The sequence below is a fragment of the Acipenser ruthenus genome, chromosome 12, assembly GCF_902713425.1.
Source record: "Acipenser ruthenus chromosome 12, fAciRut3.2 maternal haplotype, whole genome shotgun sequence".
Classification (NCBI taxonomy): Eukaryota; Metazoa; Chordata; class Actinopteri; order Acipenseriformes; family Acipenseridae; genus Acipenser; species Acipenser ruthenus.
The window spans coordinates 37,160,047-37,219,741 of record NC_081200.1 but is presented as its reverse complement, the minus strand read 5'-3'; the positions used below and the strand labels follow the sequence as shown (position 1 = coordinate 37,219,741).

General features: G+C 38.6%; 4 protein-coding genes and 1 pseudogene across 7 annotated transcripts; all 5 read left to right on the top strand.

Annotated features, from left to right (window-relative positions):
• Window positions 1-762: 762 nt before the first annotated feature.
• LOC117417426 (gelsolin-like) lies at window positions 763-13,711 on the top strand. Its single transcript, XM_034029572.3, has 17 exons — window positions 763-920; window positions 5,014-5,197; window positions 5,818-5,972; window positions 6,735-6,896; window positions 7,084-7,233; window positions 8,290-8,379; window positions 8,707-8,839; window positions 9,341-9,429; window positions 9,610-9,825; window positions 10,155-10,288; window positions 10,471-10,561; window positions 10,916-11,086; window positions 11,531-11,705; window positions 12,313-12,425; window positions 12,533-12,610; window positions 12,701-12,761; window positions 13,020-13,711. The coding sequence occupies exons 2-17, from the start codon at window positions 5,017-5,019 to the stop codon at window positions 13,178-13,180; spliced, it is 2,160 nt and encodes a 719-aa protein (XP_033885463.3). The 5' UTR covers window positions 763-920; window positions 5,014-5,016; the 3' UTR covers window positions 13,181-13,711.
• A 1,514-nt stretch (window positions 13,712-15,225) lies between these two features.
• LOC117417201 (retinol dehydrogenase 8-like) lies at window positions 15,226-18,909 on the top strand (annotated as a pseudogene).
• Window positions 18,910-19,959: 1,050 nt separating this feature from the next.
• LOC117416925 (protein Dr1) lies at window positions 19,960-24,078 on the top strand. Its single transcript, XM_034028415.3, has 3 exons — window positions 19,960-20,758; window positions 21,609-21,772; window positions 22,282-24,078. Exons 1-3 carry the CDS (start codon window positions 20,539-20,541, stop codon window positions 22,426-22,428), a joined length of 531 nt encoding a protein of 176 aa, XP_033884306.1. The 5' UTR covers window positions 19,960-20,538; the 3' UTR covers window positions 22,429-24,078.
• Window positions 24,079-30,358: 6,280 nt separating this feature from the next.
• Window positions 30,359-46,899, top strand: LOC117416650 (protein wntless homolog). 4 transcript variants are annotated; one of them, XM_034027950.3, is made up of 12 exons: window positions 30,359-30,623; window positions 35,090-35,362; window positions 39,326-39,450; window positions 39,777-39,938; window positions 40,469-40,605; window positions 40,756-40,924; window positions 41,215-41,312; window positions 41,601-41,664; window positions 42,655-42,798; window positions 42,976-43,059; window positions 43,570-43,723; window positions 45,944-46,899. In XM_034027950.3, the coding sequence occupies exons 1-12, from the start codon at window positions 30,518-30,520 to the stop codon at window positions 46,051-46,053; spliced, it is 1,626 nt and encodes a 541-aa protein (XP_033883841.2). In that variant the 5' UTR covers window positions 30,359-30,517; the 3' UTR covers window positions 46,054-46,899. The 4 variants fall into 4 exon arrangements, with proteins under 4 accessions (XP_033883841.2, XP_033883839.2, XP_033883838.2 ...); XM_034027948.3 differs by having other exon boundaries at window positions 42,655-42,861; XM_034027947.3 differs by having other exon boundaries at window positions 42,655-42,861; window positions 45,941-46,899.
• Window positions 46,900-51,142: 4,243 nt separating this feature from the next.
• LOC117417458 (GTP-binding protein Di-Ras2-like) lies at window positions 51,143-53,704 on the top strand. Its single transcript, XM_034029619.2, has 2 exons — window positions 51,143-51,273; window positions 52,543-53,704. Exon 2 carries the CDS (start codon window positions 52,637-52,639, stop codon window positions 53,231-53,233), a length of 597 nt encoding a protein of 198 aa, XP_033885510.1. The 5' UTR covers window positions 51,143-51,273; window positions 52,543-52,636; the 3' UTR covers window positions 53,234-53,704.
• The last annotated feature ends 5,991 nt before the right edge of the window (window positions 53,705-59,695 follow it).

The following is a 59,695-nucleotide window of genomic DNA, read 5'->3' as shown; positions in this document are numbered from 1 at the left end:
GCATTCAATTGTGTTTTTAACAAAATCCAACATACATTATGTTTATAAGTTGTATATACAATTTAATTGAACCAACTGAAAATAGTTTGGTCAGTTGGCTTTCAAACACTGTGTTTTTTTTTAAAGTTTAGTTTAGCTTAATAGGCCTATATGTATTATAAAATATGTTATAAACGAAAATAATGATGTAAATAATAACATGTTATTACATTTGCAAAAATATAATTGTATATAGTAATTATTTTAAAGGAAAAAACTGAGTGTGTATTAAAGTATATTGGATCAACTGTTCTTATTCAAATCCTCAATTGCAGGTTGTTATGGGTCCTAAGGGTGTGGCTGTGTGTTGTAAGCAGTATGTTGGCCTTTGCAATGTGAAAATAAAACAGTGGAGAATCCACAATTATAAATGAACTGTAATAAAAAGTGGTCTAGCACCTCTAAATGCATCCTGTGAAATATCATGCGTTGGGTTGGCAAACAGATGCTATGAGACGCACCCCCCTGTATATTAATGGTTATTATGCTTGTAGCCGGTAGATGGTCAAATCCAAATTATGTAGTTCAAACGTTGATTCATTTAGACTTTTTGTAAGATTCTGGGGGTAGGCATTTTTGTAAAACTCCAAGTATTTAATGATTTGCAAAAATTCAAAGTGGCACACTGATGGTTTCTGTGCAGTAACAATTGCTAATACAATTATTATTATAAACGTTGCTGCTTAAAAAAAAAACAAGAAACAAGAAACACCTTCATTTCCTGGTTTGCAGTCCAATCAAAGTCTCGTGAACACGCCTGCTGGTCTCGTAGTGTGGGGTGTGCACTTTCATTGCAGAACCTGAATTAACGCGCAGCGTCCATATCTGCCTTCTTCACTGAACATCTTTCCAGCGCTCATCCAAAACCAACTAACATACTAGTAAGTACAGTTACTCAGCCAAGGTAGATGCACAATGGTGCATTTTGTTGCAAAGCTTTATTTTATTACTGTATTTGCTAAAAACTTTGTATTTGTTCATTTTAAAATGACATTTGACATCTTCCAACATTTAAACAAGTCATGTATATATATATATGTGTGTTTGTGTGTGTGTTTGTGTGTGTGTGTGTGTGTGTGTGTGTGTGTGTGTGTGTGTGTTGCAGCAGCTTCACGTATATGTAACATACAAATTGTTTTCTTTTTCTTTCAAAAAGTTTCCAATTACTTTTTTTTTTTTACATGAATCCAGCTGTGGGAGCGATTCTCTTTCTCCACAGCAGAAAAAACTTCCAGGCAGAAACGCAGCAGTCTGTGGTTGCAGACAGTGTTTAAACTTCTCATATTTCTGCTGTTTTTGTGTTGCAGTTAAATGGACTGTGTTTCCATTCATGTTAACAAAGCTCTCCCTTGAGAGCACACTTTATGCAGGAAACAGACTGTTGCGCAGTACGATTTGCACCCTTTTATTTATTTATTTTACCAACGCAGCTCAACAAGTAACTTTCATCTGAATTAGGATGCAAATGCATTTTTGTCGCGCACACAACGGTGTGAGACTCAAATGGCATGACATTTGTTGGCTGTTTTTCTTTTTTTTCTTTTGTATGGTTGAAGGCATGCACACAATGTACAAAGTGTAATAATAGTCAAATAAAAGACTAATTAAAACATATTGAACGTCAGGTTTTGGAGGTGCCTACTCCTTTATAAATAATCTTGAAAAATAGAATACTGAGTCACAGGGTAATTAGTTATTAAAGTTCTTTAGTTGGTCTGTATTGCTTTGCTTATTACTAATCATTGTCTGCTGCCATTATTGCACTTAGAAAACCAATGGAGCGCAGCCTGTAGGTATCGTCACCTTTTATGAGCTGTTTTTATTTTCTTTATTAACAAAGGTATGTTTAAATAAGAATCTAGTGTTATGAATTACTATGTACTTTTGCCACTGCATGTAGAAGTGACTTTTGCATTTTGATTTATTGAACTCATTCTATTAATTTTGCGTGGGTGGTGGGGTTTGAAGCATTAGTTAGTGTAAATATGTTTAAATTCAGTTAAACAGAAGCCCCGCCCTGGGATTCATTTCTGGTAGGTATTATGCTGCTTCTGTTTTTCATGCTTCCTCTTTGTTTCCTAGGATTACAGTGTGATGAGATTAGGAGATCGGGAAGCCGGCCTTTGGTCTTCAAATAATGATATACAAACAAACATTTATGTAGGAGTAGAGGAAAGAGGTTTCTCAATCATAGTTCGTAGCTTACATCCTCACCACATCTGTTAATGCAGAACCAGATCACGTGATCCACATCAGGACCTTTCACGATTACAACATGTACACATAAAAAAATGTCAACTTCAATAATGGAAAAAAAAAAATCATCTTACTGAACATCATACAGCACATCATAGTACCACATTAGGACAATAACATCTGTAACATGTAGTTATAAGTGCAGTGTGTTGTTCCAGTCCATCTGTTAATAACAGTGAAGTCCACCTCTCCAGTCTCTTTCCTTTGCAATGTTGCAGTACAATGTGGGGCAATGGCTGCTGACTTTTTAGGACAGACTCAATTTACCTGCCACCACAGGTGTTTTTCACACATCCGGAGCAGAGTGAGGCTGTCCAAAAGAAAGTCATACTTTTGTGTGCTTGCCTTTATTTTAGAAACAACTATGGAGTCATAGTAGAGTGCAAACACAGAGTGCAAACACTATTGTATGCACATTGTATGCACAGTAAAGCACACATAAGTAATGGAAGGCATGAAAGTGCTGGTATTGCTGTCTTTTTTTAAGTTGTTTCTAGGCTTATAGCTGAAATGCCCTGTTCATTTACAAAAAAACAATAATTACAGTATTCAGTGTATGCAAGATGAACTTGTAAATAACCACAATCTGAAATGATAATAAGAAACTATAAAGTAGCTTCTGCAGCTAGCTTAATGACAGTGCTGCAATATTTGGTGATTAAAAATACTGTAACCAAAGTATGTCTCTGAAGAGATGTTTCTCCTCTGCAAACAGATGAAAGATACACTCAGAAGCCTAGACTTCATTAGATCTATTTTATGCTCCTGGCCTCTTTGTTCTTTGCTCTTACCACGTACCTGTGGTTTATCATTTGAGAAGCAGACTTTAGGCCACTTGTATTTATCGGAGCGCTTTCAGGAAGCTGCAATACCTCAGACTCCATGACAACTGCCATGACATTTTCTTTTATTATAGTGTTGTGTTATTGTTAAACAATTGGTTGACTTATTTTATTGTTAAAGAACTACCCCTTTTTGTTTGTTGCAAGAGTAATGCACTGTGCTTTCAACCTTTGCTCCAGTAAATTTCCTATATGCGTTTTATGGTTCCATTAATTAGTTGTTACCTATTAACCAGGAACAAGGATCTGTGCTTTGTGTTTTAAAGTCAAACTTTGCTTAGTAAAATAAATGTGTTTGATTGAAACTCCATATTGCTCAATACAAAAATTATATATATATATATATATATATATATATATATATATATATATATATATATATATATATATATATATATAATGTTTGACTTTAGACCTATTACCAGGTATATGGTAAATATAGTATTAAAATGCATCTTTATGACTGTAAGCAATGTTCCAACAAAACAAACAGCATTTGTGAAGCAAAAGTTTTGCCAAGATGTTTCTGTTGATATGCTCTAAATAATAAATAACACTCCCACGGTTCCTTTAATGCCTTTGGCATGGGTGGCAGGGGTGTGTCTAGTAAAGTAAATTCAATTTAAAGCTTATATATTATCTTAAAAATACTGGTTTCCATGAATAATAACTGGGCTTTAACATATAGTGATAAAGACATCTAAAGAAATCTGTTCCATGGACTAGCTTGTCAATTTCTTTTCTGGTTTGGGTTTCTTTGTGTGTCATGAATTAATCTGCTTCCTTGCCAGTGTAATCCGTATACTTCTTGGCTGTTTTACCCCTTATAAAAGTTTTTCGTAGTAAAAGCATAGCAAAGTATAGTAAAGCGCAGTTAATACATAGTAAAGCATAGACAAGCATTGAAAATCCCAGAGTGGTATGATAAAGCATAGTAAAAAGAAACATGATAAAAAAACATGATAAACTATGGTAAATGCACAGTATAGCCAGGGAAAACTGCAACATTACCGTGCAAATCTAACATAGGAAACTTTTAAGGACAGCCTACAATGTGAATCATTGGATGGAGAAACACCAAACATGATATTGAAAAAGGCAATTGTAAACAAGGAAAAAGGATTTAACACTTCAACAGTACCTCCCTTATTGTACAGCCACACCTAAAACATTCAACGTGTTTTATATTTCATTGTTGCAACTCATGTGATAGTGAATGAGTCACGAGAATAACATTTAAACAATAACAATGCCATATACACATATGTTTAAATGACCCTTTCTGTTAAACCATTCCTAAGCTCTAAAATAAAAGCAACCAGCCTTTCAAAAGATTAAAAGACAACACTTCACAAACAGATCCTTAGTGTGGGCTGAAATTGTGGTTACGTTTCGACAGTACATTTTTCAAGAGCCTAGGGGCATTATATAAATATTCCCTGTGGTCTGAAACCACCAGCCAGCTTGCATGCGATGGAAAATGCCAGATGGCTAACTCGAAAAGATACCTAAGGGCAGGTCACATGATCCAACCACAGACCAGCAGTAAACATTTAACTTTGCATAGCTGGCAAATCAAAAATAAGAAATTATGCATGAAAGAAAAGCCTGGCAGTGAGCAATCAGGCTGCAGTACTGAGCTAGGCCTCCGGAAGCCCTTGAGTTTAATTATAGGCAAGTCAAATGTCTTTAGTGACCTGATGTGTCTGAGCCAAAATAAAAACATGACGTGATTTGTATACATAGCTTGTTTTACTTTTTGCTAACAGAAACAAAACTGTAGTTTGCCAGCATGCAATGCTTGTGGAAAAAGTGAGGCCCTACATATTGTAACAAGCACAACACCTCAATAAATACGTTCTGTCTTCTTTCACAGACAATGGTGGCCCACAAAGAATTCCAAAATGCCGGGAAGCAACCTGGACTGCAGATCTGGAGAATCGAGAACATGGACTTGAAGCCTGTTCCCAAGAATCTCTATGGAAACTTCTTTACCGGAGATGCTTATATATTGCTGCATACTACCCAAGCTCCTTCTTATAAACTCCACATGTGGCTTGGTAAGCAAGGCATTCGTATTTAAACTAAACTGAAATGTGTGGGTTAGTGCACAGCTTTTTGTTTTCTGTAAAGATGGAGCCAGTCTTGGAAGTCACCATTTTAGAAACACAGTTTTGGGAGTCAAATAAAGAACAAATGTCTCCCCGCCCCAGTTAATCTGAATTGAGAGTAAATGTATAGGAGGCTTGTGGGAAAGCTGTTCTTTTAAAAAGATAATTGGGACTTTTCTTCTAAGAATAAATGAGAGCTTGAAAAACAACCACAAAACCCCTAGATTTCTGGGCCAGATGTTTGGAAGGAACACTTGCCTAAAAAGGTTGATGAGCTGCCCATTTCTGCTATGGTATATCGATAAAGACAACCAAAAGGAAAAGGTATATTATTTAATTTGGCAACCAGGAAAAATAACTTAGCTTTACGTATGCATGGTGGGGCCGAGCATATACTGTATTATGAGTTGTATTCCCTTTTAGCCTATCAAGGGAAACCTGGGTAAAACAACAGAGAAAACAGAGCACACCAGCCCTCTAATTCCCAAATCTGTATCTTTGTACTGTATTGTTCTGAGTATTGTATATAGATGTAAGGCTGCTTGACCACACGAAACACCTATTTGCAGGAGAGGAATGCTCTCAGGATGAAAGTGGTGCTGCTGCCATTTTCGCTACTCAGCTGGATGATTACCTGGGAGGGAAGCCAGTGCAGTGTCGTGAGGTTCAGAACTATGAATCTCTCAGCTTTGTTGGTTATTTCAGATCTGGCATCAAGTATCAGGTAATTCAGAACAGGCAATAGCATTAGATGGATTTGGTCAGTGCCATTAATCATTTGGATGCTCAAGAACTATATGGATCAAACTTTATTCTTCACCTATAAGCCTAGAAACAACTTAAAAAATACCCATTAGTGTTATTACTCTAAAATTTGAATTCTAACAAAGGAGTTCAGTGACAGCAGAATGTAGAATTCTGAATAGTGAAGCTGTGTTTAGAAAAACTATGCAGATTTCAGAACAAAATGACATGCTAGCAGGCCACTGCTGAAGTACAGGCTGTTCCAGCTACCCATCTGTGTTGCATTAAAATGGCAAGAATTGAGTTTCACTAAGCTGCTTCAGAAAAGAGAAAGCATTGGAATTCTTTAAAGTAACTCAGACTGGAACTGGGGGCAGCCCCAAGTGTCTGGAGTTAAACCAGGACAGTTTAACCAAGATCTGATTTTTGCCAATTTCATTTTCAGAATTCTGCTTTCCCTTTTACAAAAATAAACTGATCATATTAAATCTAAATCAATGTTCCATAATGCTGAACTTCATTTCTCAAAATCTTTTTTTTTTGTGTGACTTTGTCACGTGAATCATCTGAACTGTTTACACAGAGACTCGACTGGGGTTTCAGTTTTAGTTAGAATTATTTTCGATGACAAATAATTTGTCAGTACCAAGTAGTTTTATAATGTCCAAACCCCATTGTTCTCCATCTTTTTCCATCTGCTACTCTTTGAATGTGTGTTGATCCTCTTATTGTCCTATTGCAGAAAGGTGGAGTTGCCTCAGGATTCCAGCATGTTGTCACCAATGAGATGAATGCGAAGCGTCTGCTGCATGTTAAAGGGAGAATAACCATCAGAGCCACTGAGGTTGAGATGAGCTGGAAGAGCTTCAACAAAGGAGACTGCTTCATTATTGATCTTGGGAAAGTAAGCCCAGTATTTCAAACATGTGAATAAATTAACAAAGATATGAGATGCTCTCAGCAGGAGAAGTGTGCGATCAATGTATTTAGATTGTGTATAAAATCATACTGTTGATGGGATAGTCGAACGTAGGTGCCCTCAATTTCTATGGATGCCATTAGCACTGATGTACTTGCATCTTCTTTCTCAGAACATCTACCAGTGGTGTGGAAGTGAGTGCAACAGGTATGAACGTCTGAAGGCTTCTGAAGTTGCCATAGGTATCCGTGACAACGAACGGAATGGGCGTGGCAAGATTTCAATGTTGGAGGAAGGTGATGAACCAGAAGAAGTCATTAGTGTAAGTGTAAAGCTGGTGGCACTTTGTGATGGTGTTTATTTGTGATATAAGTGCTTGTTCAATGAGATCACTAGAGATTAATTCTTTTTTTTTTGTGTAACTTTGTCATGTGAATCATCTGAACTGTTTACACAAAGACTTCAATCTGTTAACCTTTTAGGATGGAGCTGTTAGGCTTTCTATGCAAAATGTTGAAGTAGAAATGAAACAATGATATTATAGGTTTTATGATCTTTTGCATTTCTCATAAGATAAATTGTTCAGCTGTTACCACCGTGTGGAAGGGTGGTGGGTAATTCACTGACACAGGACACAGAGAAATGAGTCTGAAAACACTGCACAGGTGCCCAGTTTTATTAGTAACTGATTTTGGTTCTGCTGTTGTCTGTGGCCTGCCGTACCAGCTGTGGTAGCGACAGAGCCACAACTATACCAGAGCGGTACAGGGTACAGAGGTTTAAACAAAAACACTAATCAAAAGGCGAAATCAACAGGGAAAACAAAACACAGTAAACAAAACTACAAAATAGAAAGTGCTGCGCTCGGCAGCTTCACCCCAACCGTCGCTACCCGCACGGCCCGGGTCTCCGTCCTACCCTAGCGGCTCCCTCAGCCTGCTATACACTTTATCGGGGCTGCCCAAGAGTTTTCCCCGCTACCGCTAGTTCTTTTGTTTCTTTCTTTTATTATTTATTTGTCTTGCTGGGATTTTCGTCCCGGCTGATTTTCCTCCAGCGCTTCCGCACGCCGTTTACGTCTCCGTGGGGAGACCTGAGGGAACAGCAGAATTAAACTTATAGGGTCAGCAATTCCCCCAAGACCCGCCTCCCAGCCACTCAGAGAGAAGGAAAGTCCGCACACCCACTCTCCCCCCTCTCCGTGTCACTGCCATGACTGACAGGCGGATATTGACGAGCTGCTGCCCTCTCCCTGCAGCACTATGAACACATCAGAAGAGTCAGCACAGGTCTCCCCCTGTTACACACCGATACTGTAATTGTTGCTGTTCACTAAAGGAGAAAGGCTTGTTTTAAATATCTTCTTTTTGTTTTTTAGGTGCTGGGTCCAAAACCTGCAATTGCACCAGCAACCCCCGATTCTGAAGTGGTTGAGACTGTCAACAGAAAAAAAGCCAGCCTTTGGATGGTAATTAAATCTCTTGATTGTTTTCATGTCATCAGTTAAGTTTACTCTAACAATAATAATACAAACTTCACAAGAGCTTTGCTGTAGTGAATTGTGTTTGCAAGCTGCCTCAAAAGCCAATGTCTCCATACTGTACATGTTGGCATGTGCAGCCGATTGAATCTGGCATCCTATTGTTTGTTTTTTAGTAACATGAATAAATATTATCCAAGTTATTTTTATCCAAGGAAATGTAAACCGAGGCAGTGGTGGATATGATTTGGCTTGGAAGTTGAGTGTTTGGGTGCATTACAGGCAGACTCAGTTCTACTTGGCTTCCTGCTCTAGATCTCTGATGCTACCGGATCCATGAAGACATCTCAGGTAGCAGCTTCAAGCCCCTTCAAACAGGAAATGCTCTCGACCAGCGAGTGCTACATTCTGGACAACGGCGTAGACGGCAAGATATTTCTGTGGAAAGGTGGGGCTCTTTTTGTTTGATCATTATCCAAGTCCTTCTTTATTTAATGGTTTTGGGTAGTTGCAGATGGCAGCTTTGAAGTAAAAGTGTTATATCTTACACTAATAGTGTATTTAAAAACTCCCTGCCCAAAACATGCCTATACCCAGTGCCGTGCAAACCCAGATTGAATGCACTGTTACTTACAAGTAGCTTCCAAATAGGACCATCAAAACAAAGTGCATAACCACACATATAGTGACAGTGACTTCCTGTGGGAGGTTCTGTTTCTTACAAAAAGAAAATGGGTTGCCGGCAAACAGTTTCTGAACAAATACTAAAACATTAGGGGCAAATTACTGCAATAAACAAGACATATTGTAATATATGTATACAAATGATATGATAGCTTTTATAATGGGGGGGAGGTGGCAGATTTCTACTTAGTTGTAAATATATCGTCAAACATTAAAGAACAATTTGGTTTGAGCATATTGGGACATTTTACCTGCTTTTCTTCAGGAAAAGGCGCAAACCCTGAAGAACGCAAGTCGGCTATGAAGACTGCTGAAGCATTCATAAAAGAAAAGAATTACCCAAAGACAACTCAGGTACCATCTCATACAGCCATTCCTCACACATTGCTGATGCAAACAGCAATACTGACTTCAGTTATTATTTATTATTTGTTTATTTAGCAGACGCCTTTATCCAAGGCGACTTACAGAGACTTCAATGCATGCTCCAGCATTACAATACAGTAACACTCCTTGCCCATGTGTTCTATTCAGATCCAGATCTTCCCGCAAGGTGGGGAGACTACACTGTTCAAACAGTTCTTTTCAAACTGGAAGGACAAGGACCAGACCGAAGGCCCCAGCGAGGCCTATGTTGTCGGCAAGATTGCCAAAATTAAACAAATCCCATTCGACGCCTCAACTCTGCACTCTAACAAAGCAATGGCAGCCCAGCATGGCATGGTAGATGATGGTGCTGGGAAGGTGGAGGTAAGACAACAAGCAATTTCACAGTCTAAGACACAACTGGATTCCTTTTGTATCCTTAACAGTTATGTACGTATTTTCAGAACCACTCATCCAAGAGGGTAGTTGAATCTAGGTTATGATCAGTCTTACTTCTGCTTGAGTTCTGATTAGTTGGCCTAAAGAAGGCTCTGTCTTGAACGTGCTGTGGGTTTGTTTCTATGCCTTTTACTGCTGACACCTGTGGTATGTTTTCTAAATCCTCATTTTAAATGCACAGGCTGTTTAGTGACTGCTGACGGAGGCTTTTGCACTGTTAATGAGGTTAATGAAGGTAAAACGTCTGTTTTCAGATATGGCGTGTAGAAGGAGGTGACATGGTTCATGTTGAGCCTTCAACATATGGCCAGTTCTTTGGCGGAGACTGTTACCTCATCCTGTACAGCTACAAGACTGGAGGAAGGGAACAGCACCTAATTTACACCTGGTGAGTTTCTCTTCTTCATGTACAGCAAGTCCTAATTAGTTATAAGCATACAGGAGTAAGACTTGGAATTTTATACAGTACAGAGTCAAAGTTTACTGTAACTGACTTTGAGAAACATACAGAACACACAGTACTGCCATTTCCTCTTGGTAATCCCACTTTATGGATCTTTCTTTTTTCAGGCAGGGGTTGAAGTGCACCAAAGATGAGCTGACAGCGTCTGCCTTCCTCACAGTTAAACTGGATGATTCCATGGGAGGTTCTCCAGTTCAGGTGAGCAGCTTTTGTTTTGTTATATTTTTAATTTAAAAACCTGTTCACCCGTTAAACTTACTACAAATAAATAAAGAAAGAAATGTACTAATATTGTTTATGATGCACCCAAACTTTTCACAAACGTTTAAAGATATTTGTACAGAATATACGCTGTGGGGATTGATGATTTAAAAGACAGCATCTCTCTCATTAAAAACACTGATTAAAATAAGCTACCTGAATAGACTACCAAATAAATGTTCAGTAGACTGCATGACCAGATGCTCGATCCCTTATTTCTTCCTTCCAGTCTGGCCTCCTGCTTGCCTGCCTGTCTCACCAGTATAAATCCCACTCTCCTTTGCCCTACAGGTGCGCGTGACTCAGGGTCAGGAACCCCCTCACCTCATGAGTCTGTTCAAGGGGAAGCCGATGGTTATTCACAGTGGGGGGACCTCCAGGAAAGGGGGACAGTCCTCCACCGCGCCCGTCCGCCTCTTCCATGTCAGACAGAGCTCAACCAAGGCAACCAGAGCCGTGGAAGTAAGTCAATAAGAAACATTTCTACTGCACTTCCAACGACTATCTTTGGGAAATGAAGTATAATAAATATTTCCTGAACGCATCTTAGCTGTGCAGACTGGGCTCTTGGGAAGGATTCATCTTTTGTGAAACAAAAGCTTCTAAGACTAATAGTTTAATGAACATTGCAATCTTTAAAAAAAAAAAAAAACAGTTCAATATATACATACTTGTTATTGCACAGCAATTATTTGTCCTAAATAATAACGGAAAATCCGTGTCAATTCATGTAGTATTCAGCCACCAGTAGCAGTAAATAGAAATCCAATTCGAATGAAAGGTGAATGGATATGATCTACAGTATGGATTTTCTTGCACATACCTAGTAATGTGAAATCTGGCTACCCGTAATCTGGCTATACTGAATGCCTTGTATTCTAAGCAAGCTGTCTGTTTGTTTTGTAGGTGGCTGCTTGTGCATCCTCTCTGAACACCAATGATGTGTTTGTGCTGAAAGCTCCAGATGCTGTGTATGTATGGAAGGGAGTTGGAGCCACGGATGAAGAAATGGTGGCAGCCAAACATGTGCTCAGCTTATTGGGAGGAAAATCTGTAGAAATTGCAGAAGGAAAAGAACCCGGTAGGTTAAAGACTCCAATGAAGATGTATGTCACTAAATATTTAAATAAATCCTCCTGGCCAATCAAGATGTGCTCACAAAATCTTTTGTCTGTATGTCTTATGAGCCTATTATAAAGCAAGGAAAAAAACAGGGTTTACAGGTTTACAATACTGTATATGACAGGGGGATGATTATATTATAACGTATGCAAAATTTCAAAAATGAGCGTTATTGTAGCAAGCTCTCTGTATAACAATAGCAGCCTCTGCAGCTCCTAAAAGTATTTTTTAGCATACCATTGAAACCCAAATGACCCAGATGGCTACTTGAAATAGGTTTATTTAGTTCTCACAATTCAAAACCCAAATCAGCTCCTGATAAGTGATGTTAAATTCCTGTGTTAACCTAACAAAGTCACTGCAATGCCTATAGACATCATTTCTGTTTTTGTCATAACTACTGTATGACAACCTTTTGAAAATGCTAGAATAAATGTCAAAATACATGTGCTGAATTTTATTAACACTGTTTATAACCTTCCCATTATGACCCTTTGACAGCCCCCCTGCGGTCTCTGTATAAAAGTGTTTTTGATAAGTTATATTTTTGTTGGTTATCCACACAGCTGCATTCTGGACTGCTCTTGGTGGCAAAAAAGAATACCAGACCTCCAAGAGTCTCCAGAAAAGTGTCAAGCCCCGTCTTTTCGGCTGCTCAAACAAAACTGGACGCCTGGTTGTAAGTTAAATCAGTACAATATTGCAGGGATTGCTTTTGAATCATCTGATGCCGTGTTTCTCGCTGTTGTCAGTGTTTTGGGGTTGAACATTGCACTTTATTTCCAGGCTGAAGAGGTTCCTGGTGATTTCACCCAGTCTGATCTGGCCACTGATGATGTAATGCTGCTTGATGCCTGGGACCAGGTGAGTGACCACCTCCTGGTAACACCCAGCTTCTATTATGAGGCTGTTTAACATCATATAACCTTACTGTGTGTGTTTTATTTTATTTAGATCTTCTTGTGGATCGGCAATGATGCTAACGACACCGAAAAGCAGGGAGCTCCTAAAATAGGTGAATGATACGTAACTTTGGTCTTATGCCTGAAGTGGAAATATGAAGTTTGCATTAGAGCAAGGAGATGCTCCTGTATTATCAAACTTGGTCACCAAACAATTGCTTATAGATGGTATTTCACATTCACATTTTAATAAATAGTAAATGTCATTTACACATATATATAATTATGATGAAACTTTTTAAAAGACACCTATAAACTTCCTCTAAGATTTGAAAGTGTTTTAAAATGTATTTTTTTGATACCCTCTATAGCTAAAGAATACGTGGATTCTGACCCCTCTGGACGAAAAGGAATTTCTATTGCAACCATCAAGCAGGGGAATGAACCCCCCACCTTCACAGGCTGGTTCATGGCATGGGACCCCAACATGTGGAGCGTCGACCAGCTGCAGAAAATGAAGGCTGGCTTTTAGACTTCCCCTGTTTCTACAGTGCAGCCAGTGTAATGTGAGGCAGCCTACAGCTTCAGAGCAGGCGTCTTGCAGCCTATAACCAGCACTAAAGTAAAGTTTAAATAAGTGGTGAAATTAATATGAATGCTACTGTCTAAATATAATAATAGCCTTTTTCCTTTTTTTACGGGGATTGCAAGAGTAAGTGCAGCTGTTGCTTAACCAGTATTTTAGTCATTTTTTGTCAGTACTTTTAAACAGGAAACCTGGATCTAAAGGTCAGAGTTATTGTGTGTTTGTAGGATCAGGAAACATATGCCAAATTTTGGAATTAATGTATTCCAGCCAAAGAATATTGCCAAATGATGTGTTACAACTTAAAAAATGTGCCTACTTGCCTTAATTATTCCAGTGATATCAGCTATCATAAGAATGCTACAACTTTTTTAGCTATGCTTTAAAAAAGCTACCTTTATATTTCTAACCTGGGGAGTTTTGATAAATGTAAAGGTTGTAGCTGGTTTTAATAAAGACGCAAAGAGTCTTTTTCCACTGGTTTCTTGTCTGTTCATTTCATGCAGTCAGTTGCACACTGAATAATATTTAATGTCACATTAATTTTACTTTATTAATTATTTGGCTTTCCATTTGAAAGCAGGAATGTAGGACAAAGCAGAGCAGAGATAGGGAAGAACATGCAAAAGAGAATAGCATTTTACTGTAGCTTAAAGTGCCTTCCTAGACAATCAATGCCATTTTCAAATGGCAGCTGTCTCTATTTTAACCTTCATACAGTGCATACATACATACAGTATATTATTTTGAAGCATATACACACATAAAATAAAACACAGTTGGGCTATACCTCTAATACAAAAGGTATTTTGAAAGATGACGATGTTAATGTTTTCACAATTTGGTTTCATGAAGATGTTGTGACCCATCAGTAACTGCTTGTAAACGGTGGTATCACGTTTGTTTCTGTGCTACTGCAAGTTGATATTTAAAGAGATTGTTATCTGCCAGTACTACCTCAACTCATCCAACAGCACCATGGAAAAAGCAGCTTGGCTGTTTGACATCTGTTGCTGTTTTCTGAAGTGGCGTATCTAAATCATGGTAATAGAAAAAGATTCTGGCAGATCTACACTGACCTCTTGTGGAAACTCACAGTTACTCCAGGGAGGATTTTCCAACCTCTGGAAAAAAGTATTTCTGGAGGTTCAGTTTCAAAAAATATTCTAAATACAGTAACATGGCATACACATTTATTTTTTTGTTTTCTTTCACATCATTTAAAAGTGGTTCAGCCCTGGTGTAGTTTAGAGCAGGTTTTCCCAATCCTAGTCCTAGGGGACCCCTGTGTCTGCTGGTTTTCATTCTATCTTGGTTCTCATTTACTTAATTGAACCCTTAATTGAACTATTCATTAGCTTTAGACATTTTCAGCTTTTAAACAGTTGGAGATTTCAAGTTAACTATACAATTTTATAAGTAACTTGAAATTGGCAACCTTTTAGGAGCTGACAACAATTAAAAAGGTCTAATTAAGCACATTATTAATTCAATTAAGGGTTTGATTAAGTAATTGAGAGCTCAGTTGGAATGAAAACCAGAAGACACCGGGGGTCCCCCAGGACCAGGCTTGGAAACCCCTGGTTTAGACAGTAGAGTGAAGGTTACCTCTTCCTAAATTATTGGGAGCTGTTACATCCAGACTGACCATTCACCTTTTGCCTGTCTTTGTTGCTACCTCCATCATCCCCTCCACCACATCTGCTAGTGCCCTCCTCCAGCCTCTGCTCCAGTCTAGTAAACAGAACTGAACAGAAACCTGGTCATACATGCTTTTTAGAACCTCTGCAAATTCTTACACAGTAAACATTTTGCATAATGAAAACAGTCACTCTACACTGTCACTTGTTATACAGCACCTCTGCTAACTATCCTGCTTATAGATTAGCTTAAACCCAATGTATACTAATCCACAGAGGGTCCAGGTGTGCACTTTCTTAAGCACCTGATTCAGCAGCTCTGCAGATAAATGGTGGCAGAGTGGAGGGGAGCCACTTTGCAGTTTCATGTCGAGCTGCTTCCACTCAGGAACCATGGACCAGAAAACAGTGCTCATCACAGGCTGCTCCTCGGGGATAGGCTTTGCACTGGCACTCAGGATCGCCAAGGATGAGAAAAAGAGGTTTAAAGGTGGGTGCATCTCCTGGGAGAGGGGGGACGGTCGGTATATACTGTAGAAAACAAGTGTGAAAAAAGAAAATTCTCCTCCATACAGTATACTGTGCAATACAAAAAGTATTGCAGGCACCCTCTGCTACAAAAGGCTATGCAAGCTAATATGGCGTGAAACAGTTACCTAAAGTTATCTTTGCAACCAGGGATTTGTAAAAATGTGCCATTATTAGCATTTTTTTTATTGGATTTCAATGACTAGTAGCTAAATGGTGCATGTGGGTTATTGTTTCTTTTAAAGGGAAAAACAAATCTCTTAAAAGGAAAGCACACCCCTATGCTGTAGGTGTTTAATCATATTGCAAGTGACATAGTAAGTAAACGGAATAAACGTCTTAATGTGATTTTTTTCATCTACTTTTATAAAGCTATCCGATTTTCTTTCTTTCAGTTTACGCCACCATGAGAAACCCAAGTAAAAGCGAAAAGCTGGCAGAAGCAGCCAGAAGAACCCTGGGCAGAACGCTCGAGATAAAGCAGCTGGATGCGTGTGATGAGAAGTCCATCACAGCGTGCGTGGACAGCATTCCTAACAGGAGGATCGACGTTCTGAGTATGCTTCTAGGGGCATGTAGGGGATTTGGAGGCATTGGAAATTCTGATTACCCTTTTAAAAATGTCTTATTGAATAAAATAGATAAGCAACTGTTCCGACTTTATACAAGTCTAGAAATGTTATTTAATCCATCAAAACAGAAAAAAAGACTTGTGAATATGTCACTTTAATGAAAACATAGCTAGCCAACTTTTTATATATCTACCGAAGTGAATTTTTTCCATGTTACATGGGCACACTTCAGCGTGCATAACTTCCAATGATGTGGCACATCTTCCAGGAGTGGTGATGAAGAGAATGTTATTTCTTGTGTTTGTTTTACCCCAGTCAGCAATGCAGGAATAGGGCTCATCGGACCGATTGAGTGTCAGTCCCTGGAGGAGATGAAGGCAGTGATGGACACAAACTTCTTCGGACTGACTTATTTTGGATGAAAGATTTTAAACAATGTTCATTGAAACTTACCAGCATTAATGAGCACAGCACATTCGGACAGCTAAAATATTTATTGAGTAGCAGTGTTCAAAACCACAAAGTGTCTTATGGGCACCACAAGCTTTTTTAGAACAAACGGAAAACACACAGGATATCCTTTTGTTTTTTACAAGTTGATCTTAACATATACAAACCACCTCTGAATGTTTAGATAAAGGTTTTACTCTGTGCCTCTATTGTATTTTAAATGATATGCAAGTACAGTAAAAGGAGGCACAACGCTGGCTTACCTAATACAACCTAATACTGGAGGGATCTAGTACACTATAATGTATACATTACCTTTGCAAAGTTGCCTTTTTTATGTATCAAGACAGTTAGATGTAACCTGGTAGCACTCGATATAAAAGACAAAACACTGGAGGTTTTTTTTTTTTTTTAAATCTTGCACTATTTTTCTGAATATAGGCGTTTGTGTAATTAGTTCACTACTTACATATGAAAAGATCCAAAACTCGGCTACACGTAGTTTATGGCCCTTAGGAACCTGCCAGAAACAATGCATTATGTTTTTATGCATTGAATAGATTTCATCTGAGCTTTCACATTTGACTGCCTGCATGCATGCAAAGATTAAGAATCCTGTTTGAAAGAAACAAAGTCATGTTATTTTACCCCCCACCCAGCCTGACCCTGATCGAGCCTGGCCCTGTGATCACTGAATTCGAACGGAAGGTTTATAAAGAAGGCCTCAAGACGGACCTTTCTGCAGCAGATAAAGAGACTGCCAACATGTTCACCAACGTTTACCTGAAAAATTACAACCAGATCTTCCAGAGCCTTGGACAAACCCCAGAGGACATAGCAGAGGTACATCTACACTGTAGCAATAACCACAACACAACTGGACATAAGAACATAAGAAAGGTTACAAACGTGAGGAGGCCATTCGGCCCATCTTGCTCATTTGGTTGTTGGTAGCTTATTGATCCCAAAATCTCATCAAGCAGCTTCTTGAAGGATCCCAGGATGTCAGCTTCAACAACATTACTGGGGAGTTGGTTCCAGACTCCCACAATTCTCTGTGTAAAAAGGTGCTTCCTATTTTCTGTTCTGAATGCCCCTTTATCTAATCTCCATTTGTGACCCCTGGTCCTTGTTTCTTTTTTCAGGTCGAAAAAGTCCCCTGGGTCAACATTGTCAATACCTTTTAGTATTTGTCTTATTCCTTTCACAAAACGTTGTCAATGTATGTGCTGAAGGATAGTAATTATAAAAGCTTCACTATGTTTGTTTTTTTTTATTAGGCAAGTAAGAGCCTCCTCTGATATGTGAAATCATGCATTAATTTGTCCACAAAAGAAGTTGAGAAGTGGTCTACGGTAAAGCATACAAATGGTGATTGAGTTATTAAAATAAGATTTTTGTTTCATCGTGGCTTTCCATTTCCTTAACACATGGATAGCAACAGTATTTATTATTTCATTGACATTATTGGCTTTAATGCCACTTTAATTATAATTAAGGTGCCACAGTATGTACATACAACATTATGAAATTGCATACACAAGATACTGGATACTAGGAACACCACCAATTGAAATGACTACTTACGAGAGTAAAAGTAGTTTTTGTACCTCTGACAGTATACGAATGCAGTTTCTAGGCATATGCAATTAAAGTGTAATTAATGTCACTACGTATCTTGTAAGGAAGTGGTAGGTAGTTTTCAGTACTGTACTTGCACCAATACCTTTATTAATGAATGAATGAATGCATTTTTCACAGCACACGCACAAGATAATCACCACAGACAACCCGTCACCAGACGAACAAGATGTACACCCCCATGACCACCCTCAAGTACGCAGATCCCAACGGAGACCTGCCCATCGACACCTTCTACAAAATGATGTTCGAGCACGACAAAATCTTCAACGCCAGCCTCAACTTCATCAAAATGCTGCGCTGGGGGAGCCGCAAGAGCTTCAACCTGGGGAAGCCTCAGGCGTGAAAACACGCGGACTGCACCAAAGAACACCAGGCCCTCCCCTCCAACGGCTCCTGACGTTGTTGCCTTGTGTCCGCCCTGTACACCCCTCTACTCTGTATTAACGTTGTTCAAAAGAAGACTTCCTGTAAAAACAATATAGATCATTGATGACAAGGCCAGAGATATGTGTAACAAAAACATTAAAATAATTGTTTCATACAATAGTTAGATACCGCTATTATAATCTCAGGTAAAAAAATATATAAGAACCTTCTTGTTCTTCAAACTGCCCGAAACATCAGTTGACAATATTTTCTTCGAGTTTTACATTAACGATTGAGTGTGTTGATGTTACGGATGTCCATTATAATCTCAGCAATCTATTGTGGTGATTATCTTGTGTGTGTGCTGAGAATAATAAATAAATAAATAAATGCATTGCTTAAATGACCAAGGTAATTTATTTTTGTATTCTTCGCTTATTGCAATGGCTCACCGCGAAAGTTGTTTTATGAAGGATTCTTGTTGCTTTTTTTTTTTTTTTTTTTTTTTTTTTTTTTTTTTAAAGAACCACAAATGTGAACATTATTTTCTGGTATATTTTTTGCAAATATGGGCAGTGTCAATGAGACTGATTATAACACTTGTCTTTCTGGCATTTACAAACATGTATTTTGTTACTAAAATAACAAATGCACGTTATTTTTATAAAAGGACACAATGTATTGTTTGTATGTTATTCTTTAAAAATGTTTTATCTTTATCTGGAAGATAATGATTCTGACCCATTATTTAATACCTTTATAACAAATCCTTTCAAAATTGATATTTTATTAGAAAGCTATACTGTGTGGTGTTTTGAGAACCTAAAAGCAAATTCTCATTTTATCAAATTAAATCAAAATGTTAATGTGCTCATTAATTTAGGCTGGTTCCAGATAGTCATTCATATTAACTGAACAACTGCTAGTTCTGTTACCAAGACAAGACATTTGAAACCTACCTTAATATATTTAGTTCAACGCAATCTGTTTCACCCACCCTTTGGTGATTAGTATAATCCACAGACCAGACAATTATCAAACAAGGGTAATCTATACAGAGAAAGGGCTATGTAAATTTACAACGAGGTGGCAATCTGGCTAATCACAGACACATACAGCACAGCAGCAATAATTCTGTTATGTAACCAGATTCCATTTTGCTAATTCAGCAGACCATCTCCCCTCTGCTCCTAATTTATCCTGTTCTTGAGGGATTTCAATAATCTTTAAATAGTAGCAAATGCAAATCTGGGAGCTTTTTTTTTAACTTCTGCAGCTGCAATATTCTGTTAATTACACACGACCCCTTCATTTAAATTAAACATCCGAGTTTATAAGACGTGATGTGAAAATAAATGCAATTTTACATGAATATATGCATCTTTGTATCCCTTACTAATTACACAAGACATGCCAGTTACATTACAGCGCAGTGAAAAGGGACCAATGTTGTATGGCTTGGTTTACACTGTATGCCACATTATTAAAAACAGCACATTTGACTTCTCTTGCCTCGCGTATTTATTGTTTCTCAGTGTGGCGCTGTGTGGCAGCACTGTTCTGTCGGAAACGGAATTAATACCGAGCATTGCAGTGTGGGATAGTTTCCGGAGAAGACGAGAGAGCTCTCGTATAGCGTCGACTGTGTGGATCAAAAACTGAAATGAATTAAAAATTAAATTTCCTCTGAATTAATGGTCTAATTTAAAAGTGATAGGTCATTGAACAGGATACACCTTGTTATCGGTTCAGGGGAAGGAAAATGTTGTGAAAGGGTCTCTAATGAGGATAGATGTAAGAGGTGACTGAACAAGTAACCAGCTGGAAAACTGATCAGCTAGCTATATTATTGCTATTGGGTTCACACACCCCTAATCTTATTTCGCTGTTACATCTTTTTGGCGACCAGCAATTTGGTTTGGAATACAGTTTTATGTAATTGAATCATTGCAGCCGTTCTGGTGATTTACTGTTTCATTACAAAAAACAAAACACAAAGTAAATAAAGAGCAGGGTGAGGAGAGTTAAGCTATTGCCCGTTTTAGGCCGCGCTGATATACTGTTGCAGTGAATTAAGTAGTATTATAAAACCCCTTACTAAGCAATGGCTTCTTCGTCTGGGACCGATGATGACCTTACCATACCTAGGGCAGCTATCAATAAAATGATTAAGGAAACCCTGCCCAATGTCCGAGTGGCAAACGATGCCAGAGAACTAGTGGTGAACTGCTGCACTGAATTCATTCACCTCATCTCATCAGAAGCAAATGAAATCTGTAACAAGTCAGAAAAGAAAACCATTTCTCCAGAGCACGTCATCCACGGTAAGACATTTTTTTGGTTGTGCTAATTTTGTTCTGTATTTCTGGGATGTGTGTGTTGTGTGGTTCAGGCATTTACAACCCAGCCAGGGAAAAGAAGATGCGGTCTTATTGCGTGTGTGGTCACTTTGTGCTTGACCCGGCATTTGTCCGAGCTGCAGAGTTTACTCACACGGATTTGTTTTTACTCATGGATCTGATCTGGTTAGCAAACACCTTCACAATGTCTTGTGTTTCCTAGTACTTGATATGTTTAACTAGCCAAAGAGTGTGAAATTATATTTAGTCAAAGTTTTTTTTTAATGGAACCTCAAGTTAATGCATTGTCTCACATTAGACTAGCTCATTTGTGTATGCTTACTGTATCCTTTCAAAGTTTAGCTTTCTGTACACTCTACTTTTATCAATGATGTTATTCACTTACCACGTTGTACATTTCTCGACTACACAATCTTCCTCCACCTCTGAACCTGTGTGTCATTCTGAGGACAAAAAATACATGCTTCAGCACTAGGGATTTATGAATCTACTCTAGGATCAAATTTGAATTATGGGCGCCACTAACCTTAAAGCACCATATAAAAACTATGCAAACTGTGCTGTTATTTAATGCCAAAATGCTTAGCAAAATAGCCAAAACTATGTGTTACCCTTATCATAGCTGTTTGTATTGTTACTGTTTAAAAGCCACTATAATTATGCAGTGCCATAATTCAAATGTACAGTTCAAGTAGAGGTTGGCAGGAAATACCATGTAACCCAGATTGTATTCCTGTCCAATATCTATTTAAAGCCTGTATCAAAATCCCTTTCTGCAGTAACTCTTATATAGTCTTGATCTTTTTTTTTCCAGCACTTGAGAGCCTGGGGTTTGCATCTTACATTACGGAAGTAAAAGACGTTTTGCAAGAGTGTAAAACAGTAGCACTTAAAAGAAGAAAAGCAAGTTCCCGACTGGAAAACCTTGGCATTCCTGAAGAAGAGCTACTCAGACAGCAACAGGAGCTGTTTGCAAAAGTAAGTCATGCACATTCATTTAAGTGTCAACATGACATCTGCTCAAAATCTTGTAGTTGAAGTACAAACTGTTAGGAACCAACTCACACTTGTTAACTACTATACCATTCCTTGGGAAGTAAGGTGATAACCATACCATCCTCCTCCATATGTTGCATGGCAAGTTCCATACACCCCCTCCCCTTTCAACTGATTTTTAGTAGTTTGTGTAACATACATTTACAGTGTGCTTTTAAAATCGTCAATATGCTTTTCCCTCATATGAAATTAATTAATTGATTTTAACTAAGTCAAATCCCTAATGAGATCTGTAACAGATAAAAGGGTAGGCAACTTTGACTTTACCAGTCCATGTCCTTTATTAAACTCATCTCCTGTCCTAAAGTACACAATAATTCAATACACCAAATAAACCTGAATGCTAATGCCGTATGTAAAACAGTGTGGAACCGTTGTCATATTACCCTTTTTCATACTCCTCAGTTAAGATCCATGTCTCGTCCTCACAGGCGCGGCAGCAGCAGGCAGAGCTGGCACAGCAGGAATGGTTACAGATGCAGCAGGCAGCCCAGCAGGCACAGCTGGCAGCGGCCTCTGCCAGTGCAGCACACCAGGCGGGTTCCTCTCAGGATGAAGATGAGGAGGATGACATGTGAACCTCACCCGGCCACCAGCATTGCCAGCCTCTACAGCAGCTTCTCTCTGCACACAATCAGAAAAACACGTAGTCAGACGAATGCTTACTTTCATTTCGTATGCATCTTGGTGCACTGGGGCGTTAACAATGCAGGGACGCCTTTGCCTGTCAGTGAAGACCAAACCGTTGTTGCTTTTTCCAGCTGCACCATTCAACTTAGGTTTTTTTTTTTCGGGGGGGGGGGGATTTAACATAGGTAAAACCCCGGTGAAGGTGTCTGTGTCATAGATGAAAGATAAGGAAGTCCCCTGCAGCATTTTATTTAAAATAACCAAATCCTAGCTCAGACTGTTCTTTTCTGACCACTATGGTGATGTGCATTCACATATTTCTCACATTAAGTGCCCAGGTATGAATACAGTATTGTCCCCATTTTACATGTGGTTGCGGTACAACCACATAGTGTACAGTTAAAGTTGCAAATGTCCAGGGCTGGGTTAGAAGCCTGACAATTTCACAGGGGGTTTTCTCCCCCCCCGCCCCTCCCTCTTTCTCCTTTTTAATTTGTATTTTATTTGCTAGGAAAGTGCAAACACTCCTAGGAGGGATGGATGCTAAGAAAAAGTTCCTTATTTTCAATGTCTTCTTCATGAGGACCAATCCCTTTTTTAACCCCTAATAAGAACAGACTGCCCATTGAATCGGCTGTCTCCAGTAGCATTACAGCATTGACCTGTCAAAAGCTGCATTTGCAGGTCGTTGGAAGTCATAATATTAAGACTGATTTGTAGTTTGTCTTTAGACTAACCAGAATGTGAATATTCTTTAAGGAATGAACAAGGGATAGGGTTCCAGAGCATAAATTGTAGGAAGAGTATGCGTGTGTCTGTATGCTAACTTGTTGGTTTTGGTTAATTTTAGCTGTATTTCTTTCCTTTTTAAAAAAAACAAACAAAAAAAAAACATTCACTGTCACTATTATATCAAGTCAGAACATGTTTATTTGTGGTTTGTAGGGTTTTCTTTCCTGTTACAACCCATTTACATGAATTTAAATGCAGAATCATATCGCACAGGGTTTACTCTTTCACTCAGTTACAAGTGAAAAGGTTACCCAAGGAGTTTACAAAGACACTGAAGACGTTTTTGCTGTCTGTTTTGTAAAGCTCTCAAATTAAATTGAGTTTCCTCTCGATATTATTTAAGTCAAATTGAGGAGGAGGAGGTTAAACCCAGTGCTTTTTTCACAGTACAGTATTGCAGTTCATAAATGCCTGCTAATGCAAAGTAAAGCCTAAGAGCAATAGGAATTACTTTCAACCCAGCCTTGTAGTACCAAAGGAAGAATTACCCTAGCAATGGAAATGGATGTGTCTGGAAAGGTAAATGTAAGTGTAAGCTATTCTGGTTTGTGATTGGTAAACGTGTATAAAATAAATATAAAGGTGTTTTGTATTGTAAAAAAGATTTAGTAACTTTCACCTCGTTCAGTTGTTCTTGATACCCAAAAAGGATGATTATTTTCAGGAGAAACTTGTAACGCTGCATTGTGAATGTACAGTGAAATATTAAAAAGTGATTTTGTTGTGACTTCTCATGGCAGTACCTGTTCTCATGCGTTTTCACAAGCTGTATTCTCTGAGCAATAAAATTCTGACATTTTATACAAGGAGCGAGTTGCTTGTTCTCATTCTTGCAGGTAACTTTTACATTCTTATCTCTGGAAGTGTAATTTATGTATTCTTATGCAGGCAGCAAGCACAGTGGTATTTGTGTATTTACTGAATGCCTGTGAAATATGTTTTTCATCTAGCTTTATGACCACCAATTGTGATGATTGTATACTTAATGAATGCTTCCTTAATCTTGCATGCGAAAAAAAGGGGGGTCACTGTAGGCAGATGTGTAGTTATATTTTTAACCACAAGGTGGTGTTGCTGTTGTACAATAAATATGTTTGTGTCCCAGCTAACAATTCTGAACACTACCAAACTGTTGCTGATGATAAAACGACTACACATATGAAGGATTTTGATTGGGGACCCGTAAGTGCGTGCCGGCAGCAGACTGATCCGTTTCTCAAACAGATGCTTGAATAAGGGAACATTTTATCCCATGTTAATAGCATCCTTGTCATTGCAGTGAAATTCTGTCTGTTATTTCTGCTCTGTAGACTTCACAAAAAGCCCTGATAGAATAATCTCACTCAACTGGGATTAATTAAATGCCAAGCCTCTTTACAAAATAACAGTAACAACAAACAGTGAATGTGTAATATATAAAAGATAAAAAGAAATCATGATATAGTGTGGCTGATGTAGTGTATATAATGAGCACATGAACAGAGAAGTGTGCCAGCATCCTATCAATTCACACACTCTCTGCCTTGAGAAAGGCATGTCAACCAACCATACAGAAACATGATTTCTTTTATTTTTTATTAACGGTTTTGTCTGACGGTGACTTTGCCATGCTTAACACGTAACCTTACAAACATTTTTAGCTAAATAACTTGAAGATTAAGTAAGGGCAGCAGTGTGGAGTAGTGGTTAGGGCTCTGGACTCTTGACCGGAGAGTCATGGGTTCAATCCCCAGTGGGGGTCACTGCTGTTGTAAAAACCTAACTGTATAAATGGGTAAGTGTATGTAAAAAAGAATGTGATATCTTGTAACAATTGTAAGTCGCCCTGGATAAGGGCGTCTGCTAAGAAATAAATAAATAATAATAATAGTCCTCTGTGACCAGGCATTTTATACCAGTGTCCACTCCTAATTAGCTTAATTCCTCTGTGCCTGACAGTGTCCCTCTCAATGGAAATATTTAAGTCTGTGTCCCTCACCTATCCCACAGCCTCAGTAGAGCATAGCGACGTGTGTTAACTGGAGACCAGCTGGAGAGGGCTGTTCTGACATGTACTTTGTTATACTAACCCACATACTAATGTACCTACTCAGTCTAATCTAATCTAATCTTTCCAGTTTTTAGATGAAAGGAATTTGAACATGTTTAATGGAACTGTTATCAAAAGGAAAATACAGTATGAAAATACACTCGCTTATATCACTTCTGTGGGACTGAGTGACAATATGGTGAAAATAAGATGACTTTATCACCGATAACCTGGCAAAATAAGCATTAAAACACAGAACTGTTGATAAGAAAAATCTATCAGTTTTGCAGTGGAACTTGAAATACAGCACTAGCAGAGTATTGCATTCAATTACAGTTCATTCACTCAAAACACCTGCTGTCTTTTGTGAATAACTAAACAGGCATTAAACAGAACAGCTTTATGAACAGGGCCCAATATTTCTATATTTCCCAAGTCTGTGCCATTGAGGTATGAGAAGCAAGGTGGTGCAGGGGCTGCATTTTCTCTTTCTTCTATGGCCTGTGTGTCTACCTCTGTTTCACGCAGACCAATTAAAGTGTTCACCTCACAGCATCAGACACTTGGAAGCATGCAGCGTTTTCTTTAGGAACTTGATTTGATCAGAGGTCCTAGCTGCTGTAGTTGTAAACATGGTTCTACAGGCGCATGTGGAGAAAGAAGGACCAATATAAATGTTGCACAAAGGCTGAGATCTCTGCATGCCCCTGCTCAGGGCACTACAACAGCCCTGCAGGCTGGTTATTTGATCTGTATTTCAGTTGCCCTCAGGGGCTCTCTGCAGTCAGCCAATCTCCCACATTCGAGCCACGAATATCCAGTCCGGTTCATTCACACACACACAGCGGGAAAGTGAGGGATTAATCGGGGGGAATGTTGTGAATTCCAGAGAGTTCTTTCTTTCCGTCTCGCAGCTGCTACATTCCAGAGGTTGCGCTGGCCTCATTTTTGTAACTCCACTGCGGCTAAAACTGCTCCCCACTGCTGGCTGAGCTTTTGATAGCTGACACCGGGGACTGAATCGAAACATCTTCACTGTTCACTGATCAGCAATTAGTGGAGCAGATACTTATCTTTGTTAATAGATTTGCATGGTTGTTTGTCCACTTTCACATTTATATATAGTGGTATAATTATGGCGTTAACACCAACATTTTTTTTTGACATTGCATTATAGTAAATGTGCAGAACAACAGCAAAAAATGCCATCAACCTGCAAAGCCTGAAGTTTATAGATTAATGCTGGTCTGCATTAGATACTGTGGCTTTCAAGGCACCAGTATTACCAAATCTCCAAATGACCGCAGTGCAATAGTTCTGTACATAAGGACAATGTTAGCACAAGGCTTGCTACAATGATATAAATTGCATTGGTAGAATGGTATCACAGTGGTGACATTTTCATATATTGTATGAACCTAGTGCCGTACCGGTGTGCATGTGATTGCTGTATGACAGTATGTTTCAAATCTATTGTGTTGCCATTCATTGTAATGCTGTGGCCAGCAAATGGTTCTGCACTAGGTAATTTACTGGTATTACAAAGCATTTTGTAACTTTTTTACTTATGGTTGGTTGTACAGGGAGAATTAACCCTCTCTGGAACCCCAACCTGTTGCCTGCAGCCAGCATTATCTTTGTATCCCCTTCCATCTTGCTGCTGGCAGCTCACTATGATTGTTTAAATGCATTCACTTTAAGACTAGATGTGTGTATGCTGTGGAACCTCGTCCTTATAGATGACACACAAAGCCCCAGAGAAGACCGAATCCATGTGGAGCACAGCCGTACAATGGGGATAGGGCCCCAAATTGGGGAGACTATTTGTTGGCGTGAGACATTTACATTTGTCTTTTTTTTTCTCAGATGTTCAACACATCATTTTGTTACTCTAGCTTTCTGGTATGTTTTATTTGCAACCAGTAACAACCAAAAATACAATATAAATTCAACCAAGAACAACCAAAATTACATTCAAACACTAATTACAAAAAACAACAAATGTCTGATAATGTGTAACTGCTGCTTCTTTTTCTGAGTCGAAAGAGTTCCAAAAACCTTCCTGATAAATATTTATGTGGCAGTTTTCCCAGAGCAGCTCATTTCGCCTCGGTTTTGTGAGATATCTGAAATCAGATTAAAACAGGATCTCTCTTTGATGCAGCAGCACACGGGCAGGTGCCAACATATAAACTACTCAGTCAAAGTGAAGCCCACTAGCCTCTAGCACGATCTGAAAAATTGATAGCACAGTTTAATTTTAGCTGCAACTACAGTACTTCACAGGCCTGTCAGAGGTGACAGCGGCTCTACATCAAAAGGGTTTCTATTCAGACATGGCATGATCAGAAAGAAGCAGCGGTTCGGTCTATGGAAAGACCTGGCATGGAGTAAAAACTCAGGATCCTCTGGAGCTGAACTGACAACAGCATTGTTTGCATGCAGCCCTTAAAACAGGGGTAGGCAATTCCGGTCCTGGAGGGCTGGTGTCCCTCCTGATGTTTGTTCCAACTGACCAATTAAGCTTCTAGCACTTAATTGGTCCAATTAAGGAATTTAAGGTACAGTTGGAACAAAAACCAGGAGGGACATCGGCCCTCCAGGACCAGAATTGCCAACCCCTGCTTTAAAAGAAAGCCAACTGTGGCAACTGACCTCCATTTTCTTTAAGGTCTTTGTGTCTTTGCTTGTTGTTTTTAATACAATTTGGGATACAGATACTTTAATTGCAACTCTATTGTTAAAATATTGCAGCCATTTCCTGGTACCCAACCACTCCTTGAGGTGTAATTCAATGGTCTAGCTCAGGGGTGGCCAACCCTGGTCCCGGAGAGCCGCAGGGTCTTCTGGTTTTCGTTCCACCTCTGTTCTCATTACTTAATTGAACTAATGATTTCCTTAATTGATCAACGCTAACATTGTTTCCAGGTCTTTAGCCATGGATCATTTAAAGATACCCAGAAAACCTGCAGGATTGTGACTCTCCAGGACCAGTGTTGGCCACCCCTCGGTTAGTCAGACCATGTGACCTACAGCAAATGTACCAGGAATGCAAAAAACTAAACAAATGTTCTGCACTGTGTTTACTTTAAAATTCTACACAGTAGAAGAAGGACTTGTCTGAAACAAATTATTTTGTAATAATTTAACTGTTTTGAGTACATAAAAAAACATTCATTCTTAGTTATTTCTCATATATATATACAGAGAAAGATATATATATATATATATATATATATATATATATATATATATATATATATATATATATATACACACACATATATAGTGAGTGGGAGCCTAGTATATCTAACTATACCTGTGCTTCTGCTTTACATATACCATTATGTATCCTGTATGTTTTGTGGTATCTCATGATGCTATCAGACACAGACAACACCCTCTTCCTCTGCCACTTCCCCACACAGTGTAAGCTTTCCCATGGAAAAGTCAGCTGGTAAACGGTATGTCTAATACAATATTGCGTTGACCAGAACAACATATGTATGTGTTTTTTGGAAATAACTGTAAAACAAGCCTATTTTTCACAATACGAAAAAAAAATTAAAGAGATTTCTATATTAAACAGACAATGATTATTACTGAATTATAATTATTTTAAATGAAATCCTGGCTTAAGCTGTCTTTACTGTTCATGCCATTGTCTAAATATATTACTATTCACAATGAGGATTTATGTTTTTTTTTTTTTTTTGTGTCATTTGGCATTTGCAAAGATTGTTATACCTGTTTTACTATGATGATGGGAGCTGTAAAATGGCAATATCCTTTATGTAACCTTTCCTTCAATGCTATTATTTGTGAGCAAACTAAACAAATACATAAATAAATTCCCTAACAGAGTGCTATGAACAAAGTTTTTATTTGAAATGTGTTTTTACAAAAATATATCCAACAGCCCAAGAGACCTTGAGAGATTGTGGCACAGCTCTGATTTCTAGGTTATGTATCACTATTCCTGTGTAGGCCTATACATCTCTATATCAATGTGATCTTCATTACTCTGTCTGAATGGATTCCCACCCCAGAAACTATTATTTTGAAGCTACTTCTGAGTGGCAATGAAATCTTTGAAAAGTGGTCGAGTGGTGGACAATAAATCAGTTGTCCTACATATTATTATTATTATTATTATTAATTTCTTAGCTGACGCCCTTATCCAGGGCGACTTACAATTGTTACAAGATACCACATTATTTGTACATACAATTACCCATTTATACAGTTGGGTTTTTACTGGAACAATCTAGGTAAAGTACCTTGCTCAAGGGTACAGCAGCAGTGTCCCCACCAGGAATTGAACCCACGACCCTCCGGTCAAGAGTCCAGAGCCCTAACCACTACTCCACACTGCTGCCCTGCAAATGCCTGGTCACAGAGGACTATTATTATTATTATTTATTTCTTAGCAGACGCCCTTATCCAGGGCGACTTACAATTGTTACAAGATATCACATTCTTTTTTACATACAATTACCCATTTATACAGTTAGGTTTTTACAACAGCAGTGACCCCCACTGGGGATTGAACCCATGACTCTCCGGTCAAGAGTCCAGAGTCCAGAGCCCTAACCACTACTCCACACTGCTGCCCTGTGTAAAACAGAATGCTCTAGATTCTGCTTTTTTTATTTCTTTGTAAAGCTGTAAATTAATTAATCACTGTTAATACAATCTATGCTTTATGTATTTTTAACAACATGTCCAATATGTAACACACTATACCGGACAATGTAAAATAATAATAAAGGAAAATTAAGGCATTTCATATAACATAATGCAGTGGTATTGAAAGCTCTGTCTTTAAAAGTATCACAGTATCGAATTTAAACCCGGTGACTGTCGCACGGGGGAAATATATTTCTTCATCCAATTTCAGAGATATTTTACGGTTTTAAAAAAGGAAGGCGTGAGCACCATTTTTTGAACACAAGATTCGTAGCTTGTGAGCTTGTTAAGCCGACACGCCGTCAGTAAGCACGATCCAATGGGAGGGTCATGTGATGTTTCCTTTTCCCTAGTTCTCCTTTAAAAAGCTTGAAGGCAGTAGCGAGCTAGACATTACCACGGGTTGTGGTTGCGGGGATAGCTGCAGATGGGGTTTTCTGTCCGATTAATCTGCATTCGTTTAATTGATACATAGTGTTAACAAAGCAGCAACAACAACAACAACAACAACATATATATTTAAAAAAATGGCTGGGGCAATTATTGAAAACATGAGCACGAAGAAGTTAGTCATTGTTGGAGTTATTTTAGTCATCTTTCAAGTGTTCTCATTTCTTGTTGGAGGTTTGATTGGTAAGTTTGTTTTTATTAAGTTAAACCTTCCTCTTGTGTTTTACTGATAGTATTTGTTACAGTATCAGTGACTCGCTCCTATGATCTAATTAGTGTCGCTATTGTACATTGAAAAGCAGAGCCGCATGGGGTTCTTTCTGGAGGTTAGTTCCCAAAGTAAAGAGAGAAAGTTTTGGCCTAGTTTCAGTATCTAAGAAAGGGGAAAAATCTTGAGCATGGCGACTGATCGTGCGAAAAAGTAGTATAGGATTGCATCGGTTATTTTATTTATTTATTTATTTATTTATTTTACAAAGATTTGTTTTAATCTTATTTGGTCTTGTAGTGATCTTGTTAGTGTTGCTATTTAAAAAATACATTTAGATCAGAGTTTGCCTTGCACATAATAAATCGCATATAGAACAACAATGATAATTGCGGGTTATTATTGCATCCTTTTTGTTTAAGGTTAGGTGTTTCCTTACTTGTTTTGCACGGATGCATACCTCACGGTCTGTCGCGATTCAAGTTTGTGCAATGTTGCAACTGCAAACAACTAAGCTTTAGAAAAAAAGTTGTTTGGAATGTTTCCTATAAGAGTGTAGTTTATATAATAATAATAATAATAATAATAATAATAATAATAATAATAATAATGTGTTTTTAAACGTGGCTTTCTATCTCTTCGAAACGCTATTTGGTCCTATGAATTGACAAATAGCAACATTACTCGTATGTCGACTAGGGTGTTATATATATTATTTGTATAGGCAATCCAAGTAACTATGTGTAGTTGAAGTTAATCATTTTTGTTATGTAGCGCTTTCATTTCAGTCTGGGGGGAAAAAATCACATAGTGTACTTGTAAATCACGGCAATTCCTGTGCGTCGCCGTTCTACACTGTGGTTTCTAGCGCTGCTATGACCGCGTAATTAAATTGGAAAATACAACTGGAATAAAATCAGATTTGACGAACAATGACTGTAGTGAAAATGTTGCCGAGATCTTAGAAAAAATGTCATGGTCGCGTGCTCTTGTGATACCTGTGCTTTATACCACATAGACAGACATGTCTGAACAAAACCCTGAGCTGAGTAACATTTTATATATATAATTTTTTCCTTTTTGGATCTTTTTTTATGGGAGAAGTTATGGGACACCAAGTAATAACTTCAAAGCAAAGTACGCCTCTAATGTGTGCATTTGGCCCCTTGGAGTGTAGAATAAATTCTGTTTAGCAAGGTGATTTCCACGCAGATCTGTTAGATTAAATAGCAGTGATCTGATCCCTGTCGGGCCTCCCCTTTCATTTCTCTCTTCCCTCCTCAATCCCTCCTCCGCAGTTTCACTCCCACCTTCTAAATCCTGCTCCAGATCACACGTTTCTCTTGACCCCAGAAAATCCTATTATCTCTGCATTGCTACACCAGGCAGAAAAAAAACGACTTTCAAGTGTTGCCATTTTATCTCTCTCTCTCTCTCTCTCTCTCTCTCTCTCTCTCTCTCTCTCAGCGGTTTAATTAGATCTATTTTAATGATCTAAACAGTGGAACTTCTAAATACCAGCGCTTTAACTATGTATTATTCCCCTACCCATGCTTGATCAATTGACCCTTACAATAAAAATACAATAGAATGAGGTTTGTGAAAAATAGTGTTTATAAATTGGGTGGCGGCATTTAGATCCGCCACTGTTTAGATCATTAAACTATACTGAAGAGTTTATTTTTGTCTAATGCATCATTGCAATGTGTTTTTTTTTTTTTTTTTTTTTTTAACATTTGAGCCCAACAAGATGCCTTAAGTATATTTACACATTTGTGTGAAATCCAAACAAAGTGGACAGCCAGCTGTTGAGATTTCCAGTTTGTAAACAGTCACCAAGGAACAATATTTCAATGTAGCAGTAAAACAGAATGCTCTAGATTCTGCTTTTATTTCTTTGTAAAGCTGTAAATTAATTAATCACTGTTAATACAATCTATGCTTTATGTATTTTTTCAACTGTGTGCCATAGAACACCGTTTTCTTTTAATACTTAAATAAGAACATGAAATGTGTGTTAATATGAATAACACACACAAGTGTGCAAATAGCACATTACAGGTGTCTGTACAACAAAACCAGTCACGATGAAAAAGCAGATTGCCGTCACTTTGACAGTATAGAGAAAGGCATCTTCTATGCACAATTTAATCAAAGACAAATATCAGGAGTATTTACATGTTGTAGAAAAAAAACCGATTTGCTTAATGAAGTGAAAACTTGACCTGCTTTGTACAGAACCAAAAGATTTTAATTACCTGACAGTCTGTAGATCATTCCATACTATTTGTGTGTGCCAGTGTTCTGTTGTAGAATTCTAAATACAGTAAAGGCCAGTTCCACAAGACGCCTCCAGTACGCTCTTTAATTAAAATGTTTTAAATGTTGCGGACAGACCGTGTTTAATGATCCTGATAGATGTGGGCATTTAGGATTAAGAAAAACCTTAACTTGTCAACGTTGAAGTCTTAAATCGGAATAACTTCACGTGGAATGTGTTAAGATAGATTTGCAGAATGTATGCAATACCTTTTTAACTAAGCATTGCACCCCAGTGATGAATTGGTTTGTTTATTCCATCCTGATGGTTGACGTAATGAAGCAGAACTTTATGGTATTTCCTCGGTGGCTGGTGCTAGCTCCTCTGCAGGGAGGGTAATTGAGTAGAAAGGCAGATCGCTCTCGCTGTACTGGAGAAATTAAAACTGCAGGAGGTCACTGGGCCCTGGGCTCAGATCAGTTGGCACAATGAGATGGAGATTTGCTGAGTTTCTTTTTCATTTTGGAGCAGTGGCTAATTTGACATAATGGAGGTAATAATACTGAATAGATGATCGTAAGAGATGGAGAAATGAAGCACATGCTTCACTAGGACATAATTAATGAATATATTCTCACACCTGTTTGGATGGCCATACTCTATCCAATTAACCCCATCATGGTTAGTTGCATGTGTGTCAGCTGGCTGCTACAAAGCTGTAGTAGCTAATCGTCTATGGAATTGTTATATTGCTTTAAAGATATGAACAGAAACAAATGGAAATGCAGTAGTTGTGCAATAATGATGATCAAAGAACACCCCAGTATAGACTTTAGGCAACATGGATAGACTTGTTGTTTCCACTACAGCACATCTCTTCAGCCATACTCACAAGGTGGCGGAGGTTGAAGGACATACAGGTTGATTGGCAGTATATGTTTACCAGCTGGGTGCTGCTACCATAATGTATTGTCCAGATTCCAACAACTGTGCAATTGCTGGCTTGGATGGAAAATTGAAGAATTTTTTGAATGCATACATATTTATAATAACGTGCCCAGGCATGTCAGTTTTGGTAGCATTGGAGAGGTGTGTGTGTAATTAAACAGTGCTGATAGTTTCCTATGGGAGTTTGCTTTCCCCTTGGCATGTGTGTCTTTTTGTAGCTCCCAGGTGTTTCTCATTAACTGCCATTGCAGCTAACAGGTATTCATTGTGCAGTCAGGAAGACTTCAATTAATTGTTTGACAACCCCACCACCCCCAGGAAGAGTAGTGTTGCTTCCTGTGGCATTGCTCAAGATGATTATGGGATGTTATGAAGGAAGTTGTTTGATGTATTGTGATGTGTGTTCCCCTCAAAGTAAATTTGCCATTTCACATTGTTGTATAATCATGAGTCGTTGTCAGGTCTGATTTTTTTACCTGGTATGTCAATGAGGTGCTAAAAGTGATCCCTTTGGATAGCCCCATTGTTCCTATTCAAGTTTTTTGTTTAGCCTGTGGTAAATTATAGCAGGCTTTGTCTATATTGACTGCATATTTGAAGCATTCTTTTCACTATAGTGGATAAGGTGATTTTAATATGATGGGAAGAAAGAATGTGAACTACAGTAGTTTACAGAAGCAGTTTGAATGAAAAGGGTTACAACCATGTTAAAATTTAAAAAGGTTTTTGTATATTTTGTGAAAGCCAACAACTGCCTAAAAATTTCATGAATATCAAATGGGCTTTGACAAACATTCAAATAGTTTGTTTTGTGAACAGTACCTAAATATTCAGAAAGTAGCTAAATCAAATGTAAATCAATTCAGGATGGTTTAATTTCTCTGAAGATATTTTCTTGTATCTAGCCATCCCTTAAGATCTGAGAATGTTTAGATTGCGTGAGATCAGGTGACTAGGTTACTGCATTCCAATTGTGTATGTTAACCTCAAACTGCTTGGATTCAGTTTGTTGGAATGGTAATTTACAGGACCGATCAGTACTGTGTAAAACCGCAGCTTAATCTCCTAGTTTAATAAGACATACCAGCGCTTGTTAACAATAAGCTGTGGCTTATCAAGCTTGTGATAAAACCTGGAATGGGTGAAACTGCTATGCAACAGGAGTCTTATTTCCATCCCTGAAGTATAAGCACCACAATTAGGAAAACTGACATTTTTTTCTGGTTTCTTCAGCTCCAAGTCCAACCTCTGCAGTTCACTACCTGGCAATGAAGTGCGTTGATGTCCGAAAACACCACCAGAATTCAACGTGGTTTATGCCCTGGGGTCCCAACCAGTGTGAAAAGATCCGCGATTTCGACGAGGCCATGATCAAAAAGATTGAAGCCAATGAAATCGTGTTTGCGGTCCACATCCCTCTGCCCAACAATGAGATGAGCCCCTGGTTCCAGTTCATGCTGTTTATCCTGCAGTTTGACATTGCCTTCAAGATGGGCAACCAGATAGGTAAGTGAGGTGCTAGGGATACCCTGTGCTCCTTGTTCTTCCAATTGATTGATTTCAGGACATATTAACATATTAGAAATGCTTAAACTGTGACATCACCATGCTTATTGAGTTTATTTTTTTATTGTAGTATTTCTAAACACTGCATAATGTGTGTTTTATAGAAGACACTGTCCTTCAGTTCTGGTTTGTGTTGCATTTTTAATTGATGGCATATCCTATATATGTGCCTTTTTGAGAGGAACAAAATAGTGGAAGCCAAACCCTGAATGCCTGGAAAGTATTGTTCCCTGAGTGCATTTGTGTCATCTCTAATTGGCATTTGATGTGAGCTGTATATAAAATTCTTCTCTGTGGTGTAAGGTGTTTTCCCACAGAGATTCACAGGAAGTGCGGGTAGCACACTTGTGTAATTCACCTCCCCTTTTCTAGTTCAAATGAGATTTCTGGATTGTTGCACCAAGACAACATTGTGAGGGTTGGCACTTGGAAACTAGCCAGGATTTGTTCTCAATGGAGGGATTAGTGGCTAACACAGTCTTTTAATGAAGGGACACTGCAGAGCCAGGCTGTCTGGGAAAGCGATAGGAATGGAGACCATGGAGTGACTGCTTCTAATGGAATTGCTTTTGCTACTTCTAAAGCTGCAAGAAAATATGTCTATGTATTTCTCTTATCCCAGCATGTGTCTGTAGGTTTGCTATTAGTTCGTACAGTTATAGGGGAGGAACAATTTGCCAGGGATCAGATTGTTTAAATGACATGCATACATAAGGGCAGTTCTAAACAAACTAAAATGCATCATTTAGCAAGTATTTTTAAATGGATTGTGTGAATTCTCTAGTGGAATCCATGTGTGATGCACAGTTCCGTTTCACATCTTTGGTGCAGAGTTGTTAAAAGCCTGAATGACGAGACGCTCTGATTTCAAGAAACACCTCGACTCATTGATGGTTTGAAAAGGTACATTCTGCCTGGATAAAGGGAAAGTGATCTTGTATAAGGTTGCAGGTTGGTGTAACAGGCAGTGTTTTGGGGTGCACTGCCACTGGAGATTCTTACCCCCGTCAGCGAGATGAGGTTATAACCCTAACCCTCCCCATGTCACTGGCTCCTCTGCATCTCCAGATCAAGCGACGCTAAGGAAACTGATTTTTGGGGATTCTGAATGGACAGGTGTTCCCTGATCTCATTTTGCCCTTTACCCTTAGAGTCGTTATTGGTTAACAGTTGTATTAAGGTTCCAGATGTTTGCTGTAGTTTTTCTGCAGTTCTTAAACTCTGATTTCATTTGTATTGGTCGGCGTCTGTGTAAAGATTCACTTTAATTGGATTATTCCACCTTGTGCATTCATTTCCTGATCGGATCACTTGAGCCCAGCGTATCGTTTTCAGTTTGTTTGCTATTCCTTTTCTCTTTGTACCCCAGCACTGCGCATGAGTAACCTTCAGTGTACAGTATATATAATTCACAGTGGGGTGGATGTCTTTCTGAAGCGGACAACGGGAGCTGGCTGGGTCCAGGCAGTGATAGATGCAACTGCGTCTGTAAATCATGGCTTCCAGTATTTTTACCTGTCCAGCTTCCTCTAACAGCTGTAGAAGGAAACTCAAGAGCAGCAGGTGAAATTGTCTTTGACCAAAAGTGTCCCCCAAAAGTGACCCCCTGCTATGTCCAGGTAAACTGTACACTAGCTGTTAAGTTCAGTTTTGAATCATCTCCCTCGACCCATCCAGTATGCCGCAGCAGCTGTTCTTGTAAGCCATCCGTATTGTTAAACAATCCTGTATAGTTTAAAAAAAATAAATAAATAAATAAATTCACCAAACACAATTGTCTGGCCAGTTAGACTTTCGTAAACATGCCATAGGAGCATGCGATTTTCTTTAAGTAACACAAAAAAGAGGAAAAATGTAAAAGCTTTAATCTCCATGTAGAGGCTTCATGTTTCAGAAAGTGGCAATGCCATTGAATGCAAAATGCAAGATTCCAGTGGATGTTTGTACTAATTGATGAGAGGCAGGATAACTGCAAATAGAACTTAAATCCCTTCTCAATGCAATGAAGCTTATTGACACAAGCAGGGCGAAATGAATACACTGCCCAAACGACTTTGGCAGAGCTCCAGCAATAACACAGCTGTTGAAATGGCTTGGTCGCCGAGGCAATGAACACCGCGCTGTGAGGGAATGTTTGTGTGCAGTAAGCTGACATTCAGATGCTTGGCAGCGGCCCTGGGCTGGACGAAAGATAGCGAAAGAGAGAAGCTGCCAATAATCCCCCTCTCTGACCACAAGATTGTGGCTTGTTTCATAACAGCACAAGAGTCTCTTTTGAAATGTGAAGTGTAACTGCTCTGCCTTGCAATCTGATCTAAATCATCCTGGTGCAGTGCCGTCATTCTTCGGCATTAATGGAATACAAAAGAGCTCAAAGGCACAGCCAGTAATTGCAGTGCCCCTCATTTGGGGAGGCCGAGGTGGATTCTCACACTGAGTGTGCTACAGGGTGGGAAGGCAGCAGCAAGGATCCACAAAGGAAGTCTTTAGAAGGCAGGATTAGCCTCTTGGCATGTATCTGTAATCCCTGTTTGAAACTCTGCAGCGAGACCCAAGATAACCACAGTGCAAGTGCTGAGGGCCCCAGGTGAATAAGATTTGAGTGCATCAAGAAGTGAGAGTGGAAATAAATAACAAGTGTCCAGAAGAGACTGGGGAGCTTCCCAAGAAAACGAAATGCTGTGACACAGCTGCACAGCCCATCATGAAAGTGACTAGTGACATGGAAGGTGCCGCATTGAATGTTGGGATCAAACCTGTTGTTGGATACACCGGTGTCCTGCAGTGTTTTATTAGGGGGACTCGGTTGTACATGACTGGGCTAGGTGAGGGATTGAGGCATTTAGTTTCAGTTAGAATCCAGCTAATCTCTGTATTATCCCCTTTTTAAAGGCAATGTAGACAAGTAGATGTTTGTTCTGGTTCATACAAAACACTGCATGTCTGTGCATCATTCGTCATAATCTCAGTTAATGTTTTCCAACTGCTTGTCTGCATTCTTGGTGATAGATATATATAATTTTTTTTTAATTAATAAAAGGCTAAACTGAGTTTTGAAAAGAACGGGGGTGAAAAGACACTTATTTTGGTGGCTACCTGTACTTGGTTTGAAATCCTAACTAGTCAGATTCCCAAAAAGCCAACAGATTGCTTTGCTTTACTGAAACTTTATTTATTTTATTTTTATATATATATATATATATATAATATATAAATAAAAAATCTTATTACACACCTAAAACTGATTTTTTTTTTTTTTTTTTTTGTCTTGCAATAAAATTGTGCTGTACAACACATACATCTAGTATTGTAAATATATCACTTGGCTACATAAACATCCTTGGCCAGTTAAATAATCTTTCCAGTTATGTATTGTTATAATTGTATGGTTGTCCTTTGCAGCTGGATTTGGTGTATTTTGGTTTGGCGCAGCTGTAAAAATGTACTGAACCACAAACTTCCATCTCGTCTAATTAAACCCTGTCTGAAAACAGCAGCTCAAAGCGTATTTATAGCACTAAAAGCCCGTCCCCTTCCTGTCAAGGATCTTGCTGCATAAATGTATATATCGGTGCGAGGCAGAAATATAGGGAATTCAGTTTCTCCACTTTTGATGTAAAGATGCCAGGATATATTTGTTGGGGGAAATGGTGCATTTTGTGACGCAGTAATCTGAATTGCAAAAAGCTTTAGTCTGTATGTGGGTTTTTGTTTTTTAACTAATTGCGTGCATCTGTTTAACCAACTTAACAATGTATTCCAAACCATATTAAATATCAGTTTTTGTAATGGCAAAAAGGCCCTGGATATATTTACAGAAACCAGGAGCCTTCTGAAGGCAAACTGCGTTTTCTGTTGCAAGGATAATTGCACCATGGAATGACAATGTTTTCCTCCCTACAGAAGAGGGAGCTGTGGTGACAATTGATGTGTCGCTGGCTTACAGGGATGACACCTTCAGCAAATGGACGGAAATGGCACATTCTATAGAGCAACGGAAACTGAGCTGCAACTTTTCAACTCCCAAGGTATGCAAGGCTGATCTCTTGTGTGTCTTGACAAGAAACTGGGTTGCCCACCTACCAGTCCTGTTGCGTCCTTCAGGTTTGCAAAGTGATGGCATTAAACCACTCCCCCAAATGTGGTGTTGATGAAATGTATGGCCAGTTGTTATGAGAATGTTTGTACATGCTGTGCAGTTGGGCCCTGGTGACCATTGATAATTAATTAATATCTGGATTGTATCACCCAGTAGTCAAATTGGTTGTAAACTCCGATAGTCTATGGGCCTGACGGCTTAATGAGTATATACCAGCACTTGTGTGGAATGCTCCCCCTTTTTTTTTTTCTTTAGACCCATGAATACGAGGGCCGGCATTATGAATGTGACCTCTTGCCTTTCATGGAATTGGGAAGCGTTGCACACAAATATTACCTCATCAACATGCGTCTACCAGTGAACGAGAGGAAGAAAATTAATGTTGGCATTGGAGAAATTAAGGACATCCGTCTCGTGGTGAGTCTGTAGTTGGAGATTAAGTACTGCTTGGTAACTGGAAAGTACTGCTTGGATTGAAAGACTGTGAAACCTTAACTTTATAAATTGCAATAAAAACGCTTCAGTTTAGAGTGATTGAAGACGACTGCTTGTTTTTTGGAATGATCTGCATTATTGCAGTACTGTATTGACTACAAGTCTAGGGCTGTACATGGAAATATGGCATTTGCATTCACAATGGTGATCAGCAAACTGTATTCAGAACATTTTGCATACTAAGTTAGCAATCCAAACTGACACACACCCTCTAGGGCCCTTCCAGTGCCAATATTCATTTAAAACTATATCCGTAACCAATGAACAAATTGCATCTAAACTGCATGTCTAAATCCTTATAACTGGCAGTGGAGTAACCTTCCAGTTAAAATTATCAACCTGTGCTTTTGCTTACCCATAATGTTTGATTCCTGTCCTGTAGCACTTTTAATCCCACAGTGAAGCTGCAATGGTAAAGTGTGTTTTTTTTTTTTTTTAATCCTGTCTCGCAGGGTATCCACCAGAATGGAGGGTTCACTAAGGTATGGTTCTCCGTGAAGACCTTCCTCACTCCGAGCATCCTCATCATCATGATCTGGTACTGGAGGCGAATTACGTTGATGACACGGCCGCCGGTCCTGCTTGAGAAGTGAGTCTGCTACAATCCCCAATTCCTGTCCAGGACTCGGCTTGCTCCCTCCCAGGAGCATCAAGACACCAGGCAGCATCCAGCTGCATTTCTTAAGATTTTATCTGTTTTACGCCTCCTTGATCTTTTCATTTTGGCTTCTGATTTCAGGGTCATCTTTGCACTTGGGATTTCCATGACCTTCATTAACATCCCAGTAGAGTGGTTTTCTGTTGGGTTTAATTGGACGTGGATGCTGTTGTTTGGGGATATCCGCCAGGGGATCTTCTACGCTATGCTGCTGTCCTTCTGGATCATCTTCTGTGGGGAGCATTTGATGGTATGTGAAGTGCAAATCTGCTTGACATAGTCTTGTTTGAGTGTGTGGTGCTGTATGGAGGAACCTATCGCTCTGTCAATTCCCGTTTTGCATGTACAATACAGTGGATGTAATTGCAGATTCTGATACAGTGCAGTAGCTCTAAATCTGTTGTGGTGGGGGATATGTGACAAACATACTTGTTTTGTATGTTTTCCTGTGCTACAGCGTGGCTTTGAAATTCCTGTATGTAATTGCTTTTTTTGTGTTCCTGCTATGCTTGTTGCTGAGATTTCTCACTGCTTCTCTAGGATCAAACTGAAAGGAACCGTTTCGGCGTTTACTGGAAGCAAGTTGGGCCTATTGTCTTCGGATCCTTCTGCCTCTTTATTTTTGACATGTGTGAAAGGTAAGCTTGGCAGCTTCAGGATTGCACCAAATCAAATGGTCTTTTTGCTTTTTCAGGTGCTGCATGAACTACTGAACCATCAGTTCATTGTTTCAGAGACTGATGAGGAGGACACTGCTGCATACTTTCATACTGTAGACTAGTTTCATGAATATTAATGTTTTATTTATTAACTGCCCAGATCAATTAACATATTCTGAGTAGTTTGTTGTCCAACATGCCATATTCAAAATGCTGATATTTTAACTGACAGGAGATATTCATAAAGACATTTGAATGTTTCCTCAGGGGAGTCCAGCTGAAGAACCCATTCTACAGTATCTGGGCATCGGACCTGGGCACTGAATTGGCTGTATCCTTAATCATGCACTCACTGATGTTTCCTTTTATTCTGGAATAGCCCTTCACAAACCAACCCATTCATGTCTTTCAGTAAATAAACGAGAACAACTTCAAAGTGAAAGCAGATGTTTATACAGTTTCCAGTGACTTTTTTGGCCCTTGAGGCGTGTGGGTGTGTTAGTAAATGGGCTCCTCCTAGGGTCACCCAATGATTCTGTGACTGTGCTGGAATTTTAACCCTGAGTTTTGTTGCTTGCCCTGGACCACACTGTCTGTGCTGATTACGTAGCGCATTTTGCTTGTTGCTTTGCTGGTGCATTTGTATTGTCTGATAAAATCAGATCTTGACAGTAGGCAGGCAAGTCCCTTCTGAAACCTGACTCTGAAAATGAATGCAAGTTTAATTAGCATATTGAATCCCCAAAGAGCATTTTCAAAATTGCTATTTCTAACAGCTCTCTAAACAGCTATTATATAATTTTTTTTTCTCCCCCTCACCTTAACGGCTGTCACAATCTGGCTTTTTCATTAGCTGGAGTGTACGTTGACATATGAGCTGGCTCTTAAATTACTCCGAAGGATTGAAAGCGGGTGGCTTGTCAAAAATTCTTGGCTGCCATTAATTGTTAGTAGGCTGAGTGAAGCCAATGTGATTAGTTCCACTTTTTTGGAATAAGGGCCTCCTCTGTCCAGAGCCTCTCACTTTTGATTTACTCTCGTCGGTCTCTACTGGGAATCCCTTTCTCGCACCACTGGAGCAGAAGTAGCTTTTCCGCTTTTAGCGCTTTTTTTAATGCTTCTCCAGCCACCTTTTGCTGTCTCAGGCTTTTTTTTTTCTCAATAAAGCATAACATATCACCAGTACCATTCTTGCTTCCCAAAGCAATGTCCAAAGAATTGCAATTCATTTTGGATTAATATATTAATGATTTATCATTAGTAAATATGTTAAAACACATACATTTCCCCACATTGGTACATTCCTTAACAGAACCTGCAGATGGCTTTCATCATTGTGGCGGGAATCTGTGCCTGTCTGTACTTCCTGTTCCTGTGTTTCATGGTGTTTCAGGTGTTCAGGAACATCAGTGGAAAGAGGACCTCTCTGCCGGCCATGTCCAAGGCTAGACGCCTTCACTATGAGGTGACCATCAGTAACATGTCAATTTCAGAGGGGTGCTTGTTTAGAAGTGTGAGGAACGTTCAGGTTTGACTTTCCATTGTCTGCTTTTCATTTAGAGAAGCTACAGAGTACCTATTTATTTGACCCAAAGTATGCAAGACATTTTGTGAAAGTTCCAACTCGATTTGTGTTTTCCAGGGTCTGATTTTCAGGTTCAAGTTTCTGATGCTGATCACTCTTGCTTGCGCTGCCTTGACTGTCATCTTCTTTATCATTAGCCAGGTAAGTAACATTCGGCTTGTTTGTGGGGTTGATATTCATGAAACTGCTCTGCTTCATGAAATATAAAACTTTACAGTGCTCACCCTTTTATACTGTGGAACAGGTTATATGGCAGTACATTCATGGCTCCCATAATGTACTATTCTTGTGATAAGGCTGAACACAAATAGAATGTATTTAACTATGGCTCTGGAGTAATAGCAAGGGGGAGCACTGTATTTAATCTGTAAAAACAGATGTAAACAACATCTAATAACTCTTTGGGAATAGGGTCAATACTTGGCTGAGCACAACAACAGCAAACTATCTGGCACTAATTAACATTTAACAGAATCTGCATGTTGAGCTATAGACTTCTGAAGTAATCTGAGGCTACTTTACTTTAAAGTCTGTCGACTGTTGGTGTATTTAATTAATCTCTTTACAAAACATCGCTACTTGCAGTATGTTGGTTAAACATACAGCACCATCTTAATTCTCCCTGTTTTCTTTTTTCACCTTGTTTTGTAGGTGAATGAGGGCCATTGGCACTGGGCAGGCTACACTGTCCAAGTGAACAGTGCTTTCTTCACAGGGATCTATGGCATGTGGAACCTCTATGTCTTTGCAATCATGTTTCTCTACGCACCTTCATATAAGCGCTATGGGGATGATCAGTCAAATGGTAAGCTGATGCATGTCTGGACAAAGATCCAATTTTACGTTCATGTATTTTGGCAAAGTCGTAGCGGGATGCTATATAAATTTATAGGAGGTTGAGTATGGGGGGGAAAACTCAGACGTAGGTTAATTTTTATACTTTTGACTAGGGTTTTTTTTGGTTTTGTAGCATTTTGAATTTCCACCACTAATGGCCGCTGTTGGAAAAAAGGTTTTATTTGTTTATTTAGCAGACGCCTTTATCCAAGGCGACTTAGACTAGGGTGTGTGAACTATGCATCAGCTGCAGAGTCACTTACAACTATGTCTCGCCCGAAAGACGGCGCACAAGGAGGTTAAGTGACTTGCTCGGGGTCACACAATGAGTCGGTGGCTGAGGTGGGATTTGAACCGGGGACCTCCTGGTTACAAGCCCTTTTCTTTAACCACTGGACCACACAGCCTCGGTTCTGGTGGATTGCTAGCTTCCGAGGCAGAGATTGGGTTAGGGGACAGGAAGTCCCACCCATATTAAGAATAAGAGGAAGTGCTGGGGTGGATGCAGGTCACGGTCCCAGGGTAGCCCAGTGGGTGTACTGTGCAACTCTAATCGCAGAGAACTGGTATACCAGCTTTTACCACCAGGGGGTTGGTAAGACTAATCCTAAAAAAGATATATACTTCCCTCTGCCAAGAGTCAAAAGCCTTTGGGCTCTTAGTTGAAAGTTGGGGTGGACTGTCTGAAAGAGTGCTGAAAGTGTCGAGCAGGAAGCCATGACAAACAAGGAGTCCAGACTGCAGATCACTGGGGTATCAGCACAGAGAAGAAACACGGGACCTGTTGGTTTTTGGGTGTTAGGTGCAGAAGCAAAGACAAAACTACAGTGTTAGGATTGGACTGTTTTATTTCTCGGGAACCTGTGAAAGAGAAAGGAAACCAAAATTGGTACCCTGCAATCACCTGGAACATTAAACAAGAAACAGACTTTAACCTATTACTTACCTGGTTGGTCTGGGAAGAAGTCATGGTTCCAATGTAGCCCAGTGGGTGAACTGTTCTCTAATCACAGAGAACTGGTATACCAGCTTTTGCCACCAGGGAGTTGGTAAAACTAATCCTAAAGATATGTACTTGCCTCTGCCAAGAGTCAAAAGCCTTTGGGCTCTTATTTGGAAGTTGGGTTGGACCCTGTAACTAGTGTGTGCATGTGTAAATAGACGTGCCTCGAAATGGGTTAGTCTCATTATTGGCAGTCAAGGATTGCCTATGTCACAGTATTTAAAACAAAATAATGGTTCAGTTTTGGGAACAGACTAAGAATTAATACCATACTTAAGTTTGCTATTTAACTTTTCTACTAAAGCCTTTTTTGTGTTCTGTGGAGCCCTGCAGTGTCCAGTGGTTGAGCAGTCTCTGCATCTGGGAAAGGGAGTGGCTAATGAAAGCCTAGCATCCCGTCTTGCACGGGATGTATTCCTGGCTCCCTCCAGAGCGGAGCTGACTTTCATCCTCTTGGTCAGCAGGGGCCCTTCCTTGTTGCGGCTCGCTTGTTTGTAAAATGGAGAATTATAAACAGATGTAGAATCCATCTTCAACAAAGTCACATTTGTGAAAGGATTGATTTTAACCCTTAGTGGTCCATTTATTCAGTGCGTCTCAGGCGGCAATTTTATTTTCACACGCGCAGTTTTTTAGATGCGCTGTTTTAAAAGTGGTGTTTTTTTTTTGTTTTTTTTTAAAAAGAGTAAAACAGGTTTAAAAGGCACTGCATATCAACAGGACACTCAATAGTGCATCTCCAACCCTAACCCCTTGTTCACTGTAGTTTTCACATACCTCTTCATAGTCGTGCACACTGATAAATCTCCTGATCACTCGTTTTTATCACCAAACATCCTCAATAATGTGATCCAAGTCATTATTTTATTACTATAACCTCTCAAAACTCTGCAACTCTGTCTGATTCTTTGAGCTCTGGATGCGGAAGCAGCTATCTTGTTTTGGTTATGGCAGTGTTATCTCTGTGGTGCCGGGTCTATGTGTATTGCTCAGATCCTCCCCCCCCCCCCCCTTTTTTTTTTTTTTTTTTTTTTTTTTTTTTAAATCAGAATTTAAAGTGGTGTGGCTGCAAACGGTTGGCAAGGGTAAGTTTTACTGATGGCCCAAAACAGGCTTTTTTAATAGCTGTGTGCTGCAACAATACCTTTTATTGGCTTTGTGTCCATGTTTTGTCTTTTAAAGCAGGTGATCTAGGAGTGAACAGCGGAGAGGAAATCCAGCTGACGACCACCATCACGCACGTGGACGGGCCCACAGAAATCTACAGGATGACGGGAAAGGAGTCCCAAGAATAACCCCAATAACACAGCCTTCATTCACTCCGTGAATCTGAAGGTAGAGCACCTGTGCACATGGAACGCTGAGGAGTGGATTCCAATTCAAGTTGTACCAAGAAATGTTCATTACCAAGTTTCATTGCAATATAATTAATATTATATATGGGCAACGCCACTGTTTATCTGTCCATGTTTGCACTTGTTTATACTCTTCACTTCCATACTTTTTTTGTGGTGCCAGTTACCAGGCAGTGATTGAAAGCTGCTCTAGATGCTGTAATAGTATTCAGAAGAAAAGGGAAAGGAGTTGAATGAGATGTAGTATCTTTTTAAATACATTCACTATTAATGGCTCTTGGATTTCTAAACATTAACCTGTTATAGTCATTCAGTTATATTCTATGACACAATATATCTTAAAATAACCACTTGAAAAGCCCCCCACCTCCCATATGTTACAGTGGGGGGGAAATGTTTTCTTCTCTATTTAATTGCCAAAACTAGCTACAAAATATTTTAGTACACTGGTGATCTGCTGTGTCCACACTTCATCTTTGAAGAGTCAGTTCTATTAAATGCTAAAGCTTCTGAACTTGTCATCCTGTTCTCTGTAGTCCACTAAGAGTTCAGTATGATGTAGATATTTTAATACAGTTCCCCTTTGTAAGAGTAGGGGAGATGATCGTATCTAGATGCATCACAGGCTACAATTTTTTTTTTTTTTTTTTTTGTGAGATGGGGGGGGGGGGGGGGCTGTTTTGTTGGCACAAGCAGTGTTATCTTTTTACATTTATTACACATGGAAATGTAGATGTGCTTTTTTATGCTAATTTAAATAAAATACTGTAATCCTTTTGCTTTTTATATACCTGTTTGTCTTCCTGTATTCACCCATTTACACACCTCGCCAGATAATGACATGTGAAAATGAGGTTTGAGATGTGCTTGTGTACTTGAAATGTAAGCTATAATACAATGGTGACCTCTAGTGGACAAAGAGGTTAAGTGCACACTAAAATATATTTAAAATTGTTAGATTGAAATGTATCTTGTCTCTTTTAACCACTTAAGAAACAAAGATGGCGCTTAGCAGTTTGCTTGAATACAAATCATTGCTAGATTAGACCCTTGACACGAACTACATAATAACCATTTTTACAAATCGATAGTCTGAATATTTAGATTGAAAATGGAAATATCTATGCAAGCTCTCCTTGTCAATTGGTTGGTTTTGACTGCCTAAAGTTACCTTGGGCAAGTTGGTCCAGGACAAGTGCTAATCTAGTGATCCAAAATCCTCATTTTCTTCTGGTAATCGGGTGTTTCAGATACACAGCCATAATCTTGGGTGTTTCAAATAGTTCAGGTTGCAGTGAATATACAGTGCTATTCCTGTAGAGCCAAGAAATTTTAAATGAGTTTGGATCAAGTGGCAACTGCATATGTTTTAATGGTCCATCACTTAACTGTGTGTGTGTGTGTGTGTAATTATATATTCAAATGCCCAGGTTAATTAGTCCATTTCTATCTCTGGAAGTACAAGTGCTGTAGCTAAGGAGGCTGTGTGGTCCAGTGGTTAAAGAAATGGGCTTGTAACCAGGCAGTCCCCAGTTCAAATCCCACCTCGGCCACGGAGTCCATTGTGTGACCCTGAGCAAGTCACTTAACCTCCTTGTGCTCCGTCTTTCTGGTGAGACGTAGTTGTAAGTGACTCTGCAGCTGATGCATAGTTCACACACCCTAGTCTCTGTAAGTCTCCTTGGATAAAGACGTCTGCTAAATAAACAAATAGCTAGACAAAGTGAACAAGAACAAATGGAATTCTTGGTATGCTTCTGTTGGCAAGTAGTCTATTTTCTATATTATTTACCAGTCTGAATACATGTCGACTTTTTGATAAATGTGGGTCAGCTGTGGGGGTCACTTGTGTGCCAAATTTGCCTTTTGAATCGGGGCCATACACATTAACTGCTAGTTTCACATACTGATTAACGCGAGTTTGGAACTGCCTTCCCTAAGGTAACACTAGGTAGTCCAGGATTAGTGCTAATCTTGAAATGTATTTGTTTATGACTGTAAGTCGTCCTGGATAAGGGCGTCTGCTAAGAAATAAATAATAATAATCGGTGTATGTAAACCAGCCATACACCTGCATAGATGAAAGCTATACTTGTAACAGTTATAAAAAATAAGTAATGTTCTCCGTCCCCCTCCAAATGTCCACGCTCCATTAAAGATCTCTTCATGTACTATAGAAGGATGTTACAAGTCCTTGCTATTGTATTAAACTGTTATGCACATTTAGGGTGACTACAGCACTATAGGTAATTCAATTGTTTAATACAGTTTCTGGCGAGAAGTCAAATCTAGTATATAAACTGCAGCCGGTCTAAGAAATATGATTCTTCAACTCATTTAAGCTGTCAGAAGGAAGAGCCACATTCCATATTGATAAATTGCACTTCAAAGAAAAAGTCTGAAAGGGTCATTTGAAATGTTGCAGGAGCTTAATGATGGGAGTACGGCAGTGGTAATTCTATAGTTTATTGAGGGAATTGGACAAATGCTTTTGGTTTGCTGCAGTCAAAAAAATAAAATAAATAAGAAACCTACAATAAAAGCATATTCTCAGACACTATCTGTAGTACATGTATGTTTATTTATCCGTTTTGATCATACTCTCGGCAAGTGCAATGTATTCAAGGAAAGCAGTCACAATTGAGTTTTTGGTAGTATTAAATGGTTCTAATAAAATGTGTTGCTTCCTCTCAAATGCATGCCAAACTAGGGGCTCCAAAGTATGCTTGCTGTGGCTTAATAACCAGGCTACCTATACGGAATGTGAAAATTACCTCAAGTGTTACAATAGGCTACGGTTATGAGTGACAAACTGTTAAGCATTTTGTGTATTTTAGGAGTGCAGATGAATGATGCACACAAGGGGGCTGGCACAGGTATGGCCTAGTATAAAACACAGCATCCATCGTTTCTATGCTACCTGCTACTTTGCAAATGCTTGCTTCTCATAAGGCCAAGAGAATATGGATGCCATAGGAAATAAGAATACAACCAGCATATATGGGCTGTGTTCACATCCGCTCACACAATGAGCTGCCTGCTTTCAGGTCTAATGTGTTTTGAGATGGTGTCTGCCTGTTACTATCAGCAACGAGGTGGAGGCGGCAAATAACCTATTCAAGTACAGACTTAAAACAACATAAGGCCTTGACAACAAGGAGATTGCAAAGTAATGTATTTCACATGGAGTGCCACCTTCCATCCAAATGGAACTACCAACTTACATGAATAATATGCAGTTCTACATCACACAGAAGTTGGTGCTTTATGTCAAGCAACATGTTATCCTTTTTTTTTTTTTAATTTAATTTTATTTATTTTTTTTATACAAAAAATACTTTTGCCCTTTCAAATGATAGCTCCATAAACTTAATTCCACTAGCTTTTTAGTTCATGTGGGAAAATTCAGACCTTTTTTTTAAAATTAATAACTATTAGCAACATGTGTTTTCATGAAGGCAATGCAGCCCTGTCCTCCATCAGTATAATAAAATTAATATGATTATAACGATTTAATCTAATTAAAATAATTTAATATAATTAATATGATTTACAACGGTATTGAACATGTTACAGTTTTTTTTTTTTTTTTCATTCTGGGGGTGAGGAAGTTGTAAGGCAGTCACCTCCAACTTCAGTATCCTAGCAACAGAACTGCTACTGTAAGTACGATTGTAAGTCGCCCTGGATAAGGGCGTCTGCTAAGAAATAAATAATAATAATAATACTGGATCCTTGCAGGGAAATGGAGGCTTTGTTCAGAAGGGAAACATTTAAAAACACTTCCAGAGGAGACTGGAATTTCAATTACAGATACCTACCATTGAGTAAAAAAAAAAAAAAAAAACTCTGTGTGGACAACTTAAAAGCAGACGTAAGATATTTAGCCAATGAATCACAAGCTTCTTGAGAAAATAAACCATTTCGTTTCTTAAAACACAAAGGCACACCGGCTTTCTTTTGGTTTAATGATAACATTTTAATGTCAAGGCTTTGTAAAGAGACTGATAAAACATTTTTTACGGTTGCAGTAATTATCGGGGCACTACAGAAATATGACTAAAAGCAATGCTTGTGCATGAAGTCATTAGATGAAGAAGCATTTTACTGTGTAATAATGGCTTCCGTACCCCCCCTCCTCCCGACTGCTAAAAGCCTTGACCTTCATTTAGAAGAAAATATATATTTTTAATAACAGGAGGATGCTCATGTTTTGTGCAATAGTTTTTTTTCGGATTGCTCTGGTAAACTCTACAGCATGGAAGCAAAGTAATCTCAGTGTTAGTCATTTGTTGTCAATTGCAACGAACTAAAAGTAGAGTACACAGTGACTGTATAAGATGATCCACAGTGGTTAGTACGGAGGACAGTGCTAATGACAGTCTGCACAATCGGTTCAAACCATCGGTCATCAGTCATCTGCCATTTTATAGGAACCTGCGATCGAAAGAGGATATGGGTTGATGGGTTCAATACAAACGTTAAAGGGTGATAAATATAAACTTGGTAGACTCTGAATATGGATAGCCATACGCATATACTACTGTACAGTACATCGACGGTATATTCTGAAACGGCTAGTATTTTGAAACAAGCGCAGTTTTCATGGAATAATACATCAATTAGAATTCTGTATTAATAAACTACTCACAACAATTGTACAGTGTCGACCAGCAAGTCTGCAGCGAACCTTAGTAGATGGATACCTTATTTATTTTATGTTCTCTTTGCCCTTGCTTCAAAATGACACCCAAAGACTGTCAACTGTGAATGAGCATATGAGCAAATGTGTTGGGATTTGACGTTAGTATAGCAGGACATTTTCCCAGATCCATGAATGGGCTAGACCATATACTCAAAGAATGAATGAAAAGGAGGGTGCTCATGTTTACAGTGCTGAAACACACCCTTTTCCCCCAAAGGCTCTATAACGGCTCATTAGATTAGAAATACACATCAATACTACCAGACGAACACCAAACATGGAATTCCATTTGCAAAATTAAGGGAGTGAATCCAGTTCCATCAGCGGTTTTGTTTCCCATTTCGTCACCCCCATTATTTGAATGGTATTTACCTTGTTGAGCTTTCTATATAGTGGCTTTACAACGTTGAAATTTACAATCTAGCAGCGAACCTCCCGCCGTGAACTGACATCAGGTAGGTGGATTGTCACCACACAGCAGCCTCATGTGTGTCTTTCTGGAAGTCATCTTTTAAGAAAGAAATAATAGTTTCCCTGTTTCTACTAGAAGCGAACCTAATACTGTATATGTGTTATGTAGACAGCTGTTAGATCCGTTATTAAAAAACGACTTGCCAGCTTTTGGGAGTGTCTGCATTGTGACGTGCTTCTGGTATTTTATATTTTAACAGATCTGCTTACCATTACAGTAGGTCTGAAAAATATTTCGTATTACATTTTGCTTGGATTTATAATCGGAAATGTTGACAGACAGTTCCAATAGGACAAATCAGTTTACTAATCAAAAACCTGCTGCATTGTAATAAAAAAAAAAAAAACTACCGTCCCATAGCGTTTAGTGATTCATTTAACGGGTTTACCAACCAATTTCATACAGTATTTTGATATTTTCTTTGTCGTTTCAGTTCTTGTAAAAATTACATGATTTAAATTGTAGTCTGTCTTACTCTGCTAGAAACATGCCGTCACATAGACTCATACGTGTTTGGCTCTGTGGGAGGCTGTTGTTTAGTATGTGCACCAGGAGTGGTTAATTAACACCACACCTGGCTGTATATGTGCTTTCGTTTTGAGTTTTATTTGGGTGAATCCCACATGCGTACAGAATGAAAGTAGGCGGCTACATGAGTGTTCATTTTTTTCAGTACACTGAAATTGGACTAGCTACCCTTCGCCATTAAGACGTCATTAAACTTTATGATTCTGTTTCATACATTTTTTAGCTAAGGTGCGGTACATTCATTTTTATACATACCAAAACTAAAAAACTATGCTTTTTAAAATGCTCTGACAAAACCTTACAAAAATTAAATTAAGCCTATGTATTTAGGATAACTCGTATAATCTAATATTTTTTTAAGTAAGTTGTTAAACAATAGATCTAATTACATGTTGTAAATTGATCTTGCAAATCAACTCTCTAGATGGTTACAAAAAGAACACTCATTTTCTATTTGTAATATCTAATACTTGTACAAAAACGTGTACTAGGGTTTACTGATGCATGCCCTATTGATTACACGCTGAAGCCTAGGAAGTATGATTTCAAATGCTGACTGAAAATGTAAATTACTATTTTATTGCTTGTATGGTACCAAAGTGAATTTCCATTATCATCACCACCATTTTTTTATTGTTCATCTGCTACTTTAAACACTCAGTCATACATTGCCATATCATAACTTTTCAAGCAGAGGTTTTCATCAGTGTTTTTTCTGTTACAGATACACACAGTCCACTGGGCATGTAAGTTCAAGGACCAGTCAACCCCACTGACAAGTATTAATCTGCAAAAGGGAAAACTTGAAACGTGAGAAGATGCCAGAACAAAGTAATGATTATAGAGTGGTGGTGTTCGGAGCAGCCGGGGTTGGGAAGAGCTCCTTAGTCCTGCGGTTTGTCAGAGGGACTTTCCGAGAGACCTACATCCCGACTGTAGAAGACACTTACAGACAGGTGATCAGCTGCGATAAAAACATCTGCACCCTCCAGATCACGGACACGACGGGAAGCCATCAGTTCCCTGCCATGCAGAGGCTGTCCATGTCCAAGGGCCATGCCTTCATCTTGGTCTACTCGGTCAGCAGCAAGCAGTCGATGGAAGAACTGCAGCCCATCTACGAGCAGATCTGCCAGATCAAGGGGGACATACAGAACATTCCCATCATGCTGGTGGGAAACAAGTGCGATGAGACTCAGAGAGAGGTGGAGGCCAGTGTGGGGGAGAGCCTGGCCAGCAAGTGGAAGTGCTCCTTCATGGAGACATCGGCCAAAATGAACTACAACGTGCAGGAGCTTTTTCAAGAGCTGCTGAACCTGGAAAAGAGGAGGACGGTGAGTCTTCAGTTGGATGGAAAGAAATCAAAGCAACTAAAGAAAAAAGAGCGTCCCAAAGGCAAATGCTCTCTCATGTAATCCCATGTAACGTAAATGCCCACTGCTGGGTATGTTTCACTGCATGGTATCATCGAGCCATGCACTCAGTAAAAGACTTGCCTATTTTACAAATGACAGTAAAGCACGTACAGTACATCCTGCTGGACTGTTGCAGACAAACAGGAGAAGAACAAAAGTGCTTTAAATGTGTGTAGGTCTTCATAAGCTCATCCTGGTAACTATCATTAAACTTTCATTACCATATCTGCTATAAACATGTGCACTTGGGGCAGAGACTGGGCATTTTTTTTTTTTCATTTAACCAAAGACATGCTTTTGTTATATGAATACAATGTAATCAAATTTTGCTTATGCATATGTTTATTCAGCTTTTAGAAATGTTGGACTAAAGCATGCATTTAATGCATATTTGCATGGGATTAAAATTGCGCAAACCCTTTTTTGAAAGAATATCTTAAAATGTTAAGTAAAATCTCTTGAGCCCCTTAACCGTTTGCACTGTGTTTTCATTTTTACGTTGTATAGTGATTCCCATGGCACTTAAAGCATCCATTTCTTTTCCTGCAAAGAGAATCATGAAAGGAATAAGCCCATCAGTAAAATATGTTCTGCTTACGTCACTAACATATATATGATCTGTTAGTGGACAGTAGTACACCTCACAAAACCACCCCTAAAATCTGACAGTGTGACATAGTCCCTGTTTGTTAGAGCGGCTTGTCCAGGTTCATTCAGAATGTCAGGGTCCCTGCCTCATCTTTCAAGAGGTCTGAAATATCTTCACACCTACAAATGTATTTTGATAATCAATATTTCAATATTTGCTATGGTATGCAGTTTAAATAATTGGCCAGGTATATTTATTTTGAAAGCCAGCTATTTTACCTTTAAGATTCGTGCTACTTAATGAAGACACGCATACCATCATTATGTGCAATAATTTCTATCATTTATATTTATATTTTCCAATTAACAGTAAACTGGGAACATAGGCTTTTGAAACTGACACACGAAAAGTGTATATAGAAACTCTAGGAACTGTGCATTATGTTGGGTAATGACTATTCAAATCAAGCAAAAAACCACAAGGGATTCAGACAATTAATGATGCCAGGAAAGACCACAGTGGCAAGCAGCTTCCAGAGGCAACCACTTTGTAGCGTGGGTGTTTTTTTGTTCCCTGACAGTGAAGTGGTTGGAGAGAATGAAAAATGCAATATCCCTTGGGATAAGGCAGGGACTTGCTGGAGAGGGGCTTTTTGAGTGAGCTTTGCAAAAACAAGACATTAGTGCCAGATCTGGTGTTGTTTTGTCAATATGCATGGTAAATCTAGGGCTCAGTCCTCTGTCAATCAAAATGTGCTTTATGTATTCTGAGTGACGTATACTCTAACAGTGTACTGTATATCTTCCATGCATTTGCATAGCTATAGTACTGTCGTACTCGCTATTTTTCCTATTGTTTTTATAGACTGGAGGTTCAATAAAAGGTCAAAGAACAAAAGCAGACAAACATTTTTAAGTTGTTTGTCATATTGGCCATAATCTGGCTTCCATTTCTGTGATCGAGAATCTAGACAATGAAACTGACTGACCTTTAAATGTGTATCCCTAATGTGATAACTTAATGGTCTTAGTCTCATTCGTAGTATTGCGTTTTTAAGGTATGCTAAAAAAAAATCTATATTCTGTTGGTTACTTCAAATACCTAAAGACAATAAATAATGACACTCGCAGTATATAGATTTTTTATGTGAAATCCGTTCACTAAAGAGAGAAATAGGAATATCAGGCCATACAGTAAATTCTAAAGGGCAAGTCTAAAGGTCTTCTCATTTCTCTCACTGTAATTTTTTTTGTAGAATTTATTAACTCCCAGAGATAAGAATCTTACACTGTGTCTGTGTCTTGAAGTAGTTCCATATTTACATCTTAGTGGTGTTGGTTCTATATTTTTAAATACCAGACAGCAGTACCTTTTTTTCTGCCCTGGGTGACCTGCAACAACCCACTCAACCCACTCAGAATCTACACTCAGACTTACATGGGTGAAATGTAGGAGGCAGAGTCTGGCATTACTCAGCTGACAGCTTACAGACCTGTAAAGATTGTGCAAAGATATGAATTGCTGTTTAACATAGTGTCGTCTCCAAACAAAGCAAAAGCCAAAATATTAAACATAAAACAAATTAGAAACAGCAACTAAGCTTCCATGCGTTGACACTATATTTTTCCTAACCAGAATAGAAAAGGCTTTTTTAATTGTTGGTCTCATTGTTTTATTCCAGCAATATGTGAATGTATTTTTCTGTGTTTACTTCTTTTCTATCTTTTTTTTTTTCCATGGAGCTGTAACTGTAGAGAAATATGAAGATTCCCTTTGGTGTGCGTAAGGGCTAGGAAAAGTCCACCCACTCAACTGCTAACGAAACATATTCCCCAGCAGGTTACCAATCCAATCCAATGTGGTTCTCTCACAGTAGGTGGGCTGTGTCAGCGTGGGGAAGCCTGTGATTGGCATAATTAGTACTTTCAGTGCTGACACAAGGCAGAGACATGGGATCCCACAGTATAATCTTTTTTTTTTTTGTTTTACTCCGCTGTCTTTTTGAATAGAACATGTAGGAAGAAGATCAATACTGGTAGGAAATATGTCATGCATTTCTTAGAAGAGCGTCACAGCAATACTGTTTTCAATTAAGGGAACGAGGTGTGTACCAACAGCAACAGATGGAGTGCAAGTAAAGTAAATTAAAAATCATTATGTCCTGCTTAGACAAACAAAACCACAGGTTCTAGAACATTTCAACATTTCAACTCCTTTAAAATGTTTACCACAATAAATTTGCACGCTAATTTTGTTTAAACATAATGTACACCTGGTGAATGGGCACTAAAACAATAAGATTAAAAATGAAGCCGGTCCAGTACTCTCACTGGAAAGGGGCTGGGTATCAGCAACAGTATTAGCCCATTTAAACACACTGAAATGCAACCTAACAGGCATAATTTGCAATTCAAGTTTAAGATTCTTTGCAGCAAATACAAAATCTTCTCCTTGGGTGAAACAGTATGTGTGAAAAAAAAGGAACTAATTTAAGTTATTTAAAAAAATAATAATAATATATATTATGTATATATATATGGGGAGGGGCTTATTCTTTATTGAAAACTATATGGGGAATATTATCGTCTTGTTTCTGTTAAAATAACACAATGAACCAGCTAATCATAAAAAATGGTTTTAATTGTATTAGCAGAAGAGAAAAACATGCTGTTATAAAGTTGGGCATTTTTAACTACTGACAATGACAAAGAAGGAAAGATAATGATATTTTGTGCAGACCTGCTGTACTCTCATATATTGTAACACACGCTTCTAAATGCAAATGCACACAGATGCTAGAATAATGAAAACCTGAAGATGCAATTTCGCAATAGATAAATTCAGCATCAAATAAACCCTGAAAGGCCTGCGTTTCACTATTTTTTCATTAACGGTGAAGTGTCTCCAAAAAATAAAATAAAGTGAAATGACATCAATCTTCATAATCGAGACTATGGTGAAGTGAGATTCAAGTTAATTGATTTAATCTTTTTTTTTTTTTTAAATGAAATTGTATCAAGTAAGCCCTAGTGTATTTCTACAAAGGATAGTTTCTATTGACTGGCGTTAAAAAATAATAGGTGCTTATTGTTTAGATCCTGAGCTGTGCTCTGCTAAGCAAACCTGACAAAAAAACACTAGTGGATTGTGGTCCTCCACCTGTGAAAAACACAATTTATTTTTATAAATGGAATTTCTTGCATTGCCAGCATTTGATTAGTTCCAGATTTGTAATGGACTTTAAGTGTAACCTTCCAGAAAATGCAGTGACTTATTACACCACTTTGCAAAACTGTTGGGTGGATACGCTGATGCGACAAACATTAGAGGCTTCCTTGCTTCACAGTTTGATTGGCTCAGTAAAACAATATTAAAGCAGCTCGTTTGCATTCTGTATGTAATTATTACAGTTATTTTTGCTGCTGTGGGTAAAACGTATTTTTTTATTTTTTTTTTGCCAATAGCTCAGGAATTCAACAAAACTTTCCATGCATCCTAACTTACTCATGAAATATCATACTTAAGTTGACAAGTTTAATTAGTTTATAAATAAAGACTCTTGTAACAAGACAGATAATTATACAGTTTAAAGTATGGTTAACCAGTTATAACGACTGTGTTACTGCAACCAAATTCTTCACAGCTATGAAATGTCAATGCTGTAATAAAGAAACGCCCCAAAAAATGCACAAAGGCACCCGCAGCTCTTTGGGTCGAATGGTTCTGTGGGTAAACACATCAATACAGTAGTCTGGGACACAAATGCATGAACCAGCTTCTCAGGCCAACCAGCAATTAAGATGACACACAATTACCATAAAAACAAATGTATTTCCATTTATATTCTTTTTGAAATGATACAATACCATTATCTTGTGTTCCACACTATATTACTTGGTAACATGCACATGTGTTTTTAAGTTCCACCTTACTCATATACATGAAGCTGCTGCTTTGTGGTAAACTAGCGGTCCATCTCAGTTCCATGGTCTGGTCTTGTTACCTTCCTCCCTCACTCCTAAGGGACTAGCCACACTCTGGTAGACAAACCCCAAGAAAATAGTTTTTAAAGAATATTTTTTCAAAATAAGTTTATATATATATATATATATATATATATATATATATATATATATATATATCACATTTATTTAAAGAAACTAATAGCGGTCTAAATTAGTTTAGTGAAGAACACACAAACTGACCATCTGCATTCAAAGTAAAAGCAGCTTTCCATGTTTAAATTACTCACAAATTAGACAATTGGCTGCCCAAGCGCTGTTTCAAAGAACACAATTTAGACACCGTCTGCTTTGGAGATGCTCATTTATAGATGCAGCCCCAATTACTTTGAAAACATAAGGATGCGATGCATGAACACCAAGTACCTCATTAATTCCACAGACGATTGAAAGAATTGTTTAAATAATCTATTCTTTAAACAATTCTTTCAATATAGGGTCCTATATCTCGCATCAAATGTCAATGAGATCAGCACACTGCAGGATAGGATTCAGAAGCATTACTATATTATGGAATTTATATATATTTTTCTTTGCATTTAGTTAAATAGCTTTTTTTTTTTTAATCTGTTCCCTCATGTCCAATCATACCTTCCATGATCCCATAATAAATGTATTCAGTTCAGGCTGAAGATTAGAATTCTTTGCCTGTGATTTCTCAATGTTCCACATGAAAGATTCTGTAATTACGTTGCATTTTGCTTCCCTGGTAATTTACATTACAAATGTATAAAAAAACAATGCAGCTTGGCTCAGGTTACCTTGACTCAGAAAGCACTGAAGTTCCATTACACCTCAGTGATAACAGTTATCACTCTACATTCAGAAAGCTCTACCTAGGCAAAACACACACAGAGATAACAACATTGTTTGTTGAATGCCAAACTGATTTTTTTTTTTTTTTTTACCAGAAAATGGATTTGGAATCACAGCATTAAGAAAGACATCTGTAATTTACAAAATGAAGTGTGTCATTTCTGAGCTGGGGATAAAAAAAGAAACACAAAATGGGACAGCTTTCTTAACCTGATGCTTTTATAGCTCTTTATTACAGTGTTAGAGGTTTAGACACCCTTATCAACTTGACATCCAGCTGCATTTCTTTATTTATCGCTTCTATCCGGAACTACTGACTGCTGTATCCGTATCTAATATCATACTGGAATACAAAAACAATCTGTTTGATGGTACCTGCTGTGAATCCAGCAGCAACTGCAGCAGTAAACAGGAGGCAAATCATAAACCCTTGAGGAAAAACTTCACTTGTATCACCTATAGTACAGTGCCATCAAACAAGAGCTGTTGAAGGTATACAACTTGTTAACTTAGCCACTTTACATTAATACATCTTTACAGTGTTGACACTTTTTTTTTGTATGTTTCACATCTTTACACAGCTGGACCCTTTATGCTTTATGCCATTTTCATACGTGTGAAATGTTTTTGGACAGATAAATAAATACTGTTAACAAAGAATTGGTAACCAGGGGAAATTATGGATTGGGTTGGCTGCCAGCTCTGACTAATGAAACTAATTCCATATGGACTAAAAATCAGTAGGCTTGGGATTCAGGCTTTGTGTTTGGGCACACAGGTTTCAGAACCTGGAGACTGGCATTCAATCCTCAGTCTGTACCCCACCTCCTTATTGTGGTTCTGACTGACGTATCTTTCCAGTAACGTCTTTCAACATGCACCATCCAAAGCCACCGCTGTTTCACAGCTGTATGTTGACACTTCAGATTTTCTTGGACAATCACACATCTAGATGGAACAATTGGCTCCTGCGTTTGTGAATTGGGAAGTGATAGCCTGCTTCACACTTGATGAAGAGACCACTGTGGTAAGCCA

What these genes read in the sequence shown, in the direction of transcription:
- LOC117417426 (XM_034029572.3), top strand. Translation starts at nt 5,017, where the DNA reads ATGGTGGCCCACAAAGAATTCCAAAATGCCGGGAAGCAACCTGGACTG. An exon ending in CAAGATATTTCTGTGGAAAG is followed by an intron (nt 8,840 to 9,340) that starts GTGGGGCTCTTT and finishes GCTTTTCTTCAG; the next exon opens with GAAAAGGCGCAAACCCTGAA. An exon ending in ACAAAACTGGACGCCTGGTT is followed by an intron (nt 12,426 to 12,532) that starts GTAAGTTAAATC and finishes CTTTATTTCCAG; the next exon opens with GCTGAAGAGGTTCCTGGTGA.
- LOC117416925 (XM_034028415.3), top strand. Translation starts at nt 20,539, where the DNA reads ATGGCTTCTTCGTCTGGGACCGATGATGACCTTACCATACCTAGGGCA. An exon ending in TCCAGAGCACGTCATCCACG is followed by an intron (nt 20,759 to 21,608) that starts GTAAGACATTTT and finishes TTTTTTTTCCAG; the next exon opens with CACTTGAGAGCCTGGGGTTT. An exon ending in AACAGGAGCTGTTTGCAAAA is followed by an intron (nt 21,773 to 22,281) that starts GTAAGTCATGCA and finishes TCGTCCTCACAG; the next exon opens with GCGCGGCAGCAGCAGGCAGA.
- LOC117416650 (XM_034027947.3), top strand. Translation starts at nt 30,518, where the DNA reads ATGGCTGGGGCAATTATTGAAAACATGAGCACGAAGAAGTTAGTCATT. An exon ending in TCTTGTTGGAGGTTTGATTG is followed by an intron (nt 30,624 to 35,089) that starts GTAAGTTTGTTT and finishes TGGTTTCTTCAG; the next exon opens with CTCCAAGTCCAACCTCTGCA. An exon ending in CAAGATGGGCAACCAGATAG is followed by an intron (nt 35,363 to 39,325) that starts GTAAGTGAGGTG and finishes TCCTCCCTACAG; the next exon opens with AAGAGGGAGCTGTGGTGACA.
- LOC117417458 (XM_034029619.2), top strand. Translation starts at nt 52,637, where the DNA reads ATGCCAGAACAAAGTAATGATTATAGAGTGGTGGTGTTCGGAGCAGCC.